This window comes from Thamnophis elegans, chromosome 11 (assembly GCF_009769535.1).
Source record: "Thamnophis elegans isolate rThaEle1 chromosome 11, rThaEle1.pri, whole genome shotgun sequence".
Classification (NCBI taxonomy): Eukaryota; Metazoa; Chordata; class Lepidosauria; order Squamata; family Colubridae; genus Thamnophis; species Thamnophis elegans.
This window is the reverse complement of record NC_045551.1, coordinates 29,813,800-29,885,888: the sequence shown is the minus strand read 5'-3', so window position 1 is coordinate 29,885,888 and position 72,089 is coordinate 29,813,800. Positions and strand designations below refer to the sequence as shown.

The window sequence follows — 72,089 nt, the reverse complement described above, 5'->3', positions numbered from 1 at the left end:
ATAAAAACCTCAAAGGTATTTTCTACCTTCCTTTGAAGGAAGAAAGGAACAAATAATGGAGAGAATGTAATTTCTTTTCTTTTAGAAAAAATAAAGAAGGGGGGGCATCATCTGAAAGTTTGGAGTTTATGGAATAGCTGGCATGTTTTTCTAGGCAAAGGTAAAAAAGAATGAAATGCATTGATATCATTGTGTATGTCTATATACTTCTGGATTTTTTCTGTCTCTTTTTTTTAAATTTTACATGTTCTACAGCATTTCTCACGCCAAAGAGAGAGAGAGAATAATACTATCTGACCTATTTCAAAAATCCTTGGCTTCTAAGGATCATTAAGTTAAGCCAAGCAAACCATTATTATTTCAGCTGCAGAGAATCCCAAGTGGGGGCGCAAGGTTAATTATTATATTTGCTTTTCCAGTTTGGAATGATGTGGCTGGAGTGATCTCTTGGCATAAATGCAAATAGGATAAATCAGGTACACTTCTTAATGAGCTGCAACAGTATCAAACCCATAAAAGTAAAGAACATGGAAAAGCCCATTCAGAAAAATGCAGGAAATATTTATAGTGAGTCCCACCCCTCTAAGAAAATTCTCAGTCTGGTATTATCACACTAACTAATGTTCTATGGTGGCTCAGATCCTCTTAAGTATATCAAAGTTAAGATCCTCTTAACTAAGTAATCAAAGTTCATAAACCTTAAATTTTCTGCAAACAACCATTTGCTTTTCTAATGATTCAAGTTCCTCTTGCAGATAAATATTTAATGGTTTGGGTGTCCATGATTTAGAATTTGTCAAAGACTTTTCTTTCACTCTTGGCTTGTACTTTAAGTAATTAATCCTAACTCCACTTTGTAAATTACTTTACAAAATCCTCAATGTGGACAATTCAGGCAGTTACTCGTGCCTTGGTTTGCCCATGAGCTGCCCTGAAGACCATCTAGAAGCTACAAATGGTCCATAATGCAGCAGCACAAGCAGTGATGCAAGCAGTGCATTATGTGCAGATGAACTCCATGCTTCATGATGATCAATTGGTCTCCAGATTCAATTCAAGATACTTAAGCCCTTCGTGATATATTGTAGGATGTGGCTATCAGAGGGACCACTTATCTCCAATTGTCTCTGCTTATCTAGTATGATCAAGAAGGGTGAGTGTACTCCAGATCCTGCCAGTTAAACGATCAAAGTAAAAATAAAATGCTCTACTATCATCCCAGTGCCAAAGAAATCCTCCATCAAGGAGCTGAATGACTACAAACCAGTTGCTCTTACATCCATAGTTATGCTAATCTTTGAAAGGTTAGTATGGCCCACCTGAAAACCAACATGGATCTGCTGTTAGACCCCTTGTAATTTGCCTACTGAGCAAATAGATCAGCAGATGATACTCTTAATATGGCTCTGCCCTACATTCTACAACATCTGGAATCTCTAAGTACCTATGCAAGGATCCTTTTTGTTGACTTCAGCTTGGCATTCAATACCATCATTCCAGATATTCTTCTAACTAAACTGATTCAGCCAGCTGTGCCTGACCATCCTTGTAAGTGGATCATAAGCTTTCTAACAGACAGGAAGCAGCAGGAGAAGCTAGGCAAAAACACATCAGATACCTGTACAATTATGATGCTTGATCTCATTCGAGACAAAGAGAAATCCGCATAAAGATGAGAAGTTTAACAACTAGGCATGTGGTGCTGCCAGAACAATCTTGGATTTGGATTTGGATTTGGATTTATTCGATATGTATGCCGCCCTATTCCCAAAGGGACTCAGAGCAGCTGAACAAAAGCCCAGGGGAGGGGAACAAATACAAAAAAGTAAGACAAAAAACAAGACAACAATACAGACAATTTAAAAAACACAACAAGCACAACCGAATTCGAGTAGGAGGTGGAACTCAACTCCCCCAGGCCTGCTGGGACAGCCAGGTCTTCACGGCTAAACGGAAGGCCTGAAGGGTGGCAAGGGTCCGAATCTCCACAGGGAGATCGTTCCAGAGGGCCAGAGCAGCCATAGAGAAGGTCCTCCTCCAGGTAGTCGACAGCCGGCAGATGGAATTCGGAGGAGGCCTAATCTGTGGGATCTAATGGGTCTATGGGAGGTAATTTTCCTGGCCAGCCACCCATCCAGGCAGGGCTGCAGCCAGTGGGCTTCAGGTGTGGTGGTGGCAAGCGGTAAGTATAGAGAGCACCGGCCAACATTCCTATCTCCTTTCCCTGCAAGCCGTGGAAGCGGAGAAACTGATACTTCTTTTCTGCTAGCCTCCCAGCTGATCCAGTCCCCCTTACATATGCACCTTCATTGTGGCAAGCGCAGTGTGTCTCTCCCTCTCTATGTGTGTGCATGATGTGCCTTACATGGCATGGCCAACACCCGCCAGGTCACCTGCCGAGCGGCAGAGAAATCTGGCTTTGGCAAAAGGAAAAAAAAGCCGATTGAAATTAGTCCTCTCTGTTGCTCTGCTAAAAAGGTGAGAACCAAGGCTAATAGATAACAGGATGACTACCATATTGGGTTAACCCTCAGAGTGGTAAGAGGCTGAATTGGGAGCTCTGTGAATTGGCTTGTAGGACACAGAATGCCATGATCATAGGATTTATTGGGCACCGGTTTTAATTCATAGAATATATCTATGAATATAATTGGAAGGGATGTGTGTGTGAGAGAAAGGGGTGGAGAGAAAGAGAGAAAGAAAGAAAGAAAGAAAGAAAGAAAGAAAGAAAGAAAGAAAGAAAGGAAGGAAGGAAGGAAGGAAGGAAGGAAGGAAGGAAGGAAGGAAGGAAGGAAGAGGGAGAGATACACACAAGAAAAGAAGGAAGGAATCAAGGGAGAGTGAGAGAAAAAAAGAGAAACAAAGATAGAAAGAAAAAGAGAGAGAAAGAAAAAGAAAGGGAAAGAGAAAGAAGGAAAGAGAAAGAAAGAAGGAAGGAAAGAAAGAAAAAAGAGAAAGAAAATGAAAATGGGAGAGAGAGACGAAAGAAAGAAAGAAAGAAAGAAAGAAAGAAAGAAAGAAAGAAAGAAAGAAAGAAAGAAAAAGGGAGAGAGAGAGACAAAAGTAAGGAAGGTAGATAGGAAGGTAGGTAGGTAGGTAGGTAGATAGGTAGGTAGGTAGGTAGGAAGGAAGGAAGGAAGGAAGGAAGGAAGGAAGGAAGGAAGGAAAGGAAAGGAAAGAGAACTTATGACCACAATTGAGCCCAAAATTTTGGCTGCTAAGCAAGAGCATTGTTAAGTGAGTTTCACTACATTTTCCAAGCTGGCCATGCCCACCCAGTCACATGCCCACCAAGCCACTCCCACCTGGTAACATGACCACTGAGCCACTCCCACAAAACAGGCCACACCTACAGAATAGGTTCTAAAAATTTTTGAAATCCATCACTACTTGGTGCTGTCGGAGCTTGCTTGTTGTCTTGCAGATGTTTCATTACCCAAACTAGGTAACATTATCAGCACTGATGTTTGGGTAATGAAACATTTGCAAGAAAATAAGCACACTCAGAAAGCACCAATGATTCCTCAGTTCAACCTTGAGCTACAAACGGTCTCCTTTATCAGTAAATATGAAGTAATAGGCTACTTTAATGTAAGACAGTTTCCTCAATTCCTAAAATATTTAAATGCAATGCACATTCCTAGTCATACCTCCTAAGTTGCTAAACTCTGTGATGATGCTTTCCAGTTGAGAATTGTAGAGATCTAGCAGCCAGTATTTCACAGGCATTTTTTATTTAACTGTGAGCAGAATATTGTCAACTTCTCACCAGGTAGGTGTGTATTTTCTGATCTCATCATCTTTCCTAACAAACCCAGTGGGTAAAACTGAAATTACAGTGGAAACTCCGGTCACAACTGTAATCCATTCCAGAACTTCAGTCATAACCCGATTTTAGTGATTTCCGGTTTGCTTGTAGGATCATTTTTTGCTCTCCGGAGGCTTCAGGGAAGCCTCCTGAAGGTCCCTGAAGCCTCTGGGGGGCCTCCAGGGGGAAAGGGGGAGACGGTTTTCGCTCTCCCCAGGCTCCTATAAAGCCTCTGGAGCCTGGGGAGTGCGAAAAAAGCATGCAAAAAATGGGGGGAGCGCCTCTCATGTGCGCATGTGCACTGGAGGGGGGGGTTGGGCATTGCATTATGGGTGCAGAATGCCCACGCACGACCCCCCTGCTCTCCCCCCCTTATGGCATGCAAACCAAAAAAGGTTCACCATTGCTGCCTTATAGCATAGTTTTGAAGAAGTTGATAAGATAGATAAGATAACTTGTATTGTCATTTTTTACTGTGAGCACATTTGGTCCAAATTAAAAAGGAAATTCTATTTCTTGCGGTCAAAAGAAAGTGTGTGTGTGTGTGTGTGTGTGTGTGTGTGTGTGTGTATCTCCACACAGATACTTAACACGCATATACACATGCTATATATACTGTACATCCATCTCCATCTCCATCTCTATCTCCATCCATCCATCCATCCATCCATCTATCTGATGCGGTGGCCTAGAGGTGGAGCTCTCACTTCACAATCAGGAGGCTGTGAGTTCGAACCTAAGTAGAGGCAGATATTTCTCTCTCTGAACACGATGAGAATACATCTGCTGAATATAAGTCTACATTGGCAACAGCATCGGGCCAGTAAACACCCAGCTCCATTCAGTTGCCCAGACTCTAGAACTTAGAAATTTGAAGGTCTTTACTGTTGATACTGTGTTGTCTTGTATTGCAAGAGGTGGTAGAATAGGATGGCTTCTCCTGAAATCTTCTATCATTTCTACAGGTTTTTTAAAAGTGTTTTTATTTTTTATTTTCAAAGCAAACACAACGAATAAAATCTTCCTTTTTTACATACTGTAGAAAGTGTATCAGTTGGTTACAAAAAACTTTTGTGCATCTCTTCCACAGTCATCAAGCCTAATTTATATTAACTCAATTATTTTAACTCAGATATTTATACATATTACCATCATCATACCTCCATTTTCATTTGATTATAGTTGTTTAAATGTCTTTCATCATAAAATATACCAAGGTTTAATACATAACTACATATTGGCATTACATTTACTAGTTCTAAAATCCTCCAATGACACTAAATCTTTATGTCCTATTCTAGCTAAACATTCATAATGTTTAATAACAAAGTTTTCTATCCTTTTTTCCAAATCGCTGTTTATAATTTACATCTCATTTCCTTATATGGTACGTACGTACGTACGTACGTACGTACGTACATACATACATACATACATACATACATACATACATACATATTAGAGTTACGACCCCCGGTATGCCCAAATATGGGAGGAAGATCACTACTTCCATTCTCTGTCCTTCGGCTCATCACAAGAGACCATCCAGACAGAAACCCAATATTTTTACTGCTGCCTTTGTTACATTTGTCTATTTATGCTGATAAATAAATAAAGGGAGATAGTATAGATCTATTTCAAGCTATTTAGCTCTCATCAGCTAGCCATACCCTTACTGGGAATCGAACCTGTGCTGTATTGCATCTTAGGCAGATGTGTTAACCACTAAGCTACAGAGTTCGACTCCTTATCAGCTGTGCTGGGGTGCCGATTCCCAGTAAGGGTATGGCTAGCTGATGAGAGCTAAATAGCTTGAAATAGATCTATAGTAGTCTCCCTTTATTTATTTATCAGCACAAATATAACACAAAATGTGTAACAAAGACAACAGTAAAAATATTGGGTTTCTGTCGTGATGGACTCTTGTGATGAGCCGATTGACAGATAATGGAAGCTGTTAGCTTCCTCCCATAATTGGGGCTTACCAGGGGTTGTGACACTAAATATATACCACCACACCTGAAGCCCACTGGCTGCAGCCCTGCCTGGATGGGTGGCTGGCCAGGAAAGCGGCGAGAGGGTGAGTGCCAGCCATCATCCCTGCCTCCTTCCTCTGCAAACCATGGCAGCAGAAAAAAAAAGGCTTCTTTTTTCCCAGCCTCCCAGCTGATCCAATCCCCCTTACACAGGTGTGGGGTGTGTGTGTGAGAGAGAGAGACAGCCACCTTGTTTCTAATGGGGGGGAAATCCATGCAGAGGGAAGAAAAATGTATGGATTTCTCCCCTCCCATTGGAAACCAGGCGGCTGTCAAAGAGAAGGGAGCACACGCCACGTGGCCTTCTCACAACAGCTGAATCCTCACCTCCTGTTCCTTCTTTAACATGTGGCCCTTCTCTTTGAGAGGCACCTAGTTTCCAATGGGGAGGAGAAATCCATGCAGAGGTAGGAAAAATGCATGGCTTTATTCCCCACCTCCATTGGAAACCAGGTGGCTGTCAAAGAGAAGGAGCACGTGCCATGTGGACTTCTCCAAATCCTCCACTCTGGAAAAGGAGGTGGGTGGGCAGGGCAGGCCTAGTGCGGACAGGCCAGGCAAGTGAGCGAGTGGCAACAGGGTGGGCAGGAGGGCAGAGGGAGAACGAGAATGACAACTGGGTGGGCAGGAGGAGCGAGTGGGGTGGGGCAGGCCAGGGGAGGGAGCATTCCAGTATGGTGCCTCCATAAGCTCAGGTACGGGAAGGCACGCTAAATTTCATGAAGAGGTACGTGCATACCAGTGCGTACCGACTGAAACCCACCCCTGGCACCAAGGAGCCCTCAGTTCACATTTATCCCTTAGTTCCTATTAACACATTGTTGTTTCCTTTGGCTAGCTAGAGTTTTAACAAGGTCAGAATGTTTTTTGCATGTAGAAAAGCTAAGGTTTGAACCTGGAACCTTTTGCCCCATTAGAGTTCTAATCTGTAGTACTGATGGAATGCCATCTATGTCAAAACCAATGAAAAGTGCTTCATATAAAATGGATTAATCCTCTGACTATAGAAAAGTTATAAGGACCAGCGCAGGTAGATATACTGTAGCAGTGAAAGCCCTATTTGTCGCCATATTGCCTTTGCCTTTTCCCTCTTGGTCACATCATATAATTACAAGCAAATCACTCACCATTTTTATTTTCTTAAAATAGCTAATATATTCTATGTGAAATCTCCAAGGTTGGTGGTTTGAGGCCACAGTATTAATGGAACCCGGTGTAGATGTGTGAGATATGTGAATAAAATGTTTGGTGTAGTGTGCTAGTGTAGTTCATTTAAATTGATATTTGTTTATGGTTTGTTGTTTGTTTGTTTGTGGTTGCCTATTGAGATTAATCTATGCATATAATCACAATATATTTTGTAACACTTTACTCCTTGCCAAGTTTAATATACTTTTTAAAGGTTGAGTGTATTTCTCCATGAGTATAAGCTAAATCAAGATCTGTCTCAAGAATCTGTGTTTTATTAAGAAATTAAAATAGCAAAGTCTCAAAAGGGGCTCAATAGCAACCAAACTTCCAATTGAGAAATTATATTCATAGGTGGCTGATGGACACAAAGAATAGTCTTTTAAAAGTTAGAGTGAAAGTGTCTTAATATATGCACAATTGAGTACTATGTAACAGCCAAATTAAGACCTTAGCTTTCAATAATTTGATTACTGAGAGTACATAAGCTTGGCCCTTGTGGCTTGCAGATTTAATATTATACCTGAAGGCTCTCTGTGCTCTTAATGAGAGCTCACTTATTTGGTGACTCAATGAGGTAGATAGCTGGAAGTTAATATCTAGATTTTTGTAATTCTTGACTTGCTCAATTTGTTTATCACTGATTTGTCAACAATAAGAAAGGTTAAGGTGCTTTTAGTGAAAAAAAAATTGTTTTAGCATAGTCCATAGCACAGAGGAAGTCTACTGCTGTTCCATCTATGAAGTCCAGCTTAGACTATTGATAAAATGAAATTGCCTAATAATATAAAGATTGTACAGAAAAGTATTCTGCTTATTAAATAAACTAGGATAAATCTTGTATTTTTTTCCTTTGGCCCTAATATATCAATACAGCTAGGTTAGTTTTTTGATTTCTGCTAATTATAGCAAATATCTGGAGCAAATATCTGTTTCTAAACATGTGGAAATAAATACCTTTAAATTGTTTAGAAAGGGATGAATTGTTAATAAATGAGTTAAAATTCCTTTACACTTTACTCCTTTACAAAAATGAATATTTTTCATTGTTTGGTTTATGTTCTTAGCAAAAAAATACTATTAAATAAATAATCTTTTTTTAAGTAATAAATTATTTAGGATTTTTTGGGGGGGAACAATAGACCAATGGATTTAGCCAACAATGGACTTAGCTAAATTGACATTATCATTATCACAAGACAATACCTGTATACATGTAGCCCTATAACTACTACAGGATGATCACTGTACATCAATAAGATCTTCCCAAGTTAAACTAAACCATTTACATAAAAATAAACACATTGGATGGAAAATGTATATAAGGTCTTCTAGGATTATAGATCAGTCTACCCTCTGCATTCCTCTCTGTACTTTAAAGGAGTTAAACTAGTTACCTTATTGTAAGACTGATGTCTCCTTTATTCTTGTTGTGGTAATCACTTGTGGGTTTGGGGTTTTTTTTTAGATATAACTATAACAGTGGGAAAGAAAGACAAATCTTGATCTGCAAAACTGTTATCGTAATTTTGTTTTTCTTTCCACTGCACATCTATAAACATTTTCTTTGCTTTCCTAATTATTTCATTGACAGCAACTTCAAAAGCAAAGCTCCAGCCTTCTTACTGTACAGGCTGCAAAGGAATCTGTCACCCTTAGCAAGCATCCCTGCCATGAGTCATTTATTGCAACAAAAGGCACTGTGTTAACGACATGGATCATCATCAGTCAGTCCTGGTGCAGGAGGTGTCAAATCCACTGCTGGAGAACAAGAATAATGTGGTCTTTGCTTTTTTTTTTTTTTTTAAGAAGAGATGGCAGGGGCTGGGAACAAAGTCCTCGGCAAACTAGTTGATAATATTCTTCTCTTTGCAGTCAGTCCCTCTGTCAATACCATTACCTTGGAAAGTTTTCCATTTGCTTTTTAAAAACAATTCTGAATCCTTTATTTTTCCTGATAAATATGTAAACAAATAACTTGCATCAAAATATCCACGTTGAGCAGTAAAAAGTTGTTTTTGCTTGAAGAGATGCAGACACAAACAATACAGCCTTTAATGTGCTTCAGATGTTGAAAAGCTTTTATACATAGATCACCATCGCTTTGATGGTACAGAAGAAATAATGTGCCCCCTGGATGTACTGTGTTGATAAACAAATAACTCAACATATGAGTGGGAGAATAATTCATTTTAAAATATTCTTTTTTTCCCCCCTTGATTGGATCACAAGGCAGGATTTTAGCATTTTAACATTTATTTTAGAGTCAGGACACACTTTTTTATAACATTGAAGGAAGTAAGAAATATTATCTAAACAGTAGCATTATCGATGCTGTAGCATCATGGATAAAATGCTAGGGCAGGTGTATGGAAGAGTGTAAGGACATATATATAAGGAGAAGATACCATTTGAGTGGGATATATGTATTTATAATATACTACATATTTCTAATCTGTTCAATAACTAGTTTTCTCTGATCACATTACAAAGACTATTTAAAATATTAGACCAATACATTAATAAATAGCAAGTTGCTGACTATAGGAGAGGGTGCTCATCTCTGTTTCAAGGCATTGAAACAGAGGCATTGAGCAAGTGCTGTCCAAAGACATTTTGGCGGCCATGTGGCAAACATGATGTCAGAGAGCTCTGCTACTTTCCCACCGAAATGATACCTATTTATCTACTTGCATTTGTATGCTTTCAAACTGCTAGATTTATAGGAGCTGGGGTGAGGAAAGGAGCTTACTCTGTCATGTGGGGCTTAGTCATTCAGAACTGGGCCATGGAAGTAATGGGTGAGCACGCATACGTCCCTCCACTTGTACATGCAGTGAGCAGGTAAATACATGCAGCTCCATTGTGACTAATCCACCACCCACATGGAACCATCCCCTCTTTTCCCCTCCACCTTTCTGACTGCAAAGCCTGAAAGGGGGAGACCACTGCTCTACAGGATACAGTTCTGCCTATAAAATGCTTTTATTCTTATCTGCACTTTTGAGACATCATTTTAACAAGGAATCTGGACCACCATCTTAATAACAGATTGAGAATTAAAACATATTTAAATTCATAGTTTCAATGAAATCTATAGGAGTAAGAAACCCATAACTAACTTAAATCTACTTATTTCACTAGATCTTTGAATGTGAATCCCTCTAGCCTAGTATCCCACTATGCTTAGAAATAAGTTCCATCAATTCTAAAGGGGTTTATTTACTATATAATTAAAGAAAGAGACATTTTTAAAATGATTGAACTTAGTCAAAAGTAAATGTCATTTATTCACAAATATGTATGTATGTCCATAGTTCTTAATACAAATTAATATAGATATTTTTTGAGGAGACAGAGTATTAGCAAATAAATGAAAGTGATGGGTGTAATATATTCAGACTAAGTTAATCAGTCCTGAAACACTGTTTACAATTATTTCAGTTTGCATTTATTTTGAGGTTGGAAGATGTTGAAAAATTTGATACTTTATATGATTTACTAAATATCACTCATGGGACATAAATAATGGTAAAGATAAAAGTTTCCCTGTCCAGTCGTGTCTAACTCTAGAGTATGGTACTCATCTCCATTTCTTGGCCAACGAAGCCATTCTTGTTCTGTGGTCATGTGGCCAGTATTTGCCAAGGTGCATGGAATGCTATTACCTTCCCACTGAAGTGGTACCTATTAATCTACTTGTATTTGCATGCTTTTAAACTACTAGATGGACAGGAGCTGGGGCAAGAAGAGCAGCTCACCAGTTGCACAGCATTTGAGTCTTGAACCTGGGCTGCTGGCTTTCCAGTTGAGAAGCTCAGCATCTTTTTTTTAAAAAATTTTTAATTTTTAATTTAAAACAAATACAACATCCTTCTTTACATGCTATAGAAAGTGTATCAGTTGGTTACAAATAGACTTTTGTGCATCTCTTCCACAGTCAACAAACATAATTCATGTTAACTCGAGCATTTTAACTCAAATATTCATACATGTCACCATCATCCATTTTCATTTGACTATAATTGTTATTAAAATAATAATAATAATAATAATAATAATAATAATAATAATAATAATAATAATAATAATAATAATAATTTTTGTTACTTAAACAACACATGCCCACACCAGTGGGAAAAGAAAAAATAAAAAAAAAGACAAAAAGAACAAAAAACAAGGCAGGGGGAAAAAAAGAAAAACAAAAGAAACCCCCCCCCAAAAAAAACAGGTATATATTATAAAAAAAAGTATATCAGCTGGTTACAACATGTTTTGGTGCATCTCTTCCATTAATTCATATTAATTCAAATATCTTAACTCAAATGTTTACCATATTGACATCATTATACCTCCACTTTTGGTTGACTACAGTTATTTAAACATCTTTCATCCTTAACTATGCCAAAGATTTAATCCATAACCACATGCTGACATTTCATTTACTTGTTTGTAAAATCCTCTATTAACATCAAATCCTCATATCCTGTTTTAGCTGAACATCCATAATATTTAATACCAAAAATTCCATCTTCCATGCAGTATAGTTTATTATCATTCTCCCTTCTTTATGTAATTATATCGTATATCGTAACATTTTCCCCATATTAGTTAACATTTAACTGTATATATTTTATTTTATGTTTTAATAGTGATAATTATTGTGATTAATAACCTTTGTATATGGTCCAAAAATATTTCCAACCTTCCCTTCTCATATCCAATTATTATTTATCATATCAACTCCACATTATATACATTACTATCAATATCAATTATTATTCAGCTATGTCTATTACAAATAAGAGTAATTAGATTTAGCTAATTTTGAATTATATTCTTCCATCTATCAGCCTATGTCTCTCCAATAACAAAACCTCCTTAATCCTATTGCCATTCGTGAAACAAGTTCACCAAAGGTTTTTATAAGCAAGTCCAAACAGGAATATCTTCACACCTTTTTGCTTATGATGCCTCTGATGTAATAATGTTGTCCTACGCTTGTTGCACTTTTCAGCTTGTCTTTAATTTTCAAGGGTGGTATCGAAAATTCTGCAAATGATGTTTCATAAAGTATAGATTCTTTAATGCTTCTCATTCCTCCTGCACTCTGTCTTTTGAAATAAATCTTCTGTATGGCTGCCCCCCTTTCAAGCGTTGCATCTCTCTCCCTCCGAAGTAAACCAGATGCCCGGCGTGTCAGCAAGTTGAGAAACTTCATTTCTGACATTCTTCATTTGTATTTCAGGAACATTCAAACATTCAACTTTCTCACTTTTTTCTTCATATTTTAATGTTAAAAACAACAAATACTCCAGCTTTTTTTCAAATCTTTCATATGTGTCAAACAACTTTTGAAATGCGGAGAAAATCATTTGAAACAAATCATTTGAAGCATGTATAGACGCCATGTTGTGATGCAGCTAGAAGCTTTAAGATATTTGTAAGTAAGAACACGCTGGGAGCTGTGCAATCTTATCTGATCTTAGACCAACACAGCCAAGCAGTAAAAGTGTCAAATTGTAAGAAGCCAAATTATAGTAAATTGGTTTACAGCCCACTTAAAGGAGAGTCAGAGGGAATGTTGGAGTAATCTTTCCTTTGTCCACGTAAATAGCATTCAAAACATTTAAAAAATAGGGTAACCACCGGCCATAAACCCATTTAAAAAAAACCAATTCGCCGCTAGATTCTTCTGTTCTTTGGTTTCAATTAGCTTAAATTTTAATGCGGACCGTATCTCTTTGAATAATAAAATCAGCTTACCAGTTGAAAACACTCCCACCATTCTTAGGGGCCACCTGCAGTTTCGGTTAGCTTACAGCTAATCCAGAAGGAACTGGCAAAGGAGGTTAAATTCCAAGCCCCCCAGAGACTTTGCGAATGTCTCTGAGGTCACTGGATCTCCTCCAACCTTTCACTGTCTCTCCGGGACAGCTTGGGTCCAAAATGACCCGTCCAATTTCCTTCGGAATAGGGGAATTTCAGGAATAGCCTGAAACTCTGTCTTCTCACTGCTAAGCCCCGCCTTCTTCTCGAGAAGCTCAGCATCTTTAACCTCTGAGCCACCACCCCTTGGGAGGGAGGGAGAAAGGAAGGAAGGAAGGAAGGGGAAGGGAAGGGAAGGGAAGGGAAGGGAAGGAAAGGAAAGGAAAGGAAAGGAAAGGAAAGGAAAGGAAAGGAAAGGAAAGGAAAGGAAAGGAAAGGAATTCTTTCTCAAATTTTCTTTTCTAAATCATTCTCTTGGCCTGTCATTTGTAATTCCACTTCTGAAATTTCTCTGGCTTATCAGATAAAATTGGTTCCACATCTGTCATTCCTTCATTAACATATTTGGGACAATCTATCCATAGAAGCAAACATTATTAATGACAGTGTTGATAATGTAGTTATTGATTTCTGATTCCATTCTTCAAAGGTATTCTTTAATATTTCTAATGTTGTAACACTTTTTTGTCATTTCTGTAAGTTCCAATATTAACTGACATCAAGAACAGACTTCTATTTTTCCCCTTCTAATTAGACTCTTAAGTCCACTCTAATATCCAAAAGGATGGGAACATCATTTATTACTCTTAAAAAGACATGCCCATTGAATATCATCTTTAAGTTTGCCTGAAGGGTCAGAAAAGTTGCTTATTGGAAATTTTGCTTCCTCTGATTTTGACATACTGTACATTTACACTGAGGACTTGAGCATTTACTTCCATCATCCATATGGAGCTAAAAGTCTTTGCGAGTTATGTGAGATGTTTGATTCATAGTTTATATACCATGAATGCAACTCAATCCTCACTTTTTGAGAAACATCTGTAAAATCTTTTCATTCCTTCTTAATTTAAATGAGCATAGCAACCAGAATACTTTTCCAGTCTGCATTTAAGTCTTTTGGAAACCTGCCCTGCTGATGTTGCCTGATTTCCTGCTTTTTATAGTTTCCCCCTGATTTTGCATTATGGCAAGTCTATTTTTGGCCTGCAAGTTTTCAATTAATATAGGACTAGAGTGTTGAAATGGGTTATTGAACAGCTTGATACAATGGTCAGATATGGGAAAATCCATTCTATACCACATAATGGACATATCTGCATTTGTGGAGCAGCAGAGGTAGAAGACTTGGCTCACATAGCAATAGCACTTAAACTTATATACCACTTCACAGTGCTTTACAGCCCTCTCTAAGCGGTTTACAGAGTCAGCATATAGCCCCCTTTCCTTCAGTGTTTTTTTTTTTAATACTATAGACATTGGATTACAGTGTCATGTTTTTGAACAACTATATCTGGCTCCACATTTTAGCAACCTCTGAAGGATGGAAGGCTGAGCCAACCTTGAGCCTGGTGAGATTCGATCTGCCAAACTGCTTGCAGCCGATGATCAGCAGAAGTAGCCTGCAGTACTGCACTCTAACCACTGTGCCACCACAGCTCTTATTCCTATTTGATTGATGCTTCTTTAAGAGAGTGAGAGTCACGTTCTTTGGTTCATATATTAATCAAATGACCCATTCGGAACCCCATATTAAAACAATATACATTATATGCAGCCAGTATTTGAAAACAACATTGAATATGGTACAATACTTGAATAAAATGGTTTGGCTGAGATTCACCTATGTGGGATTGATAGAGGCAGATTATAGGGGTGATACTGAAATATAATTTTATCTTATTTTACTTATCTATATATTATTGTATTTATTCCAATTTCATTTTAAATTCTTTTTATGAGATTTTATTAATACTATGTGTTTGGAATCCTGTATTTTGATATGGCCTATGGGCTAATCAATAAACTAAACTAACCATGTTCAAAATGTTCAGCCATAAGTAAAATTTTAATATATTTTTTAATTTGTTTTTAAATAAAATTTTATTATATTTTATGTTGTATCTTGAACGTGTAGTTCACCAAATTTATTGTGCAGTTTTCATTAGATCTGTTGATCTATCTACGTGAAATTTATTGTTAAAGTTATGCATGCACTCTAGATTTTGCTAAACTATAACTCCCTGTAACCATCACTATTTCCAATATATGCAAGGCATGCTTTGGGTTCACTGACATCTGAAATGAAATAGCTTGCCTCTTCTTGTTATAGAGAATGTTTCACATATTATCATTTTAAAGATATTAGCATGTGCTATGCATTTTATTCCATATGGTACCACTGTAACTTTTTTGACAAAAGAGTGCTTTGCTCAAACTCTAGTTTTCTTTTCATATTAGATGGTTATTTTGTCCCCTTGTTTCATTCGTAGCAGCCAGAGAGTACTCCTCAGCATAATCATTAATCACATCTTAACTTCGTACAAGCATCTTAAGTAATCTACTGTAGATAATTCTTCAATTAATATTAAATTCCTTTCTTTTAAAAATAATCAGGCTCAAGAACTTCAGCTATCTTGTGAAAATCTAACAAACAGTTTTATCTATTTTAACAATGCATTAATCTGAAACTTGTTTACATGCCTCCTTTAATATCTGATTTTATCATTGTTCAAATTCTTGTACAACAAACCTTTCCTTCCATGTTTTTTTCTAAAATACTATAGACATTGGATTAAAGTGTCATGTTTTCCAACAACTAGCATGTAAGCAGGCTTCCTTGTTTAATCTTGCTTTGATTTTCTTTTCTTTTTCAGCCTTGACAGCTAAATGATTAATTTGAAATTTTTAACATGATTATTAACTACACTTCTATATCTTAACAAATCCCTCCCCCATCCCGACAATATTCCTTCTGGACTATTGACTCAGTTATTCTTTATAGAAAGCTTATAGATTTGGAATTATAGGAAATATAGCATCCTTAGAACTAGAAAACCTAAAACAGCACTGTGGCACATAAAGATCAAAAGGATAAATGAGGGGGGAAATGAGTAGGGGCATAATAGGGAATTGTGGGGGAAAGAGTGGCTTTTTCCTCCTTTTATTTTCCTTTCACTACTAATGACACAATATATCTACACACACACAAACACACAAACATACACACACAAAAACATACTGTCAATAATGTACGTATATTTTAATGGAGTGTAATCTTATAAGGTGTTTGTGTGTGTGTGTGTGTGTGTGTGTGTGTGTGTGTGTGTGTGTAAGAGATTATCTTTCCTTACACACACTGCATTCCAATATATTTTCCCTACAAAAGATTTAAAAGATTTACTTAATTTTAATGTGTAAATCATGTGAAGTGCTCAGAACTATTGATAAACTGTTTATTTGCTCTGCCAGGAGCCCAGCTGACAATTTACCCCAAATCAAGATAATGAGATATGAATTAGGTCCTGGGGGCAAACATTGCATTAGAAGGACATTTAGAAATCAGTGTCTCTCATTAAAGGTACCTCTACAAAAGAGCTTGAATCAGAGCTGGTTTTAGACCTGCACAATTTCCTCAGGAATCTGTGGGCTGCATCCAGATTATGGTAATTGAATTTTGCCACCAATAAAATTAATGGGGCTTATGTCATCACTAGTTTGTGTAATCCTCTTAAGGTGAATGCAAATCAGTGCATTTCAACAGAAAAATGTTCAGATTGCAAAATACAAGTTTAGGGCTGGAGTGATTCTTTCTGAATGAGCTTACATCTGTGATCCATTTAGTTGACCATATTTACGTCAGAGGGAAAAAATCTCCCATTATCTTGGGTTGAAGAAGAGTTACCGGTATCTTACAAAAGATCGGAGTTGCAAATGGTTGCAGACATTGCTGCAAAACATGGGCACCCTTCCCATTCTGGTTGCATCCTCTATATCGAGTTGCGCTTCTTATTCATGAAGCCTTTTTATTTCTGTACCCAAAATTTCTATCCTTTCCTCATGTACCTTTTGTATCTATCCTGTCTGTTCCCCCACTTTTCTTTTGCTGTTTCTACTGGAAAGAGGGAAAGGAAGTCTATGTGGCTATGTCTACTTGTCTCTAAGATGGGTTGATCAATGGAGTGTAATCAATTAATTCCGTAAATGGAGTATTTTAAACTACAAACTTTTTTTAAAAAAGTTACTAAACCCTTTTTCTTTTCTCCTTTTCTTTCTTTCTTCCTTTCGTCTGTCCTGACCTTTTCTCTTTGATGTGGGGGTTATAGACACATGCATAAAAATGGACACATTCATTTTGGCAGAATTGATTTCAGCTTCAGCTAGCAATACTATTTGGCAAGATGTGGGATTTGGTAGAACATTTTTATTTATTTTCCTACCTAAGCTTCCATTAGTATGGAGTGCATTAAGTGCATAAGCATGGCTGTCTGATGGATTCTGGGAGTGAACGTTCATACATCTTAAAGTTGCCAAGGCTGAGATCATGTTAAGTTAAGGCTCTTTATATGGATAAATATTGGGGGTATACTATTTGCTGCTATTCATTACTTAAGTTTAATATTAATCCAAACTAATACTTGGAAGCTCTGTATGTGTTTTGTGTAGCTGTGGTCTTATGTATTACATGTGTTTTATATGGATGCTATATGTTGTCTGAACTTTTCCCCGCACTCTTATTATTTTTATTGATTCTCTAATGAAAAATCACAAGTGATTTTCAATCAGTCAAATGTTGCCTTTGGATCAGAAATTCCAGTTGTTTTTTTTTTAAAAAAAAAACCTAACACTGTTTAGAAAAGATTGAAAACCCATGGTTTGATGTATGTTTTGTTAATATACCCCATTAACATATTGTGGGTTTCATTTTCCCTTCAAGTATCCAATAAAACAGAGAGGAAGGGGTCACGCTATTTTCCAAAGCACCTGAAGGCTAGAGAAGGAATAATGGATAGAAACTGATCAAGGAGAAATTCAACCTAGAAATAAGGAGAACTTTCCTGGCAGTGAGAACAATCAACCAATTGAACAGAAGTTGCCTTCGGAAGTTGTGGGAGCTTCACCACTGGAGGCTTTCAAGAATAGATTGGACTGCCATTTGTCAGAAATGTTGTAGGGTCTCCTACTTGGGTGGGGGGGGTGGACTAGATGACCTATAGGATCTCTTCCAACTCTGTTAATCGAAATATAAAAGTTTTAAGAAGCGTCCAATACTACTGGAGACATGTCCAACTCTTGGCGTTAATTCGTAAATTCTGCAGGAGATGCCTTGAATAATTTATATTTCCTATGATAAGGAAATCAACTGGAAACTACAAGTAACTATCCATGTTTAGGGGCAATACTGTTGCTGAAGGAGCAAGCTGTAGAGGCAAATGTTTTCTGAAAGGGTAGCCCAGAAGTCTCAGAAGGTGACACAAAAAGTATTGTGAGTCAAAGATGAAGGAGGGTGTTTATTGAAAAACTACCTTTGAAACCTGAAACAGTAAAGTCTACTGTGTATATGTTGCCTATTTAATATGTGTCAAAAGCTGACGAGATCATCAACTCTTATTTTCTTTTTCTTTTATTTTCCTTCTATGAATAATAAAATGTCCACAGTTGGACTTCAATTTAAAGGTAAGACATGAGAAAGAGTTTTGCTGCCACCTTCTGTCCATTAGCTAACAGTGCAGTCTGATTCTTGGATTGGAGGAGAAAAATTATGCACGATCTTTTACAATACCACTTCAACGCTGTTTCCTGTTTACAGAATTGCAGGTATATGGAGTAAAAATGAATCTGATTGAAGGATTTCAGGCTTCTGAAAATCATTTCAGAGCAATACCTTGAAATGGCAGATTTCAAAAAATATCTTTTCAGTAGCCATAAAAAGGGATCATAAGTCAATGGCATTTCACATGATCTCCATACAGTTCCAGACGTACAATTCTTTAAATCTACCATATTGCAAAAAATAACTCTTAATGACCTATTCAAGTGAGGCTTTTAAAGTAGAGTAGAGTAGAGTAGGGTAGGGTAGAGTAGGGTAGAGTAGAGTAGAGTAGAATAGAATTCTTTATTGGCCAAGTGTGATTGGATACAAAAGGAATTTGTCTTTGTATTTGTATTGTATTTGTATTTGTATGTATTTTATTATTTGTATGCCGCCCTTCTCCGGGAGGACTCAGGGCGGCGAACAATTCAAGGGGGGGGGGGGGGAAAGGGGGAACATAAAAGACAAAAGACAAATAATAAAAGTCGACAACAATCGCACAACCATACATGTCGAGAGGGGAGGGAACTCATCACCCCCAGGCCTGCCGGCAAAGCCAGGTTTTGATGGCTTTTCGGAAGGCCTGGAGAGAGGTGAGGGTCCGAATCCCTGCGGGGAGTTCATTCCAGAGGGCCGGAGCTGCCACAGAGAAGGCCCTCCCCCGGGTAATAGCCAGGTGGCATTGGCTGGTAGATGGCACCCGGAGGAGGCCAACCCTGTGAGATCTAATGGGTCTGTGGGAGGTAATTGGTACATATGCTCTCAGTGTACATAAAAGAAAAGATACATTCATCAAGAATCATAAGGTATAACACTGTTGTGGCCCGGCAGGAGCCGTTGGAGCTGCCACCAGACTCCGACAGCGAGGGGCCCTATGAGTCGGCCCTGGAGAATGTGGAGGACCCTGGACAGGGTTCCAACTCTGAGCAGGGCGCAGAGAGACTGGTTGGCCACCAGGTGGCGCCTGAGCCTTGGATCAGTGGGGAGGGGACAAGAGAGAGTGATCCAGAAACCAACAGTGAGTTGTTCCGGGATGCACGCCGTCGAAGGGCTACTCGGCGTCAAGAACAACTACGTAATTACAGGAGGTAATTATGCTCAGCTGATTGTCATTAAGCTCCTCTCCAGACTATAAAAGAGACTGCTTGTGCCACGCCCTTCTTGCAAAAGTCAATGCTTGGACTAAAGAGAAACGAACTTGGCAGGCTGGATTGCTGCCAGAGTTTGTTTGCATTGCTGCCAAGGTTTGTTGGACTTGCTGCCAAAGTCCTTATCTGTTTGTTTATTTGGCTTTCAGCCACCAAGATTCTGATCTTGTTATTAAAGGACATTCCATTTTACGCTTGTCTTGGCTTTTGTATGGTATGGAGGAGCGGGTCAGAACAGATTGACTTCTGCCCAAGACAAACTGGTAAAGTCTCTCAGCTTCTGGGACCTGCTAACACCCCCCCCCCCCAGCCATGGAGGAAGTGCCCAGTGGCTACACCAGACAGGTTTGGTGGCAAACAAACTATGTTTGCAGCGTTCCTGGGACAATGCCAGCTGTTTATCAGCTTGAGAGCGGAGGACTTTCCCACCGACTGGACGAAGGTGGGATTTATCATCAGCTTGCTCTCAGGCACAGATGTCCGTTGGGCTATGCCGTTGCTATCTCAGCCTAGCCCTCTGCTGGATGATTTCCAGGGCTTTTGTAATCATCTCCGGCTGCTGTTTGAGGATCCCATTAAGGAAGAAACAGCCACCAGACTACTCAGGGCACTGCAGCAGGGCAATGGCTCCTTGCAGGATTATGTCAGCGAATTCCGGCTGCTTAGTCAGGAGTCAGCTTGGAATGAGCCAGCCTTCATGGACACTTTTCAGGACGGGCTGTCCAATGACTTGCAGGATGAGGTGGTGAGGGTGACAGGCCACCGACGTTTGATGCGTTAGTCCACTTGTGCCTCCGGATAGATGCCTGGCTGCAGAGGTGGAGGCCTCGCCGTGCATCCCAGGAGACCACTAGTGTGCCAATTTCTCAGGAGACTGCAGTTGCCAGGGGGAAGCCCATGGAGTTGGGTGCCGCCACACCCTGAGTGGCATGCACGGTGATGGACAGACGGCGTGCAGGGGGGTTTTGTTTTTCTTGTGGGGCTCTGGGACACTTAGCCACAGCTTGCCCTAAGAAGAGTAGGGGGGCTGCAAGGTCTGAGACCAACCCCTCAGCTCCTGAACCACGTGTCAGAACTCAGGTGGGGGCCGATCCAAAGGAAACTGTAGGTCAGGCACAGTCCAAAACAGAGGTGGACGGGGCACCACGGCACATGGTTTTAGCAGCACACATCCTCTTGTCGGGTAGTCCGCAGGGAATTCTTTCCCCTGCCTTGGTCGATTCCGGGGCTACCATGAACTTTATGGATGCGGCATTTGCTACAGTGTACTACATCCCTCTGTGTCCAGTGGACCCACTGATGCCGGTCAAGACTACTGATGGCTGTTTGCTTCTGTCTGGGCCTATCAAGGCTGCCACACAACCTTTGCGTTTGATCCTTGGGGAGCACGAGGAGGCCATCCCATTTTACATGGCTTCGGGCCTGCATTTCCACGTAGTCTTGGGCTTGGCTTGGCTGCAGACGCACGACCCTCAGATCTACTGGTCACAAAATCTGGTCACGTTCCCGTCCCTGCAATGTGTCGACCACATCTGGCAGGTCTGTGTGGCCCAGGTACCCAGTTCGCCCAAGGTGGACGTGCTGCCGGGTTTAGTGGACTTTGCGAATGTTTTCAGCGAGCAGGAGCGGATAAACTGCCACTGCATCGGCCTTATGACTGTTCCATCAACCTGGTACCTGATGCAAAGCTCCCTACGGGTCGTCTGTACTCCATGTCTGAGCCGGAGTTGGCCGCATTGTGGGACTTTCTTGACAAGAACCTTGCCCGGGGGTTTATCTGGCCTTCATCCTTGCCCTTGTCTGCCCCGGTTTTGTTCATGAAAAAGAAGACCGGGGATCTGAGACTTTGTCGCGATTACGGGCACCTGAATGCCATCATGGTACGTAACTGGTACCCGCTGCCCCTGATTCTGGAGTTGTTGGAGCAGCTCTGGCAGGCAATGGTATTCACGAAGTTGGACTTGCGTGGAGCCTACAACCTGATTCGAGTCAGGGTGGGGGACAAATGGAAGACGGCCTTTGGCACCCGATACAGACATTTCGAGTACACGGTCATGCCGTTTGGGCTGACCAATGCACCAGCAATCTTCCAACATTTTATGAATGATATCTTCCGGGACCTGTTGGATCAGTTTGTTGTCATTTACCTGGATGACATCTTGATCTACTCGACGTCCCGAAAGGATCATCAATGTCATTTGCATCTGGTCTTGCAGCGACTCCGAGAACATCATTTGTTCACAAAGCTGGAGAAGTGTCAGTTTTGGCAGACTACCATCGAGTTCCTGAGGCACCGTATCTCCCCTGAAGGAATTGCGATGGAGCCGGGCAAGGTGGAGGCGTTGCGTAGTTGGCAACCTCCTCGACATATGAAGGATGTGCAGAGACTTCTCGGGTTTGCCAACTACTACCGGACCTCCATCCCCAGCTTTGCTTTCTTGACCGTGCCCCTCACTCGGCTCCTGCAAAAGAAAGTGTCGTTTCGCTGGGGTCCCATGGAGCAACGAGCGTTCGTGGCCCTGAAGCAGGCTTTTACGAAGGAGCCGATCTTGAAGCACCCTGATCCCCATCGTCCATCGTGGAGACGGACGTGTATGACATCGCAGTGGGTGCGGTGTTACTGCAGGTTCACGCCCCTGGTGGTACTCTTTCCCCTTGCGCTTACTACTCTCGGAAACTCAATCCTTCTTAGCGCAATTACACCATATGGGAGAAGGAGTTGTTGGCTATCAAGGTGGCATTCGAGGCCTGGAGGCCTCATCTGGAGGGGGCCAGGAATCAGGTCGAGGTCCGGACGGACCATCGGAATTTGGAGTTTTTCACCACGGTCTGTAAGCTGAACCAACGCCAGATCCGTTCTTTGCCCAGTTCAATTTTAAAGTGACGTACATCCCTAGTGCGTTAAATCAAAGGGCGGGTGCCCTGTCTAGGAAACCGGAGTACTCTGACCCTGTGGACTCGCTTCCACCCTGGACTGTTCTACCCGTCAAATCCTTTGCTGCAGTTCATGAACCCGTGGACGTACGGTCTCTGATACGGAATGAGCAGTGGGGAGACGAGTAGGTGGAGCAATGAAAGGCGGAAGTAGGCCCGGCTTCCCCATGGACCTTTGATGAGGACCTTTTGAGGTATCGGGACTGGTTCTATGTGCCCGCAGGGCCCCTCTGTGGACTGGTTCTCTCCCAGTGTCATGACACTCCAGAAGCGGGACATTTTGGCCTTTTCAAGACATTGCACCTGGTCTCTCGTACGTTCTGGTGGCCCCGCTTATGAGACAACATGCAGAAGTACATTACGACATGCATCCAGTGTCGACAGGAGCTCCTCCAGGTTTATTGCAGCCCTTGCCGACCCCAGACAGACCCTGGGGAGCCGTGTCCATGGATTTCTTGACTGAGCTGCCTCTGTCATCAGGGTTTACCACGGTCCTTGTTGTGGTGGGCATGCTCACCAAGATGGCTTTTCATCCCCTGTCGGAGATTGCCGACAGCCTGCGCCACAGCCCTCATGTTCATTCAGCATGTGTTCTACTTGCACTGCCTACCAGACCGGGTCATCTCGGACCATGGGATGCAATTCACGGCTCAATTTTGGAAAGGGCTGATGGAGGCTCTAGATGTCCAGGTGTGTTTTTCCTTGGCACACCATCCCGAAACTGATGGGCGTACGGAGAAGGTGATTGGATCCTAGAACAGTACCTGCGCTGCTTTGTGAATCAGCAACAGAACAACTGGGTGGAGTACCTGGCCATGGCAGAGTTTGCGTTTAACAACTCCCAGCATACCTCCACATGGATGACGCCCTTCATGGCTAATGCCGGATACCACCCTCATTTTTTCCCTCTCACCCTGGTGGACTCCCCGGTCCCCGCAACACAGGACTTCCTCTCTCAGCTCCAAGCAGTCACCAAGTGGTGCGCCACTATCGGAATCAGGCGAAGGAGGACTACGAAAGGGTGGCAGATACGTCTTGGTGTGCGGTGCCAGAGTTGGCTGTGGGAGAGTGTGTGTGGCTGTCCACACAGCATCTTTTGTCCCACCGGCCGGCTAAGAAATTGGACCACCGGTATCTTGGATCGTTCCTCGTGGAAACCGTCATCAACCCAATGGCCCATTGCCTGACCCTCCCATGCTTGATGCGAGTGCACCCGGTGTTCTATCGCTCGCTCCTGATCCCTGAACTATCGGCTTGTCCTCTCCGCCGACCCTCTTCCCCTCAGCCATCATCGCATGTGGTGGACACGTGGCCCAGATCCATGACTCAAGATGGCTCCAGGGATGGTTCCAGTATTTAGTAGACTGGATGGACGAGGGGTCGGACGGGGGAACCTGGACTGATGTGACGGCCGTGCATGCCCCTGCCCTGGTGCGAGCCTATCATGCAGAAAATCCCTCGAGGTCACATCCCAAGTGTCAGACCCGGGGGAAGGGCCCTGCAGTGAGGGATAGTGTTGTGGCCTGGCAGGAGCCGTTAGAGCGGCCACCAGACTCTGACAGTGAGAGGCCCTATGAGTCGGCCCTGGAGGATGTGGAGAACCCTGGACAGGGTTCCGACTCCAAGCAGGGTGCAATAGCAGTAGACTTATATACCGCTTCATAGGCCTTTCAGGCCTCTCTAAGCGGTTTACAGAGAGTCAGCATATTGCCCCCAACAATCTGGGTCCTCATTTTACCCACCTCGGAAGGATGGAAGGCTGAGTCAACCCTGAGCCGGTGAGATTTGAACCGCTGACCTGCTGATCTAGCAGTAGCCTGCAGTGCTGCATTTAACCACTGCACCACCTTGGCTCTTAGAGAAACTGGTTGGCCACCAGGTGATGCCTGAGCCTTGGATCAGTTAGTGATCCAGAAACCAATAGTGAGTTGTTCTGGGATGCACACCGTCAAAGGGCTACTCGGCGTCAAGAACAACTACGTAATTACAGGAGGTAATTATGCTCAGCTGGTGGTCATTAAGCTCCTCTCCAGACTATAAAAGAGACTGCTTGTGCCACGCCCTTCTTGCAGAAGTCAGTGCTTGGACTAAAGAGAAATAAACTTGGCAGGCTGGATTGCTGCCAGAGTTTGTTTGCATTGCTGCCAAGGTTTGTCGGACTTGCTGCCAAAGTCCTTATCTGTTTGTTTATTTGGCTTTCAGCCACCGAAATTCTGGTCTTGTTATTAAAGGACATTCCATTTTACGCTTGTCTTGCCTTTCGTATGGGACGGAGGAGGGGGTCAGAACAAACACTTAATGATAGTCACTGAGGAAGAAATAAGCAATGAAATCATACTAGGAAACAATCAATATATATCGTAAAAAAATAAGCACAAAGTTACAGTATACAGTCATAGGTGGGAAGAGATGGGTGATAGGAATGATGAGATTAATAATAGTGTAAACTTAGTAAATAGTTTGACTGTGTTGAGCAGTGGTAGGATTCAGCCAGTTTACACCACTTTGGGAAAACCGGCTGTTTACTTTCTGAGCAGTTTGGTGAACTGGTTGTTGGAAGAAATCCTTAGGGCAGAGAACTGGTTGTTAAATTATTTGAATCTCACCACTGGTGTTGAGGGACTTATTTGTTTAGCAGAGTGATGCCATTTGGGAAAAACTGTTCTTGTATCTAGTTGTTGTGGTGTGCAGTGCTCTATACCATCGTTTTGAGGATAGGAGTTGAAACAGTTTATGTCCAGGATGTGAAGGGTATGTATTTATTTTCCCAGCCTTCTTTTTGACTCATGCAGTATACAGGTCCTCAATGGAAGGCAGGTTGGTAGTAATTGTTTTTTCTGCAGTTCTAATTATCCTCTGAAGTCTGTGTCTGTCTTGTTGGGTTGCAGAACCAAACCAGACAGTTATAGAGGTGCAGATGACAGACTCAATAATTCCTCTGTAGAACTGTATCAGCAGCTCCTTGGACATTCTGAGCTTCCTGAGTTGGTACAGAAAGAACATTCTTTGCTGTGCGTTTTTGATGATGTTTTTGATGTTAGTTGTCCATTTTAGGTCTTTTATGCTTTCAACCCAAGACTGTATTTTTGTCATAGCCATGATGAAAATGTGAATAAAGAACTTGTCACTCTGGGTACAGCGTAGTGTACAGCACACAACTTTTTTATACTTCCAAATACTCTACATGAAAAGACTTTTTTTTTTCAGATGCATAAGCCGTTACACTATGAAGCAAGGATAAACCCAGCAATCTCACCATTAGCATCATCATCCCATGTTTTTTGCTCTATGGACAATAATACAGTAAGGAAGTTTTAATGAAATGCCAGTGATATCTTCAGATTCAGGAAACAGATTCAAGGCACAATAAGTATTGTTTCACAAAGGAAGGAATCTGCTACCAGGATTAATATATTGTATATCTGCAAATAATTGAGAAGATTAATTTTTTTAAAAAACCTGGAAAAAATGACAGAATCTGTAAGACTTATACAAAAACAAGACCATTTATTAGGTAGTATATACAAACATTGAAATACAATTTGGAGAGAGAACAAATAAAAATTGCTTGAAAAAATTAATGCAAAATTTCAAGAAGTAATCATAGTGGATTAATGGGAAAAGAGTTGTATAAAATGAACTTGCATTTATTATTCAAAATAAATTTATTATACTATTAAAAAGAATAAAATATATTGTTAAATTTTCTACAAGTTGTTTTAAAAATTTTTATTTTTAATGTAATCTTTATTTTTAAAAGAACACTCTTGCAGAAAAAATATTTAAAAAAGAAAAGTACAGACTAATAATAGAAATTTAGAAGAAGAGACAGGCAAAGGAAAAAGATCTTTATTTTATACTTATCCATAGTCACTGGTTTATTGATGAATTCACAATTGTATTATGAACAGTACAAAATATTGTAAACCACAAGTAGTTCTCAACTTATGACCACAATTTCTGTTCTAAGCGAGACTGTTGAATGTGAATTTTGCCTTGTTTTATGACCTTGCCATGGTTGTTAAATGAATCGCTGCAGTTGTAAAGTTAGTAACAGTTGTTAAGTGAATATGGCGTCCCCATTGACTTTCCTTATCAGAAAGTCACAAAAAGTGGTTACATGACCCCAGGAGATTGCAACTGTCATAAATATGAGAGATGTGATTTTTGAGCATCTGAACTTTGATCATGTGGATACTACAATGGTTGCAAGTATGAAAAAAGGTCAGTTTTCTGTATGTGTTTTGTATGTATGTGTTTTGTGTAGGTCAGTTTTTCAGTGCCATTGTCATTTCGAATGGTCACTAAATGAACTGTTGTAAATCGAGGACTACCTATATCACAGAATGTCTGCAATAACAGATATTGCTGCACATTTTTTTCCTGCCTATTCCTTTGTAAAAACTCTCTGCTTAGTGGCTTGATCAAAAACAATATTTTCTCCACTAGCAGTTGTTTTCTCATAGTGCAAGACTCCCATTTTCCCTCCTCTGCTTGGCACAATGATAGACAGTTCAACCAAGGCAGTGGAAAACTGATTTCTGACATACCTTGACAGCAGGGGTGAAATCAACTTACCTTCGCTACCGGATTGCTTCGGTTGCATGTGCCACTTCCACGCAGAATGTCAAAAACAGGACAGGATGACATCTGGATGGGTGGGTGGAGTTCCTGCCACCAGTACCCAAACCGGATATAACCAGCTGAATTTCACCACTGCCTGACAGCTTCCTACAAGCAATGTCAATGGGAAAGTCAGTAGGAATTTAGAAGTCATTGATATTCCACTGGAGTTTTTTTCCCCCAGGGTTTTGTCTGTTTCTCTGTTTAGGTAAGAAACTATCTCTGAAAGTATGACCCAGTGGGGCATGGGCTGTCTACAATGGTGGGTTGCAGGTGATACTCCCCGGTACGGCCATACAGAAGCCTGCCTGGAGCACTGGGAACTGTTCTGGTACGGTGCTCTGGAAGGCCCACCCGCCTGCCCGCGCTCCTTACCTGTCTTTAAAGTGTTCAGTGCTTACGCGCACGTGCACATCACATACAGCACTTGTGCAATGCTCTGCCGAGCAGCTGGAGAGTCACAGAGGCTCACAGAGGCATTGCTGGATGGTAAGACGCATGCGCACGCTGTGCATGTTCTTGTGGAGGATGCTGGGTCCCGTTTCAACCGTACCGGTTGCAACAGGATCCGGAACCCACCACTGGCTGTCTGATATAAGTGTAAAAGTAGAAATATGTCCCTTACATTGTTATTTTGCAAGCTTGTAAGGAAGAGTCAAATTCGGCTATTTCTTAAACATTACAAAATGAATTTCTACTAGTACAAGTACAAATATGAAAAGTTGACAATGCTTTCAGGGTTTGTTTTTCAAAAAGAAAATTGCTGCTTTTTCTGTCTACATGAATAAGAATATTTTTTTTAAATGGAACTAATTTTTAGCAAAAAAAGCAGGGGAGGGAAGTACAAACTGGTTTAAAGCATTAACTAACAAATATTTAAATGTAGGGAAGTTTACATTCTAACACATGTTAAAAGCCTCACTGTTTCCCCCAATGTTTTAGAATCTTCACTTGACAGATGTTTGAAAAGGCGTGCCAGAACCTAACTTCTTAACTTGCAGACTTGCAGACTTTCTATTTTTTTTCTCCTTGCAGACTGTTAAACCTGAAATGCTTTCATTTCCCCCTTTCTTTTGACGGCTTCAGATTCATGTGATAATATTCTACAGCTTAGCATTCTGAAGAAAAGTGTGGTGTGATTCAAAGTTTTTTTTCAAAGGCGATTCAAGGAAATCTATGCAAAAACACTTTCTGTCTTCAGATGGGGCTGCCTGGTAAACGTCATAAAGACATATTTTGTTTTTGTTGCAGGAGTAACTAAGGAAAGTAGTTCTCTTTAGAAAGAGTTGTTTATTGCTATCAATAATTCAATTCTAGGAATCACTTCATAAGCCCAAGAATTCAAGTGTACCACTTCCACCATCACTGAGGAAGAATCTGCTGTTCTGCTAATTTGATGTTTGCTCTTTGTAAACTGTTGCCATGATAAGACATTAAAAAAAAATACCCAGAGACAAATTACATAATTGTTCCAAAGGTGGGGTTTTTTTTCCAAAAGACAACTAGACTTCAGTTCTTCAGAACTGAGAAGCGAAATGTTTTCAAAAGACAAAATGAAGGAAGTTCAGTTGTCTTTTAGAAAAAGCACCTTTGCGACAACCATGACCTGGATGATTGAGAATCTCCATAGACTAATTATATGGTTATTTACAAAAATGATTCCACTTAAGGCTTTATTATATGTCTGCCACCCATTTACATCAAACTCAAGTCACTTTTAAGGGGGAGGGTGATCAAACTGAGCATAAGCATGCAGAGCTGATTTGTTTGTGACATTTTCCTCTAATAGGAGAACAGTCAGGCAGGTCTGGAGAAATACCTGGGAACGGCTGCTCCCACTTCATCCTAGATGCATCAACATTTACTTCCCTCTTTTACTTAGCAGTACAGCTGACCACAGCTCGTCCACAAAAATCTTGACAACTTCACAGCAAAAAGTACAGGTAGCCCTCGACTTAGATTTTTGTTGCTAAGCAAAGCAATTGTTAAGTGAGTTTTGCCCCATTTTATACCTTTCTTGCCACAGTGCCACTTGTTAAGTGAATCATTGCAACTGTTAAGCTTGTAACATGGTTGTTAAGTGGATCTGGCTTCCCCAGTGACTTTACTTGTCAGAAGGTTGCCAGAGATGATCACAGAACTCCAGAACACTGTAACCATCATAAATACATGTCGTTGCCAATTGTTCACATTTTGATCAGGTGACTATGGTGATGCTGTAAAAGTCGTAAGTGTGAAAAATGGTCATAAATCACATTTTTTTTCAGTGCTGTTGTAACTTTGAATGGTCACTAAATGAACTGTTGTAAGTTGAGAAGTACTTGTACAAGTTCAGAGAAAAGCTTTATCCTTGCTAGTGCAAAACTTATATTGCATTTTATGTAATTCTGATCTTTATCAAGCCTTACAGTCTTGAATCTCTTTTAACAAAATCTAGAATAAAATGGAAAGGTTAGCTAGATTATGAGCTCTTAAAAATAGGGTCTTTGAGCTTTACAGGAAACTGTTTACTAAGTTTGAGTGACAGCTATAGTACAAATGTCCAGCTGTGTTTGTTTCATGAAAGCTGTGCAATTTTGATAATCAATTTCACTGGTCCGTTCCAAAGTCTTTTTGTTTCTTATTTTCTCAGGTTAAAAATCTGTGATTTTAAAAAGAAGTTTTCATAGAAAACTGTGAAGATTTTAATGTATATTCACATGCAAACAAACATACATATTTTGAGAAGCATTTTTCCTGATAGTATAGTATAGTATAGCATAGCCTTTATTGTCATTGTACAAAATAAATTCAACAAAATTGGTTTTAGCCTCGCTGGTGCAATCCATGACAACAAATACAAACAACATAAATAGTATAATGAATAATCCCAATGCCAGTAATTAGGGGGAAGAAAAAAGAAAAAGAAAGAAAAAGAAAAAACTAGCCATACATTTCCATGTATGTGTGTGCAGTGATTGTGGTTGTGTTTAAGAGTCTGACAGACCAAGGATAGAAATTGTTTTAAATCTATTTGTTCATCTGGCTATGTTTTGATGTCTTCTGCCAATGGTAGAAGTGCGAAGAGACACTGACCAGAATGCTAATCATTTCTGAGTATCTTCCTCACTCTGCTAAAGCAGTGAGCCCTGGCAAGGTCATCCAGTGATGTTAGAGGGCAACCAATGGTTACTTGTGCTGAATTGATCACTCTCTGTAGTGCCTTCCTTATGCAGCAGTTAAACTAGTGTACTGTAATGCAGTATGTGAGGACACTTTCTATGGTGGACTGATAGAAAGAGGTAATCATCCGTTGTTCCACCTGATTTTTTCACAGGACTCTAAGGAAATGAAGGGGCATGTTGTTTTTCCAAGTGAGATTTTCACTAATAAGCACTCCTAAGAATTTAAAAGAAGAAATCCTCTCCACACAGCCCCTCTCGATATACACTGGCTCAGGTTCTTCTCTGTGCTTCTGGAAATCTAGCATCATCTCCTTTGTCTTACTAGTATTTAGATGTAAGTTGTTTTTTGAGCACCATGTGGGTATCTTCTGGACTTCTTCCCTGTATACTGATTCATTCCCTATGAGACCCAGCACTGTGGTGTCATCTGTAATATTTATTATGAAGTTGGATGGATCAGAGGATATGCAGTCATATGTATACAGCAAGTGCAGGTAGGGGCTGAGCACACAGTCCTGAGGGGAGTCTGTGCTGAGCTTCAGCGTGGAAGATGTAAAGGACTTTACTGTTTGTGGATGATCCATTAGGAAGTCTTTGATCCATTCACAAGTGAGTGGAAGGAAATTCAGATCAGTCAGCTTTTCAATGAGAATGCCTGGTAAGATGGTGTTAAAAGCTGAGCTATAGTCCATAAAAGCATTCTGACATAATTCCCAGATTTCTCAAGGTGGCTCAGTGCAATATGTAGAGCAGTGGTGAAGGTGTCCCGTGTCGACCTGTTGCTTCTATAAACAAACTGGTGTTGATCAAAATTTGATGAAAGACAGGACCTGAGATGTTGTAGGACCAGTTTCTCAAAGCACTTCATCACTATAGATGTCAGTGCAATGGGTCTATAGTCATTCAGGCTGTTTATGGCTGCTTTCTTTGGGATAATTGTGGCTACTTTCAAGCATGGTGGGACTCTAGCCTGTTGCAGGGATATGTTAAAAATCCTTGTCAGGACCCCTGTTAATTGCTCAGCACAGATTTTTATCACTTTCCCCAGCACCGCATCAGCTTTGTTGGGATGTACAGCCTTCAGCACAGCTCTCACTTGATGTTCATCCAGGGTGAATGGCTGGAGGTTAGAGGGCCTTTGGGCTAGAGCCACAGAGACCTGTCTTTTGACTTCAAAGAGGGCAAAGAAGCTATTTAGCTCCTCCACTTGCAGGGCATTTGCATTCGCTATTTTTTTGTATTGCCCTTATAGTTGGTTGGGTGTTGTAGCTCCTGCCACACCTGTCTTGAGTTATTATCTTCCAGATGCTTCTCTACCTTTTGTTTCTATTTCTGTTTATCTGCCTTAATGCCTCTTCTCAAGTTTGCCCTGGTCTCATTGTATTCGTCTTTGTTTCCTGCCTTGAAGGTGGAGTTTCAGGCTCTCGGAAGTGATTGTACCTCTGCTAACATCCAGGGTTTATGATTACTGTAAACTCTGATGTGCTTATTCACTGTTACATTGTCTGTACATGTTTTAATGTATGAGAGTACAGTATCAGTGAATTCTTGCAGCTCCAAATGTTCAAATATTCTCCACTCAGTAGTCTCAAAAAATCCTGCAACTGGCAGAATGCTCCTGCCAGCCAGATTTTGACAGTTTTCCTGACTAGTCATATCCTTTTCCTAAGGGGGTATACTTTGGGCACAGTAGCAGAGAGATGTGGTCAGACATATCCAGATGAGAGAGGGGGATTGCTATATATGCCTGTATTAAGTTTGAGTACATATGATCTAGAGTGTTCTTACCTCTGGTGGTACACTGCATATAATGCACAAACTTAGGGAAAACAGACTTTAGACAGGCTTGATTAAAATCCCCAGCCACGGCAAAAACACCCTTAGGGTCAGTTTGCTGCTGCCTCTCAATGGTGTCATGTAACTTAGAGAGCGGTGTGCTAACATTTGCATCAGGTGGAATATAGACAGTGGTGATAACTATAACAGAAATCTATCTAAGTACATAAAATGGCCGATAAGTGACAGTTAAGAATTGTACATCTGGAGAACAGTGTGTATAAGTAACTCTACTGTTAGTACACCAGCCATTATGTGTGTAAATACAAAGTCCTCCTGTTAAATATTAATGAGCCATGCAAATAGGCTCAGTTGGTTAACTAAAGTTTCAGCACCTTTTGGAGGTCAGCAACAGCCTCCTCCGTCCTGATTGGCCAGGACGCGGAGGAGGCTGTTGCCGGCCGAAAGTTAGCTCTAATTGGACCGGGGACTTGACAGCTGTTGCTGCCCAAGTCCCGGGTTCCTATTGGCTGCCTTGTTTATATAAATAGTTTGGCGCGCTCCGCGTTTCCTTGAATCGCTGTCATACCTACCAGTTAATAAAGTAGTTGTTGTGTTCACCCTGTGGTCGCGTCCCTCCTTCCGATCTTCAAAACTGGCGACGAGGATGGGATTTGCGATTCCGCGACGCTAGGGTGAAAAGAGAGAGACAAGCAGTTAGCTGCCACCGTGTAGACCGGCAACGAACACTGCCTGAAGAGGAAAAAAAATTTTTTGTGTCTTCTCATCGTCTCTCCCTTCACCACTGTCAACATGACGTCCGCGCTGCCTCCATTTGCCCCCTTTGGTTCTGCCGGAGAACCCTGGGAGGGTTTTATGGAGAGGTTTGAGTGCTATTTAATAGCTTCAAAAAATCAAGCCCAGACCGAGGAAGAAAAGTGCAGTTTCTTCCTCTCCTGCTGCGAACCTTCAATGTTCGCGTCTGCCAGAGCCCTGGCCGCCCCAAGGCCAGCGTACAAACTGGGGTGGGACGAGCTAATGGCAAGACTGAAAAATCATTATGCTCCCACCCCATCTGTCATCGCACGCCGTTTTGCTTTCCGCCGGCGGGTCCAGAAACAGAATGAATCTATAAGTCAATTTTTGGAGGCTTTGCGCATGGTGGCCGCGCAGTGTGAGTTTTCGAATGTGGACGAGAACTTAGTGGAACAGTTTGTGTGCGGGGTCCGCGATGTCAACCTGCGGAGCCGCATGTTCTGGAACCACCGCATCACCCTGCTTCAGGCCGTGGAGACTGCCAGGGCAGCTGAGCTATCGGAGCAGTCCACGGCCGATATTGAGCGGTTACAGCTATCTCCGCCTGAACGCCCACCTCCAGAACCTTCAACTCAAGCCCATATGGTTGAGGACGAGATGCCTTTTGATGACTCAGAGGAGGATGTGGTGGCACAAATGAGGACCCAGCCTAAGCGGAAGCCCAAACCACAGCCAGCGGCGCAACCAGCGTCTATGGTGCCCTGCCGGGGATGCGGAGGCCGTCACAAACGCCCGGCCTGCCCATTCCTCAATGCCATTTGCCTCAGATGCAAAGGGGAAGGCCACCTGGCAAAAGTCTGCAGGGCCCTACTGCCAGCACCGTTGTTCCTGCAATCTTCAAGCCGATCCCAGGCGCAGCTGCGCCGCCAGCAGCCGCGGCCCGCGCGGCGGGCTGAAGATTGTTATTCCACCTGTCAACCTAGTAATTCTGACAGTGCGGCGAACCAAGCCGCTGCGGGAGCCCGGAAGGTCTCAGCCTCCGTCCAGCTGGAAGGTCAGCCTTGCCGGATGGAGGTGGACTCTGGCTCTTCACGGTCCCTCCTGCCCTGGTCCCTTTTCTCTTGACTCTGTCCTAAAGTTCCCCAGAGCCACTTAGTGCCGTCTGAGGTTTCCTTGAGGGATTATCAAGGGAGGTTGATTCCCACTTTGGGATCCTTCCCTATCTCGGTGCGCTACGGGCCATTCCAGGGGAAACTGCCCATTCTAATCGTTAGGGACAACCTGCCGGCCCTTCTGGGCCTGGATTGGTTTCCAGCCCTGGGATTGTCTATAGGGGGGGTTCACCGGGTTGTCCCCTCTTCCATCGAAGACATATTAAGGGAATTTGCCGACGTCTTCGATGGCCATCTGGGTTGTTATAAGGGCACCCCCATCTCTTTAAGTTTAGATCCTCAGGTTGCTCCCATTAGGCTGAAAGCCCGTAGGGTGCCCTTTGCCTTAAGGGCCAAGGTTGACGCCGAACTGGATAAGTTGTTGGCGCAGGGAGTCATCGAGCCCGTTGACCATTCTTGTTGGGAGACACCCATTGTCCTCCCAATCAAGCCAGACGGGTCGGTGAGGATGTGCGCCGACTACAAGTCGACGATCAACTTGGCCCTTCAGGCAAACCCCTATCCAGTCCCTGTAGTGCAACACCTGCTCCACTCCCTGGGGCAGGGTTGCACATTCGCCAAACTGGATATGGCGCAGGCCTATCAACAGCTCCCGGTGGATGACGATGCGGCGGCTGCCCAAACCATCGTCACCCATCGTGGGGCTTTCCGTTGTCGCCGCCTTCAATTCGGCGTTTCCGTGGCCCCGGGGATCTTCCAGAGCCTCATGGAGCGGCTGCTCCATGGGCTACCGGGCGTTGTTCCGTATTTCGATGATGTTCTGATCGCTGCTTCCAGCCGCTCAGAACTCATTGAAGTACTCCGGAAGGTCCTCAGTCGTTTCAGGGGCGCAGGCCTAAAACTTAAACGCAGCAAATGCTCATTTGCTGTCCCTAAGGTGGAATTCTTGGGCTTCATGATTGACGCCCAAGGCATCCACCCCACGCCTTCAAAGGTTGCAGCCATTAGGAACGCCCCGGCACCCACCTCCAAGGCGGAGCTGCAGGTGTTCCTAGGGCTCCTGAACTTCTACGCCCCCTTCATACCGCACAAGGCGTCACTAGCCGAGCCGCTGCATCGGTTGCTCGACCGATCCGCGGCCTGGCGCTGGGGGAGCCGCGAAGCGCATGCGTTCGCGGCTGTCAAAGAGACTCTGACGTCAGCGGCAGTCCTGATTCAGTACAATGACAGGATGCCACTGACGTTAGCGTGTGACGCCTCCCCCTATGGAGTCGGGGCGGTCCTGAGCCATGTCCTCCCGAATGGCTCAGAGGCCCCTGTGGCCTTTTATTCCCGGACACTCTCCTCGGCGGAGCGAAATTACAGCCAGATCGACAAGGAGGCTCTGGCTGCAGTGTCCGGGATTAAGAGGTTCCATGACTACCTCTATGGTCGGCCTTTCACTCTTGTCACCGACCACAAGCCACTCCTTGGGCTTCTGGCAGGCGACAAGCCGCCCCCCCCCCCCATCCTCTCCCCCCCGCATGACGAGATGGACGGAGTTCCTTGCAGCGTACTCGTACACGCTGCAGTACCGTCCGGGCAAGCAGCTAGGGCACGCTGATGCCCTAAGCCGCTGCCCCTTGCCGGAGACCGATACCGCCCAGGTGCCCAGTCTCTCCATCCTTTCCATCGCGTCTTCCGGCCTTCCCATTTCTGCCGCGGATGTCGCGGCCTGCACTAAGGCCGATCCAATCCTCTCCCAGGTCGCTTCCTGGGTCTTGAGGGGATGGCCCACGGATAAGGTGGCAGAGGGCTTCCGGCCCTTCAAATCTCGACAAGCGGAGCTCTCCCTCCACGGGGGGTGCCTCGTTTGGGGGGATCGAGTAGTGATCCCTGCTGCACTTCGGCCACAAGTTCTATCCCTGCTCCATAAGGATCACCCTGGCATAGCGCGAATGAAGGCATTAGCCCATAGCTATGTCTGGTGGCCCTTGTTGGATTCAGAGATAGCGGCCTATGTAGGCCGCTGCACCCCGTGTCAACAGTCAAGGCCAAATCCCCTCGCCGGGCCTGCTCGCGAGTGGGAGGCTCCGAGAGGCCCATGGTCACGCCTCCACCTGGATTTCGCTGGTCCCTTCCACGGCCAGAGTTTCTTGATTGTGGTGGACGCTTACTCCCGCTGGGTGGAGCTGGTCCTGATGGGCTCCACCACGGCTGAGAGTACGGTCCGGGCCTTGAGAAGGCTATTTGCAACACATGGGTTGCCGGACCTAGTAGTTTCGGACAATGGGCCCCAATTCATGTCCACCACGTTTCAAGAATTTCTGGCCGAGCAAGGGATCCGGCATGCGCCCATAGCCCTGTACCACCCGGCCAGCAATGGCCGGGCGGAGCGGGCGGTCCGCTCAGCGAAGGAGGCCCTGGGCCGCATGGACCGGGGCGACTGGCAGGAGAAAGTGGCGGCTTACCTGCTAAGCCAACATTCCACGCCCTGCCCTACAACCAACCGAAGCCCCTCGGAGCTCTTGATGGGCCGGCGTCTGCGGACTCCCCTGGACCGGCTACACCCGTTGTATTCAGGGGATCAGCCGAGCAACCTGGGGGTTATCCCGCCCCATTCGTTTAAACTGGGTGACACAGTATGGGCCCGAGCATTTTCTGGGCCTACACAATGGGTTCCAGCCACTGTAACCGCCCTGACAGGCCCCTGTTCTTTTAGGGTCGGATTGGCTGATGGATCCCAATGGAGGCGCCACCTGGATCAACTAAGGAGGCGCCTCCCGCCACCGGCCAGCAGTCCGGACCCAGCTGAAGTCAACACCACCATTCCGGGGTTGCAGTTTGAGGCCTTTGCCACACCAGGCCTCTCCTATCAGTCACCAGAAGCTCAATCCGGAGAGTCGAATCCTCGGGCCTTCTCCACACCAGGCCCGGCCTACCCGAGCGCCCCCTGCAGGGGCCTCCAACAGAAAGCTCAAGCCGCCACAGAACAGGCCCCACCTTTAGCTACATCTTTCCCCAGTGACACTCCTCTCAGACCTAACTCTATTATTCAGGACACGCCACCACGTCCCTGCTTACCATTACCGTTGAGCCCGCCTTCTGGGCCTTCTCGAGAAGGCGTGCCTTGGAGCTACACCCCCTTCCGGGAGGAGCTACGACAAGGAGGTCCACCTCCGCTGACGACTCCTGTGGAACTGCGAAGGTCGGGGCGGGTCCGGCACCGCCCCGCCTACTTACAGGACTACGCATGCTCCACCCAGGGAGCATGCGCAGAACTGGGGGGAAGGGGTGTTAAATATTAATGAGCCATGCAAATAGGCTCAGTTGGTTAACTAAAGTTTCAGCACCTTTTGGAGGTCAGCAACAGCCTCCTCCGTCCTGATTGGCCAGGACGCGGAGGAGGCTGTTGCCGGCCGAAAGTTAGCTCTAATTGGACCGGGGACTTGACAGCTGTTGCTGCCCAAGTCCCGGGTTCCTATTGGCTGCCTTGTTTATATAAATAGTTTGGCGCGCTCCGCGTTTCCTTGAATCGCTGTCATACCTACCAGTTAATAAAGTAGTTGTTGTGTTCACCCTGTGGTCGCGTCCCTCCTTCCGATCTTCAAAATCCGACCTTTGATTTTACTAGAGTTGCTGTTTTTGTTGAAGCAGTGTGTGGTGTGATTAGTTAGCTCCACTGATGCATCTGGTACAAGTGGATGAAGCCAGGTCTCTATGATGATCATCACACAGCAGTCATGAATGAGCTTTTTCATTGCCATCCATAGATCTAGTTCATCAGTTTTGTGGACAAAGGATCAAGAGTTGGTTAGAAAAATGCTTGATAATGCTGGTCTGTGAAGCTGCTTCCATAACTGAACTAGCCAACCAGCTCTGCATCCCTGCTTCTGCTTCCACTCTCTTCGCTGCCTCCTAGACCCAACAACGTAGGCCCATGGAGAGCCCAGCAGTCTTACTGTGTCATTTGGTATATTATGAGACTGCTGGAAGTCGCTGGTAATTTCAAGTCAACTATCTGATCAATCCAATCTTTAGTAACTCCCCCTGGGTATAAACTAGTTTTTGCCTACATACTCCACTGTGACACCAGGAGCAAAAAGCTGCAGGATCTACACACGCCACCCTCTTGGAACAGGAAAAAAATATTATTATAAGATTAATAATTAAATTATTGATTATTATAATTATTAATTATTAGAAATAATATTATTGTCTTTTACATATTTTCACAAGTACACAATTGTAGCATGACAACATTTTATTCAAAATCTACATCACAACATCCCAAGACCTGCAAAAGGTAACTGCATTTAAATTCACACAATCATTTCAAGTTTTCTTATCCCAGCATACATAGAAGAAAGCACCAATGTATGGCTGCTGGGATTACATAAAGTTAAATAAAACATAAAGGTTTTAGGAAAGTTTATATTTACTGTACTCCAAAATTTTCTGTTTATTTTACTTAACAATGCTTCACCATTATAGATATGAATCTCTGAGTGATATCAACTAAAAACAACTATATAGGAAGCTTAGCAAAAGGTTCTTTGCAATGATATTTTCTATTTACACCTCAAAAATGCATGTGATCCTGCCTTCCAATAACCTCAGATTTATAGCATCTCAAACATTTTGTTAATAACCTTGAATTACACCCCTGAAACTAGGACTCTACAGCACCTCTTCTGGCTAACATATTTTATTTAATTTTTGTGAGTTGCAGCTCACAAAAACTTAAGTCTTTTAATAACATTTATTAGTTTGAAAATATACTACTCAATCTGATTTTTTTGCTACCGTAAACAAACAAGGTAGTCTTCTTATAAAGTTTGAAAGATCTCACTGCCATGCCTCTCCTTCAGTTCAATTGCATTTTTTCAATCAGAAGTTGTTTCTTCTACACAACTGATAGATTCAATAAAATGAAAAGAAGACAGAAAACATAATGGTATGTAGGAAGGACCTTGGGAGACAGAGTCACAGCCAGGAGAATGTTCATATAAAAGGCAACTTAGCTTGCCAAAGGAATGTGAACATGGCAAATATATCAAGAGGGACTCTCCCGAATTTCTTGGGCAGTAAATGTGATGAGGAGGAAACCGACTTTCAGACTTGCAAGCGACTCTGTTATTTTAGCTGTACAATAAATTAGTCATGCTTCCTGTCTGGACGGCATTGTTAGATTGCGATCACACATGCAAATCTGAATGTACATTTCTCACCTATCACTTTTATAGCATATAAAAGAGTGCCATTTTTCTATTCTTCACTTGACAAGAGCGCCTTGTTGAATCTTATCCTAATGATAAAGTATTAGAGAGAAAGTCCACAGATAAAAATGTAGGGTTTGAATAGATGGCAGATGGTTTAAGAATGCATAGTTAGATAAATCTCCATAAAGCATCATGCTTCACTTTCTTCTCTTTCCATTGCTGTGTGTTCCCAAATCTACAACATCACTGATACATTTAAGAGTGAATCCATTCTACCAGAGTATCTGTTTATGGTTTATTGGTAAACAAACTCTGTTAGATGTGGTCCCATTTATGGCTCAAGTTGCCACTGATAGTGTGACTTTCCTGAGTTTTTTAAATTAGATTTTTGAATTGTATTTCTATATGTAAATATCTAATTCTATATAGCAGTGATGGCAAACCTATGGCATATGTGCCAGAAGTGGCATGCAGAGTCATTTCCCCTGGCACGCGGAGGCATCACCAGTTGCTCTTCTGGGTTTGGGCGCAGCAACCAACTGGTCTTAACACACATTGGTGTGCCAGAAAGCAGAAGTGGAACCACCCGGTGCACATGGGCATGCCAGGAAAATGATCTTTTTGTTTCTAGGGTGCACATGCACATTGTCCATTTGGTGATCTGGTTCCTGGTGTGCATGCACACGCAAAAACCAGCAACAGGAAGAGCAATGGCTGCACATGCCAAAAGACATGGAGAGAGAGCTTCTTAGCAGAGTAGAGCTGTGGTTGGGGCTTCCCTTCCTCCCCGCCTGAGTGGGCTTCCTGCATGGCCCCAACCCTCCAGCCCATGGCTCATCTGTGGTCCAAAGTACCTGGCTGGCTCAGGCTCCCTAGAAAAGCAGCGCCAACAGCAGCCACAAGGGGAATGGCAGAAGTGGCTGGCCGGCCCCTGAAGCCACTCCCACACCAGCCAGAAGCGGCAATGTGACAGCCGCTAGGGGCGAGGGGGCAGCAATGGCAAGGACGGGCTTTCCTCCCTCCCGACCTGAGCACAGCTCCAGCCTGCGGCTCTGATGATGATCCATGGTCTGGAGTGCCTGGCTGACTCGGGCGCCCAGAAGAGCAGCAGCTGCAGCCACAGGGGGAAGGGCAGGAGCAACCAGGAGCCACCACAGCTTCTCCCACGTCAGTGAGCCAGGCCCTCGTGGCGTCTTTATGAGGGTAGCTCGCCTCCCTGCCAGCAGCTTCTCCAGCACCCCGGCTGGAAGCAGCAGTACAACAGTCGCCATTACCAGGGGTGAAGGGGGTGGCGGTGATGAGAACAGGAGACCGCCACCCCTTCATCCCATCCCCAACAGCGGCTGTTATGCTTCCGCTTCCAGCCAGGATGCTGGCAGAGGAGCTGCTGGTGGGGAGGCAAGCTACCCAAATAAAGACACTGCTGAGGCCTGGCAGAATATATCCTGTCTGGAAGTGGAAGCACTCCGGACCGTGGATCCTCATAAGAGCCACGGGCTGGAGCTGTGCAAGAAGCCTGTTCAGGCAGGGGGAGTGAAGCATGGGCCTGCCCATCCTCACCATCACCACCCCTTCTCCCCAGTAGCAGTGGCTGTTGCGCTGCTGCTTTCAGCCAGGATATATTCTGCCAGGCCCTTGGCAGCATCCCAGTACCAGGGGTGAAGGGGTGGTGGTGGCGAGGACGGGCGGGCCTGGGCTTCCCTCTTCCCCCCTGCCACCCGAGCATACTTCTTCACAGCTCCAGCAACAGCCACTGTTGGGGAAGGGACGAAGGGTGGCAGTTGCCCTTTCTCACCACTGCCACCCCTTTGCCCCTGCAACTGTTGTGCTGCTGCTTCCAGTCAGGATACTGGCAGAGGAGCTGCTGGCAGGGAGGCAAGCTACCCGCATAAACACGCTGCCAAGGGCCTGGCAGAATATATCCAAGCTGGAAGTGGAAGTGCTCCAGACTACGGATCCTCATCAGAGCTGTAGCTGGAGCCATGCAAGTAGCCCACTCGGGGAGGGAGGGAAGCCCTTGCCCGTCCTTGCCATTGCCATCCCCTCGCCCCCCAGCGACTGTCAACAGTGCTGCTTCTGGCTGAGATGCTAGAGCAACCAAAAGAAGGAGAAGCCACCATGGGGGAGGTGGGCAGGCCAGTCACTGATTGCAGATGCTTCTGGTGCATCAGATGGAACAGGTGGAAAGACTACTGGGACTTGAGGCAGCAGCGGCATGGACATAGGCAACACGCCCAGGAGAGGCAACAGTGGCAACAGCATTATAAGAGGCAGAGCATAATGCCCAGGGGTTGCCCCATAACACAGGTTGGGAACATGGAGCCAGGAAATGAGTCTCTCAGGGCATAGGCTGGCCAAAGCATGGGCCTTCGCAGGCCACAATAGAGACAAAGTCTGTGTGCTGAGCGGGGTGGTCGTGAGGCTTGGGGCCAGTTCGGCCACCCCACCAAGAGAAGTGCTTTCCTCTGTTGCTTCCAAAGGTGGCAGGGTGCGGCAGGTGCAGCCGTTGTGGATGTAAATGGAAGGTGCTGGGTCCCTCCAAAACCACCATTTTATTCTTCATTCTATCTCCCAGGCAGGTGGAGCAAGAGCCCAGGGACAAGCCCATCAGCCACAGCCTCCATTTCCAAGAACAGGCTGTTCAGTCGCCCCCCAGTGCAGTCCGGGAGACAGCAAAAAGCCTCAGGAGGGCGGGGTAGGTTGTTTTCACCCACCCCAGACCCCTTGAAAGCCTCTGGAGCCTGGGGAGGGCAAAAAAATCAATCATGGATCCATCATGGGCCAAAAGGGGAGGTCGCGCATGCATGTGCAGGTTGTGCATGTGCATGTGCACATGCACAAGGAGGGGTCACACACAAGGGGGGTCACACACAAGGGGGGTCACACACAAGGGGGGTCACACACAAAGGGGTCATACGCAGGCATATGGCACGCCCGCGTATGACCCCCTTGTGTTCCCAATGCTTTTGGCACGGGAGCCCAAAAAGATTCGCCATTGCTGCTATATAGTAAAGGAGATTTACATCCCATTGGACTTTATGAAGAGTTTTCCTAATAATAAGAATCACAATACATATCTGAACGTTGTCTGTATGTGTATGTTTGTGTGTTTGCATGTGTAAAAGTACCAGCATGAGCAGATCTTGTTTCCTAGCAAGGCACATATGATGCCAGTCAAAAACCTACATTACTAACCATATTTCTCCAAAAATTGTCTGATTCAGATTATTCAAATTTCTGCAAACTTCCCAAGTGTATTCAGGAGCTATAATCTTGCATAATATGCCATTTAAAAAGTCTGCATTTAATATTTTGCAGGCCAATATTCCATGTAGTTTTACATTCCATCTTTAGAACATGAGAGTTTCTTTCCTCCAGTGCTATCTATGGACAAAATCTATGATTAAGTGAAAGCTATGTTTTATACTGACTTTTATGTATATTAATATTTCTTTACTAAAACTGGCTGCTGTCAAAAGTGATGAAGAAAAAAGGCCAAAAAATTACATAGTCTTCTAGTAAGAGGAATAATTTAAGATTTTAAAGTGACTTTGTATTACTGGCAAATGAGGCTGAAATTAATTTGCTTGATAAATGCGTTCTATAAATTTAACCTCTGTAAATTTTGTTATTGAATATTAATCATCTGCTTTCTTATTAGATGTAAACATTCACTAAGCAAATATTTTAATAAACTTCAAATGAAGTATAACTATTATAATCTATGGAACCAATCTGCTTCTCAGTACTTCTTTTCTGACAATCCATTCCACATGTAGTTATGGATCTCCCGCATACTTTTTCAATTATATTGTTGTAGTAATTATAAAACTTTTTCCTCAAAAAATGAATAAGAAGCCCTTACATGTATAAAAAGACTATAAGTAATCATTAGATCATGGATGTGGTTAAGATTTCTTCCTGAAAATATAGAACTTTAGTAAATCCAACTGATAAAACTGACTGACCTAAAAATATCGATTCTATCTTAGAATGTCTAAGATTACAAAATAGGATTTCTAATTTTTCTACCTATACAAGAAAACCCCATACACATACATGATGGAAATAGCAAACAGAAAGACATCAGTTTATTTTTTTTAAAAAAAATTCTCTAATGCATGTATTTTGCAAAAAAAAAAAAAAAAAAAGCCAAAAAAATGTATATGAATTTTCATAAGAACAAAAATGTATCCTTTTCATTCTTAAAAAAAATATTTTTTTAAAACCAGGTTCAAATAATTTATTGATAAACAAATTTGATAAATTAGAAACTAATTTCAGATTTATTTATCCTAACACTAAGATTAAACCCAGGGGTTAATAATAAGTCTTGTTTAAAGTTGCCTATTAACATTCAGTTTTCATAAATCATATTTGTTGGGCTGCTTTATATGATGTAACACTGAGTGTCATTTTCTCCTTTAGGACACCACAAGAAATTTTCTTTAAAAACCCTTAGAGAGAGAAAATATTTAGCTATTTCCTAAAATGATAAAAATGCATACATCTACCTTCTGAACAAGTGGTAATGAGGAACAACTAGCAACTTGATAAACTTTTATGTATGCTATGGAGAAACCATGGAAAAATCACCAGACATAATGAGCTATTTTGATACAATACAAATAAGGTCACCCAGCTGTTTTCTACATCCAAAGTAACACACGATATCCTGGTTTCCATCTTTTAACATTTTAACCACTACCCCAAACTGGCTCTCTGCCACATTAATAGCCAAACAGCAGAGTGTAACATCTTTAAGAGGCATATCTGTGAGGGCCTAACTTCTCTTTCTGAGGTGTGCAAATAATAATAATAATAATTTATTTGTCAGTGCACAACATATGTACAATGAGATTGGTTGATATCCCTCAGTGCACCCCCCACAACACAATACAACTCACAGTGAAGACAGAAAATCCTTAACCCAATAAATCATATTAACAAACACCCAATCCTATTGCACCAGTGTGAACATGTTACACATTGCGCCGGCCCTGCAAGTCAGCGTACTACACAGTTACAATGTTATTTCGCATTCAGGAGTCTGACAGACCAGGGATAAAAACTGTTCTTCAGCCTGTTTGTGCGGCTGGCTATGCTTCTATATCTCCTTCCCGATGGTAGGAGGATAAAGAAGTGCCATCCAGGGTATGAGTCATCCCTGAGGATTTTCCTCACTCTTCTAAGGCAATGAGCCCTAGATATCTCGTCTAGTGGTATCAGAGGACAGCCCAAAAATTACTAAATTGTAGATTTTGGATTAGAAAGATATCTGGAGAAGCTTTACCAGCAGCAGCAGCAATCGAAGAAAAGCTTATGGCTTTGCTACTAGCAAAGCCATAAGCCAAAGTCTATCTATTAGTCTTTATGATCTGCAAACTCTCAAAATAGGCTTATAGCTGGGTAATCCTTATATATGAGAATAATAGTCTTTCCCAAACAGAACTGCATAAAGAAATATGTAGCAGCACATCCAGAATTAACCCTAATTGACCAGCCATTTCTGTGCACTTGCTTCATGCTGAAATAATAGGGGTCTAACTTCTTAATCATGACAGGTTTTAAAGTAACCAGTATAGTTTTGAGGAGATGAAGACTTTCTGATCTATAGTAACATATGTAATGACATTAACAGGTTAATGAAACAGCATGATTGTATAATGTCTAGAGACATGCATTAATGTCTCTGATAATTTAACCACAGAGAAAAACAAATGCTCTACTTTTTTCTATAGAAAAGAATGTGTTATCATTTTCTATGAATCAATATGAAAATATTGAACAGACTGTACTAGCTATAAGCCCACCCTCCCTCCCTGTATGTATGTATATGTATATGTATATGTTTTTATCCCTGGTCTGTCAGACTCCTGAATGCGAAATAACATTGTAACTATATGTATATGTACACACACACACACACACACACACACACACACACACCTTTCTGTAATAAATTTCCTAAGAGACTAAAAGTAGTAACAGCACCAATTGTTAACTTCCTAGTTCTGACTTGGAAGCCTACAGTCAAATTGGCCTTATTGTAACATAGCACAGCACAGACTGACTGAAGCATCTTATATACATTTGAGGTGTGTGCACATGTGCGGTGTAGCTGACCTGGGTGAGGGCTTGCATGCCTGCAGAGAGGGCTCCGCATGCCACCTGTGCCACACATGCCATAGGTTCATCATCACAGTTCTATGAGAATGCAGAGAACATGCTTTTAAAAGCCTGACCATTGGACCCAACTAATAATAAAAGAAAGCTTGGACATAATTATTCAGTTCTAAACAACAAAATGAAGGAGGATCCAAAGTTCATTGTTGATTTTCAAAAATATTGAAGCTTCCCAAAGTCAATAAAGCAGGGGAGGTATAAAGCAGTCCAATATCCTTAGAATGAAGGAACTCATTGCAAGACAAAGCACTTTTATATTAGCAAGAAACAGAAAAAAATAATAATTCCAGCTAGCTAATGAGCCATTGTGGGATTGCAACTAGAAGAAAATAAAATGCATTTGTATTTCATTATGTGAAATGAGACTGAAATATTCTAATCAAAAGGCAAATACCCCAGAACATATTCACTAGAGACAAGATTCCTAAAATTCGGTGGTATCCAGGTATGGAGGATTTTTTTGGTATTCATGAATTTCACTTTAAATACATCACTAAAATATTCTAATATCACTACTTTCCTGAATATCATTGGATCTTTCATTATACTAATGTAGATTGGAGAATCACTGGGGTGGGGAGAAGAGAAAATAAACCTTTGCTTTTTTTCCCCTATGAAGATATCAATTAGAAGTAGGGTTTACATTAACTCATTCTTTTTGAGAAATAGACCAAGGGTTTATTGATCTTTCACAAATATACCATATAGAGTACCAATGATGTTGGTTAGGAACAGGTCATCAAATAGATGAATTTAGCCTGGAAGTATTTGCATCTACCCAGCTGAGATTTATTCTGGAATAGTGATGAGATTTTTGTCAGCATTCCAGATGAAAAGCATGTGCTTAATTACTGAAATATGTATCCCATGCCAATGAAGAGGAATCCCAAAAGCAGATGGAGAAGACCAGTAAACTTTCACTTTAATCTCTTTTGAATATCAATAATATTAAGAGCCAAGCAGTTGAGGTACACATGAATTGACTGATTATTCCAGTTCAAAATTACAGCAGAAAGTTATAATTACAAAGACACCGTTGATTAGAATATAATACATTCTTTAAGAAAAAATATGTATTCTTCTGTTAGAATGCTTTTCTCTGTTCTGAACTGATAAAGAGAACAAATCATTAAAAATATACACCATCAAATTGTACTAGTTTAAAGTCATTTAACTAAATAATGTTTGCATTTCCAGAGCCAAAAAGTATTTGCTAAGCTTCCAAAGCAAATTGTATATCATCTAGGTGAGTCATAGTAAGCATTTTTTTATTTTACAAATAATAGCACTTCTGGGTAACTGCATACCTGGAGAAAGTAGGAAATCCCCTAAATGCACCTGGTTGGTGAATCTTATGAATAAAATTAAATGTAGCATATGAATATCTAACAGCAGTTCAGGTGAAAATATAAAATGACTAGAAAAACATAATTTAGAACAACTGCAATAACAATTGTGTTTATTACAGATAATCCTGATGGCTATTTGACAAATGTAATTTAATATTTTGAAACTTCCAGGCATACAATTCACACAATGGAATGGCAAACAGTCTACAGAGAAGAAACTTTAGGAACAAAACTGAAATGATTGCAGTTCAGCCGTTTGTAGTTGCTTCAGGCAAAATTGTGAGATACCTTCTATCATATATTAAGCACCGGGATACAAATTATGCTTCTTGATTCTTAACACCAGAATGCTGTAGAGAGAAAAAAATCAACAAAAAATGAGTAATTAATTGTGTGAGTTAATCATAACTTCAGTTCAAGCCGCTTTTCAAAGTATGTGCTCAAATTTAGGATAAGGCCTTGAGAAACAAGAACCGGCACTGCTCAGGCTAGGCAAAACCACTGAGCAGCCCTATCCAAATCTCAAGATTAGAATTACAGGCAGTCCCCAGGTCAAGAACACTTCCAATTCTATCTTTAGCTCAAATTTGTATGTAAGTCAGAACTTGTACTTACAAATGGACTGCCATTTTACTCCCATTACTAAAAATGGCGAATGGCATTGTCCTTCCTCAAGCTGACAAACCACTGAATCATGAATGCTGAAGACTGCTGAAAACACATTGTATATTAAGAATATGCAGCCACAGCAGTTTCTAAAAGCAAATTATTCATATGATATATATATAACTTCTTTCTTACATGTACTAAACCAATTTATCTAGCTGCAATAAAGACTACGAAGCTCCTCTGTTAACTGGTTCCTGAATGCAGTCTTGTTTCTGGAAGAATCAAGATTTAACCCGAGCCTGATTTGAAATTTGATCACACAGCACTTCTTACTGCCACCAATTCCACTCTCTAATTTCTCCAAAGCTTTTTAAAATCACTACACAAATATTTTCATAGATGACGTTGGGGCGGGAGGGGAAACAGACATGCATGCATCTCTTACAAACTATCAGTAGTCTGTCTAGGTGACCAAAAAGGTCATTCAGACAGCTCTCCATTTCCTGAGTGGCCACATTGTCTGAAGTTATAAGAAATCCTTCACTTTTTCACTGAACAAAAAGCCAAAAGGAGCTGTTGGCCCATTTGCTTACCCATTTATATTTTCAATTATACGTTTGTGTACATTTTTCCTGGGCATATTTTTCAAGGAAAAAAAAATTGAATAATTGTAAAACAGCTCCAAGGCCACCAAGTGATCTTTTATCTATGGCATTCAAGAACCCCTGTGAGTTAAAATGGTGAAAGGATATATTTTCAGTGCTTGAGAACCAAGACTATGGATAGGGAAAGATGCCTTCTCTTCCAAAGCCAAGAGGTAAGGTGAAATACCAGTTGCTGTCATGTCATTCCCTACACTTTTTACAGAGGCACAGTACTACATAGGAAAGCAACTTTCCTCCCAGTTTAAATAAACTGGAGTAGAACTAGTGACCACATACACTTTAAAGGACTATATAGGTCCAAATTCTTCTGAAGCAACACAAGCTTTCAGATGTTGTTTTGCATAGTGAAGAAACTTCAAAGGGCTCTTCATTACATGGGACAAGACAGACTTAAGCACTTTATTGGATTGTTTTTATCCTGCCTTTATAACTAACTCAAGACAATAAACATACATGATACTGCTTCCTCCTCCCATTTTCCATTTGGAATGAACTGGGCTGAGAGAGAATAATTGGTTCAAAGTCACCCACTTTCTCTTGGTTTCTAAGCCAGCAACTTCACCACTACACCAATGTGGCTCTCACTTCACATCAAGTCATCTCCCCACTTCAACTCCAACATTTGTCTTCATTAGGAGAGTCTTCTCTTTCACACAATACACTTTTTTATTCAAAAATTGAATATCTGGTAGCCTATGCATAACACCCAGGTACTGTTTGATTAGTGATTTAGTATTTTCACTATTTGATTATATACTGAACAATATGCTAAAGGCTGTATTCAGGGTTTTTATAAAGCTTCAACTCTGTTCTTAATTTTGAAGACAGTCCAGACAGACAGACAGACAGACAGACAGACAGACAGACAGACAGACAGACAGACAGACAATTTACTTCTCAAAATTTGCCAGCATAATTTTACTTATTGGCTAAAATGTCTCAGGGCATTTAAAACAGGAATTTAGTATACTGTATATGGTGAGATATATTAGTTCAAATAATACTTTGTTTACTCCAGAAATGAGGTCTTCAGAGATCTATTTTTACCAGAGACATCATTATGGTTAAAAAGGAGCTTAAAATTCACACTATAGATGCATCTCTGCAGAATGATTTTGTTTTGCTTAGGGCCATAAAGTTAGTCTCTTGGTATAACTTACTTAAATATATTCTGAACCCATAGGATTATCTCGTCAGAATTAAAAAGTTCATTTTGTGAAGTGTACTTATCCTTAAACTAATAAAACTAAACTAAATTAAACTAAACTAATTGATGCCTCCTACATTTTGGAAGGAAGGTTTACCAAGATCTCTGGTTGTTTGTGTTCATTTGTGAGCTAGATCTGGTAGGGATTCTTTTTCAGTATTTATTTAATCGTCCTTTGTATCTGGGAAATCTACATTATAGAATTCTCCTAACTCCCCTTTTTATTAAATGAATTATATAAATTGGGATTCCGTTGTTCACAGTGGTAATCGCCTGTGTAGCAGAGAAGCAAGATTCATTTTGTTCCATTAACATGTTATGCTGGTTTAATATAGTAACCATGGCTTTAAAGCAGCATATTACAGATTCAGAATAAAATGTATTACAGTACATGTATGGCCCACTTTGTGTGCACATACCTGTGTACCAAGAGCTATTATAGTTGTTTCCTAAAAAGAGGCAGGATCTGCTTCATTTAACAACTAAGTTACCATCCCAATTTGGGTCACTAAATGAGAACTACTTGTAGCCTCACAGTTCCAATCCACAATAGGGGGCTTCCCAGAAATTTACATTTCCCAGAAAACATGTCGACATTGAGCAATACAGTGGTTGCCAATGCTTACTGAAGCTGAGCAATTGTATGACTTTCAGCTGAAGGTGCTGCTAGTATTCACCATCAAGAAATGTTTCTAGAGAGGACGGAATGCATTTGGATGGGATTCAATGGTGACAATGCAAGGTGGACTCACATTGGAAGCAAACAAATAAATGGGGCAGCATGTGTGCTCTGCTGCAGAATATAAGACCCAGGAGTTAGGCAAATATGCAAGGTGCTGATGCAAAGCCTGAGACAATGGCAATAGAGCACATATTTTCTTAATCTATAAATCTTTACTGTTTGTTTCAAATATCTCACCTAGCTCGGATAGTTTGAACCATATTTTTTGGACTATAAGATGCTCCGGACTACAAGGCGCATCTAGCTTTGGGGGAGGAAAACAAGAAAAAAAATCTGCCTCTGCCTCCCAGCAGTTGGCCTCCTTGCAGCAATCAGTAAACAATCTGGTCAGCTTCAAGACAGACTGATTTAGCACCAACAGCTGATAGGCAATTGGATTTGCCTCCTGGAATACTCTCTATCAGCTGTCCCAGGCTGTGGGGATTGCCACCGCCAATTGCTGTCATCACTGCCCATTGCTGCTGCCACCTATCATTGCCTTTGTGTGTTGCATTTTTGGCCATGCATCCCATTTTTGGTCTCCGCAAGCTCCATTTTTGGCCTCTGCAGGTCCCATTTTCAGCAGTGGGGATAGGCAGCAGTGGCAGCAACCCCCACCACCTGGAACAGGTCAAAAATGGGGTGCATAGAGGCCAAAAATGGGGCACAAGGAGGCTAAAAACAGGACACACAGAGGTGGCAGCGGTGATGGGTGGCAATGATGGTGATGGCGATCCCACAGCTGGGAACAGTTGATAGGTGTATACCAGGAGGCAGATCCAACCACCAATCAGCTGCTCATGCTAAATCAGGCTGTGCTGAAGCTGACCAGGATATTTGCTGTTTGCTGGAATGAGGCAAGTTGCTGGAAGGCAAAAGCCAAAGGGTAGGGGCCAGTGGGTGGGCAGGGCTTCAGCAACATTTGCTCTATAAGACACACAGACATTTCCACCCACTTTTGAAAGTGGGGAAAGTGTGTCTTAAAAACCGAAAAACATAGTAATTTATTTTTCTTAAGAAAAAGGCCTTCACAATTCAGGTTGATTGATCTTGGATCCTATTATTGTAAAGGAAGGAAAAAAAGCATATCTTTATACATTTTTTTCTGTATCATGGCTACTTTGCGGGGTCCGTTGTGCTGTTTGAGATTGGTTATTTTCTTGCAGATGTTTCATTACACAACTAGGTAACACCCACAGTGCTAGAAGGAAGTGAGGTTTGCTTTGTACAAGTTGTCAGCCCTCATGCTGACATTCACGGGGTAGCAGCTTTCCTGCGGCAATGCTACCTCCCAACCTCAGCAAGGGCTTCCATGCCACCATCGCCAATGCCGCCAATGCCGCCAATGCCGTACCCACTTAGCCATGCTTACACACCACCAACACCGACGCTGCCACTAATGCCGCTGAGGCCGCCATCGAAGCCCTTCCCCTCATCTCTCTGATGTCGGTGGAGCCTGTTAGATCCTCCTGGACAGTAGCTGCACTTCAGAGCCTACTCTGAAGTGTAGTTGCCTGCTCTGAAGTAACTCTTCTACTTGGATGCAGCTGCCTACTCTGGAGTAATTCTTCTACTTGGGTGCAGCCAATAAGGAAGGGGCAATGATAATACTGAGTGGGGGTGTAGCTGAAGATCATGGTGATTGGTGTTGGTGATTAGGGGTTTCATTTGAGTAATTGGGTGGATGTGTGGGTGGAACTGGGTGGGATAATGGTATGTCTACGGTGATGGGGTTAACTGTTAGAACTGACTTGGATTTGCTTATCTTTGCATCATAGTCATTTAGTGCTGGTTATCACGTAGTTTCTTAGATAGAGATACAGTTTTCCACCAAACAAACTGGCTCTCTGTTTATTTTCAACATGAACACCAAACGTGACCCAAGTAGCTTGCCCTGTCAGTGTTGGTGGGAGAATTCTTAGTAGTTCCTTGGTTGGGGTATTGTTTACTGCTTGTTTGTATATTTGATTTTAATCATGGTATTAATATCTGCTTAGCTGGATGTTAATTGCTGGTGAGGAAGTGTTTGGTCGTTTTGTTTCCTTTTTAGTTTTCTGATTGTCTCTTTGCATGTATGCAGATGTTTATGTGCCAGACTTCCAGGAATTATCTAGTTTTTTTGGACTTAGCTCGGTCAAGGATGCTCACAGTTTCTCAGTTGAAACTATGGTTAACTCTGTTCAAGCATTGGACAATTAATGAGTTTTCATCATGTTTTCTGATTTCCAGTTGAGTCATAGATACCCTCTGATAGTCCTTTGCCTGTCTAGCCTACATTGCAGGATTTACACATGGAGATGACTCCTTGAGGTACTTCTTGAGGTACTGAGTCTTTTAGTTTATTTAAGATGTTTGGGAGGGCTTTAGCTGGTTTGCATGCTATAGAGATGCCATGTGCTTGCAATACTCTGTTGATTGTTTCTGAGATGTTTTTAATGTATGGCAGTGTTATACTTTTCATAGCATGGGTGTACTGTAGTGGGTTGAGTGGTCAGGCATCTTGTGATAAAGTTTTGAAGATATCCATTTTGTTCAAAGATGACAGTTTCCCTTTCCTGATGTTCAAGATTGTTCCAGTGAGGCAGGGGCTCATGTAAATCGTGTTCTTACACAGCTCTCTTTGAGGTTGGGTTGTTATTGCGGTAGTGGGATATTTGGTTAGTACAGGTTTCACAAACAAGCTAAAAGTATAGCCTAGTTTGCCTCCATTATCTCTGATGATGATGTCTAGGAATGGTAGTGTGTTGGGGTTTTTTTCTTCTACTGCAATTTTATTCCTTTAAAGATGTTGATAGTTTCATGTGTCTTCTCTACTTGACCCTCTTTTATTATAAAAAAGGTTTCATCTACTTACCAAATCCATACTTTTGATTGTATGCATGAGGGTACAGTGGTTTCTAGACATTGCATTACAGTCTCTGCTATCAGTCCTGAAATTAGTGTTCCTCTGATTTGTTGGTATATTTGTTCATCAAACTGAAAGTAGTAGTAAGGCCCATGAGGAGGTCCATGATTCTGGATATTTCATTCTTAGTATATTACTCACCGGAAAGCAACACCCAAAGAAGCCGAGCTTAACACCAGGATTAATATCAGACCAACAACCAAGCAAGGAAGTATCTAAAACACAACCAATCAATCAGAATAGAGTTAGAAGGGACCTTGTAGGTCTTCTAACTCAAGCAGGAGACCCTATACCATTTCAGATAAGTGGTTGTTCAGTCTTTTCTTAAAAACACCCAATGATGAAGCATATACAACTTCTGAAGGCAAACTGTTCCACTTGTTAATTGTCCTCAGTATTAAGAAGTTTTTCCTTAATTCCAAGTTGTTTCTCTCCTTGGTTAGTTTCCATCCATTGTTTCTTGTCTTGTCTTCTGGTGCTTTGGAAAATAAGTTGATCCCCTCTTCCTTGTGGTCGTCTTTCAAATAATGGAATTCTGCTATCATGTCACCCCTAGTTCTTCTTTTCTCTAGACTGGCCATACTGAATCCCTGCAACAGTTCTTCATATGTTTTATATCCAGGCCCTTAATCATCTTAGTTGGTCTTCTTTGCACTTTTTTTACAAAGTCTCAACACCTTTTTTGTAATTTATTGACCAAAACTGGATTCAGTATTCCAGGTGTGGTCTTACTAAAGATTTATAAAGTGTTATTAATACTTCACATGATTTTTATTCTATGCCTCTGTTGCCAAGGATTGTAATAGCATTTTGCACTACTGGTGCACACTATTGGTTCATGTTTAAGTGATCGTCCACTAGGACCCCAAGGTCTCTCTCACAATTACTGTTTTTGAGCCAGGTTTCACCTAATCTGTACTTCTACATTTGATTCTTCCTACCTAGGTGCAAAACCTTACTTTTCTCCACATTACATTTCATTTTGTTGGATAGGATCTATTGTTCAAATCTCTCAAGATCTTTTTGGATCCTGAGCTTGTCTTCTGGGATGTTGGCTATTTCTGCCAACTTAGTGTCATCTGCAAATTTGATGAGTTCCCCTTCTATTCCCTCATCTAAATCATTTATGAAGATATTGAAGAGTACTGGGCATAAGACAGAACCTTGTGGTACTCCACTGCTTACTTCCCTCCCTGTAGATGTAGTAGCATTAAGCATTCATTGAGCATGGTTTGTCATCCAGTTACAAATTCATCTGGTGGTGATGCTATATTTCCCATATTTTTCTAGTTTACCATGAAGTACTGTAGGTTGTGGTCTACTTTGTTGAATGCCTTGCTGAAGTTACTGTATGTTTTGGGTAGGTTGGGCTATAGTTCCTTTTTGTGTGAAGACTGATGCAAAGAATGAGTTAAGCAGCTCTGCTTTCTCTCTACTGCCTGTTACTTTCTTGCCATCTTTTCTCTTTAGTGGACCAACTGTTTCCTTTATTTTTTTCTTGTTATTTATTTAACAATTTATTTATATGTTGAAATAAACTTTTTTATTATTAGCCTTGCCTTTTCTTAAAAGTCTAAGAAGCCAAACTTATGTTGACAACACCAGTTTTTAAGACAGTGGTTTGTTTCTAAAATTCTTTGCTCCCTCATTGGATATTGGCCTTTTATTCCAACACTGGGCAGACCACTTGTACATAAATAGAGCAAACCCCACTCTCTTCTATTACTTATGATCTTACCTAATTGTGCAATGAAATGTCTGCAAGAAAATAACCAAGCTCTAAGAGCACCAAGGACCCACAGTTCATCCCTGAACTACAAATATTATATTCTATTGGTACATGGATACTTTTATATACCTGTATCATGTCTGCATTTCTATTCCTTTTAATAAGCCCAGATAAGGAATTTGTTACAACTATTCTTTATGAAAGTTGTTCTCTTCTGCAACTTTCCCATTTTTTAAATACTAGCATTGCTTCACTAACAGTTGGTGCAATTTGGCATTATAAATTGCTATGTTCAGTTCATAAGTTTAATTTCAAACAAAAGCTGTAATTTAAGTTATAAAAGGGCAATACAGCCTCCATATTCATATACTGGATTTCAAAAACATACCTTTGGCTTCCATTTTAGCTTGTTGGAGTTCTTCCTCTTTTTCCTCTTCAATTATACATTCTTTTTCTATACATTCTAACTGTGTTTCAGGCAGCACATTCTCAGTTTTATTAACCCACTCCTTGGGGGAAAAAAATCACCAACTGATTACCATGATTTCTTAAATGGTATCTTCCAGGCATGTTAACTGGTAATAAAAAGTAAAGTCCCTTTGGAACTAATATTTGATTTCTAGTGATGTCATGCTCATGTCTATGCAGATGTGAGTGATTTGTCTTTCTTTGTCTCCTTCCAAGATGTATTTCTGACTTCTTGATTGAACTTATATCCTTTGTATGTCGAGTCTATCACTCACGATCTAAGCAGATTTGCTTCAGTTTAGCTTTTTTAGACAAGTCAAGATCAACAAGGTGCTGCTACTACATGGAATATTCAGATAGCATAGCCTTCCCTAATCTTTGATCATTTTTGTATGTATGTACAGTATGTATGTATGTATTTTTATCCTGTCTTTACTGTTTTTATAAATAACAAACATGCTCCTTCCTCTTCCTATTTTCCCAACAACAATAATCCTGTGAAGTGAGTTGGGCTGAGAGACAGTGATTTGCCCAAAATAACCTAGTTGCCTTTAACATTTGACTACAATTCTTAACAATTGTGATCATTGGACCTAAAGTGCAGGTTATGTGAATCATAGTCTAAAATGTTTATAATAATCACAAGTCTTCTAGCCATGGTAAAACTAATGAGATCTCCTTGGTCAGAGAAAATAGCAACAGTTTGGAAAGTATCATATTAAATATGTCATATTTATATGAAATAAAATATTAATATTAATATATAAACATATTAAATAAAAATAACTGTTTCATTTATGGCACAGTTCAAAATGTAACAAAAAGAAAAATGTTTATCACTATTAGAAATAAACTTTCAGAACATACAAACATTTATTATGACTGATAGCACTGAAACACTGAAACACTGATCAGGGATGGGTAAATTTTGGCTTCTTTCAGTTTCTCATTTTTTGTGAATATGACCAAATATAGGTGTTTATAGATTATTTTTATCAGATTAAGAAATTTATGAGAAAAAATATACCAAATATCCCCAACTTTACCATGCTTTTGATCCCAGATTTTTTTTTACATATTTTATGTAACAATGATAGATGAGCAACATTGACGCTAATACTTAATACATCAATTCAGGGGTTTATTCAAAGGGATGGAGTATTATTTCATATTGATAATACCCTTTCCTGAACATAGTGATTCTTGCTGTCAATGACTGAATATGAAAAGTAATGAATTAATTCACTACCATAAAATATGTGGTATATTTAATTTTTAACACACACACCAGAGGTGGGTTCCTACCAGTTCGCACCTATTCTGTAGAACCAGTTCGTCAAATCTACCGAACCGGTTAGAAGAGGTTCCACCAGTGGACCTGGAAAGCAGGCTACAGAAGAGGTTCCAAAAAATTTTGAAACCCACCAATGGCAAGGATCTTGTAACTTGACAGCTTTAAGACTTGCATGCTTCAATGCCAGAGTTTCTGAATAGCTACTTGGACTGACCTAAGTACTAATTCATAATTTCATATCTGGTCACATGGGTGGCAAGCCACCCCCACAAAGGAGGCCACACCCACAGAGTAGGTTCCAACAATTTTTGAAAAACACACACACACACACACACACACACACACACACACACACACACACACACACATATATATATATATATATATATATATATATATATATATATATATATATATATATATATATTTTCAATGCACATATATATATGATTGTTTTCATATATGCATTGTTTTATTGGATAATCATATGCTACCCAGAGTAACCTTAGGTAAACTGGATGGCCATATAAATATAATTCATAAATGTTAAATAAAAATAAAACTTAATTTCTTGTTCACAACAACTTGCCAATACTGCCAGCAGTTACTTAGGATGAAAAATTGGATTACCATTAGGTAAATGAATAATAAAATTAAGGATCTCCTTTAACCCTGAACCTTTCCCCCATTCCCAAGGTTTCAAAGGACATTTTGATTTCTTGTCATTGAAATTGATATTCTTTGTATTTCTACTTTCTCTTTAAAATTATGAAAAATTTCACCTACATCCTCCCATGTTGGTACAACTGGTATGAAGCAGTTTGGATCAACAGCTGCATGCAATCAATCAAGCTATCCAAACAAAATAAACAAAAATCTGTTCTGAATTAACTTGCTCTGCCTTATGATATCTGAGACTACTCAGATGCATATCCTCTATTTTTTATCTATTGAGACATATCATTTGTCCCAGTAATTGGTGCATCATATTAAGAATATCATACAGCTTAATAATTAATACTTTTGGTATAAGGTCACTAGGGCTAGAAAATCAGTTGATGGCACATAATCAATCCATTTAGTTGTATCTATTTTACATATTTTAATTCTACTTGTCATAAATTGATGATATTTGTTTTGGTTATGTCATGGTTTTAATTGCTTTTTTTAAAATTATGAACTGCCTAGAATGCTTCAAGAAAGGAACAATCCAAAAATAGTTGTACAAATAAATAAATAATCTCTGGCCATTGCAAGATATGTGCAAAATAGCTTGAAGATATCTAATCAATCTACCAGTTCAAATAGACTTGTAAAAGCTAGTTAGTTGTCAGGGAAATCAAAAAAGTGGGATTCAACATTCCATAATAACTTACCTGGAAGTTTCCATTATGATTCCTGAATAAATCAGAATATACATTTTTAGGATCTGGTATATCTGGCATTAAAGTTTTTCTAATTCTGTAACCATTTAAAAGAAAAAGATTAAGAAAAATGATTAGAGAAAATGTGAGCAATATATTCCAAAAAAATAGACTACTTCTGATAAATTTTCAACCATTAACATTTATTTTACCCCTTCCATAATTTTTTAAAATTTAAATAAACGACATATTTCTACAGTTTTACGGTAAGAAGAAAAGGAAGTACAACTTTCAGCTGAAAAAGTGAAAACATGTAAAATTCTAAAGCTAGTAATTTTAATAAGATTTGGAATATCTAGCCATTCACTGAACAATTTAAAGATCTGGGATAGAGTTGATTGATAAGTTCAGAACTGATGCTATTAGCATAGCTGTGCAATCATATCTGAAACTGAACAGGACTTAAATGAATTTCTATAAATGAATTAATCTCTTTACAAATACTTCATCATAGTAAGCATGCTACTGTAGAAAATTGTAACATGTTTACTATGATAAAGTACTGTATTACCAAGAAAAGAAACAGTATCCCACTGATAATCTAAACAGAGTTTAGATAGATAATTTTCAATTCTTCAGTTTACTTTCAAGGAAAAAGTTTAATCTGATTTAAAAGTATGACAACAGTACTTCTCTATATGCTATTCTTGTTTAAACCAAACTTATCTTTCACTTCTATTTTACTTCTTTGGAACTTTAAACTTCCATCTATCATTGGATGCTGAGTCAGTTGGGGATTTATAATGAAGGGAAATACAATATTTCAATTTTATCCAGTGAGAATGAACTAAAGTCTCACCAGATACTGATTAATTACAAGCATCTGTATACATTCCCTGCTATTGTCAGTACATAAATTGTCAACAAATCTGTGTGCTTGATTTGCAAATATTATAGGACTTTATTTGAACTTTCTCTTTCTGTCTCCTTTCCTTCCACCCACCCACCCCCTGCAATTTCTTGCTGAGGGCACTTTTCTAACTAACTTCTTCTTTTTGCACTGTGTTCAAAATAATTCCTCTTTCAAAAATTACTTTATTTCATCTGTTTTTGAACAAACTGGCCTAATTCACAATTCCTAGCCTGATATGAATCTTGGGACATGGTTATCCTTCAAATATTTCTCAACCCAAAATATGCATACCACAATGGGTATCTTAGTGGAATAATGCATTCAGTTTAAAAGTGACATTTCCTGGGAAAGGGAGATTCAAGACAGTGCAACATACATTTGCTCCCCATTGATCTCCATAATTGCTTAGGTTTTATAATCATAATAAAAGGCATTGTTACAGTAATTGACAAAGAGTTATAAAAATAAGCATCACATACTTCTTCAGTCTGCAGATATAAAGCAGAATGGCCGTCATGATTAGGAGGCCAGCCATCACCAAACTTGATTGGAGAATAATATTTAAATCTGGATTGAAGTCATCAGCTTCACAGGAATCTTAGGGAAATCACACACAAATGCAGACACAGGCACACATAGACAAAACGTTGAAAGTATTCTTTAAGGGATTAACAAAAGAAACATCAGTTCTGTTTAGGTATATTTTTTGCAAGTATTGTCTTCTAAAAAAGAATAAAACCTGAAAAGGCTTTATAGAGGATCTTCAATGTACACCAGTCTTAATATTGCCATGTTAAAATTTCATGGTAATACATTTTGTATTTCACTAGAAATATTCTGGTAAAGATATATGATGAAAAAGAAACCTGAAGTGACCTTAAGGATGCCTCATCACAGCTATTGCTGTAGCTACAAAAATAAGGCTTCAACCTGAAAGCATTTGCTCTTAGTTCATGTTTGGGTTGTTTTGTCACCCAAATAACATGAGTATATATTCAACTGCATTTTATTACTAGCTTGCAGTTGAATACCGAGACTTGAAAAATGATTTTCCAAACTGAGAACTGAAGGCACCTCATTATCGAATGTGGTTCAGAGTAAATATTACATGTGCTTCAGTGGTGGGTTGCAGGCGGTGCGCCACAGTACGGGTGTACCGGAGCCGGCCTGGAGCACCAGGTACTGTTCCGGTACAGTGCTCCGGAGGGCCCACCCGCCCACCTGAGCTCCTTACCTGTCCTTTAAAGCCTTTGGTGCTTCCGCACACATGCATGGCACGTACAGTGCCTGCGTGACATTCCGCCTAGCAGCTGGAGCATCGCAGAGGCTTGCGGAGGTGTCGCTGGCAGGTACGATGCATGCGCGCACTGCATGCATGTGCGCACATGCTGCACATGTCCATGTGGACGACACCGGCCCCTTTTCAACTGTACCAGTTGGAACGGGATCCGGAACCCACCACTGATGTGTTTATGTAATTAATTTTGTAAAAAAAAAGAGAGATCCACCCTTTTTCTCTCTGGAGTAAGTCCCTCTGCCATTCAGAAAACCCAGTTTACATGGCACAAATAAGGAGATTAAGGAGCAACAGATTCGCAGCCTATCCACAGAATTTGTAATACATCTCAATTGCCAAGCCACTCCAGATTGCTACTCACATGAATTGAAAGCTTGAAGAAAGAGATGGACACACTAAAGGGCTACAAGCAACATCCTCTCCCTAACCTTTAGGTCTATTCTAGTATTGCAAAGGTATTACATTGGAAGAGAATTTCTTTGTGTGCCTGTTGTCTGGAGTACCTCGCAAGGCTGAGACTATGACCCTGGTAATTACACATTTGTGTACATAAATAAATATTAAACATCAAATAATTATTGAGGGAGAATGATAACAGGGAAGTAATATTTAGCAATTTTTACCTATAGAACTGCCATTTTTCCAATGAATGTTTGGTCCCCATTCACTTGAGTAAGGAGAACTACTGCAGGAGAATCTTGCTCTAAACTGGAAGGAATAGCACTTCTCTGGATCCAAACCTTGTATTTCAAACTTGCAGCTTTCATTTTTCCTAAACTGAATGGCAAGAGTGGCAGTCATTATTAATTTTGTTCACTGTATACATTTCCTGGTAGATATGTGAAAAAACTGAGATAATATAGCAATGCCTTTTGAAATAAGCAGATTATTAGAAAGATTCACTCTGTGTCAGATGCCAGTAATGTAAAACGTTAAATTCTTCATCAGTCTCATTTATAATTCAGTCATTTGCACCACAATTCAAAACCTAATGAGAATTATAGACCATAAAACAATTAAGCACAATTTTTATTTTAAGTTTCCATCTTTGTAGTTTTACATTAAGAAGTATCTGGGTAACAATTTGCAAACCTATGGGGATTTTTTATGATCACTGTAATAACCCCAAAAAATCATTATGAGATTTATTACATTACTATGAAACCTCATAGAATTTTGGAACATATGAGCTAGAAGACACCAGGTGATCTTCTACTCACAAGCTCCAATCAATGTAGCAATCTACTACTAAAATATCCCTGGCAGGTAGAATTTGAATTCCAATCCTTTAGAAATTCTTCAGAAAAGTGAATGTTCACCAGTGTCCTAGGCAAATTATTCTGCTTCTACAGAATCCCGAAATTCCTCCTAATATTCACCAGAGGTGGGTTCCTGCCAGTTCTAACCTCTTCTATAGAAGAGGTTCCACAAATCTACAGTGCCGTTTAGAACCGGTTCCAGCTCCCTCCCCCCGCCCGTCCGCATATCATCAAGATGAAGAGTGAGAGGAGGAATTCTGGTAGTTGAAGTCTACAAGTCTTAAAGCTGTCAAGTTTGAACACCCCTGGGTTTTTTTTTTCTAAAGGGTTAGGGGTGCAAGTGTCTTGCAACTTGACAGCTTTAAGACTTGCATGCTTCAAATGCCAGAGTTTCTGAACCAACATTTTGGTTGCTAAGCAAGAGCGTTGTTAAGTGAGTTTCACCATATTTTACAAGTTGGCCACTCCCACCCGGTCACATGGCTGGCAAGCCACTCCTACCCAGTCACATGGCTGACAAGCCACTCCCACAAAGCAGGACACACCTATAGAAGAGGTTCTAAAAAATTTTGAAACCCATCCGTGATGTTGGAGTTGGAGTTGGAGTTTATTCAATTTGTAGGCCACCCTATTCCCCGAAGGGACTCAGGGCAGCTGAATAAAAGCCAAGGGAGGGGAAATTACAAAACGTAAGCCAGGTCTTCACGGCCGTCCGGAATGCCCGAAGGGTGGAGAGGGTCCAAATCTCCATGGGGAGCTCATTTCAAAGGGCCGGGGAAGCCACAGAGAAGGCCCTCCTCTGAGTAGTCGCCAGCCAACATTGGCTGGCAGATGGAATACGGAGGAGGCCTAATCTGTGGGATCGAATGGGTCTGTGGGAGGTAATCAGCAGAAGGCGGTCTCTCAAGTACCCAGGTCCAATACCATGTAGGGCTTTATAAGTAATAACTAGCACCCTGAAGCGTATCCGGAGACCAATAGGTAGCCAATGCAGCTCGCGGAGGATAAGTGTAACATGGGTGTACCGGGGTGCACCCACAATCGCTTGTGCGGCTGCATTCTGGACCAGCTGGAGTCTCCGAACACTCTTCAAGGGCTGCCCCATGTAGAGCGCATTGCAGCAGTCCAGTCTTGAGGTCACAAGGGCATGAGTGACTGTTGTAAGATCCTCCCGGTTCAGGGAGGTGGACCATTGGTGCACCAGGCACACCTGGGCAAATGCCCCCCTGGTCACAGCCGACAACTGATGATCTAAAGTCAGCTGTGGGTCGAGGAGGACTTCCAAATTGCACACCCTGTCTGAGGGGCGTATAATTTCACCCCCCAGCCTGAGAGATGGAATACTAAGCCAATTTGTGGGAGGAAAAAACACAAGCCACTCGGTCTTGTCAGGATTGAGAGCCAGTCTGTTCACCCCCATCCAGACCCTGACAGCCTCCAGGCACTGGCACATCACGTCAACTGCTTCACTGAGTTGGCACGGGGCGGACAGATACAATTGAGTATCGTCGCATATTGGTGGTATCCTATCCCGTGCCGTCGGATGATCTCTCCCAGAGGCTTCATGTAAATGTTGAACAGGAGGGGGGACAGGACCGACCCCTGCGGCACCCCATAATTAAGGAGCCTAGGGGTCGACCTCTGTCCTCCAACCAACACCGACTGCGACCTGCCCGAGAGGTAGGAGGAGAACCACCGAAGAACGGTGCCTCCCACCCCCACCCCTCGCAGCCACCGCAGAAGGATACCATGGTCGATGGTATCGAAGGCCACTGAGAGGTCCAGGAGAACCAGAACAGAGGCACGGCCCCCATCTCTGGCTCTCCAGAGATCATCGGTCAGTGCGACCAAAGCAGTTTCCGTGCTGTAGCCAGGCCTGAAACCAGATTGGAAGGCGTCTAGATAATCGGTTTCCTCCAAGGACCAACGGAGCTGAGAGGCCACCACTTTCTCAACAACCTTCCCAACAAAGGGGAGGTTGGAGACTGGACGATAGTTATTTAAAATGGCTGGATCCAAGGACGGTCTCTTCAGTAGGGGTCTCACCACTGCCTCCTTTAAAGGGGGGGAAAGACTCTTCCCAGAGAGACATGGTCACAATCGCCTGGATGCAGCCCCGTGTCATCTCCCTGCTGTTTGCGACCAGCCAGGATGGACACGGGTCCAGTACACAAGTGGAGGCACTCACTGCTCCGATGGCCTTGTCCACTTCCTCAGGGGTAACAGACTGAAAATCAATCCAACAATGGCGCTCAAGACCCTCCCTCGGTACCTCGACTGGCTCTGCGCAATTGGAGTCCAGGTTTGCCCAAAGCCAAGCCACTTTATCCGTGAGGAATTGACCGAACTCCTCAGCCTTACCTTGCAAGGGAGTGCCCGTATCCCTCCCTTTAAGGAGGGAACGGGCTATCCTAAACAAGGCGGCTGGGCGTGACTCAGCAGAAGCTATCAGAGCAGCAATATGAGTTCTTTTTGATGTAGGCTCTGATGCAAGATTTTAATGAGGCTCGGTCTGACATGGACTTACTGGCTCTCCAGCGGCGCTCTAGGCATCTCTTTTGGTGCTTCATCTCCCGGAGTTCCTCAGTAAACCAAGGAGCCCTCCTGGATCCACTGCCGCGGATCGGCCGTAGAGGCGCAATCCAGTTAAGGGCCCCTGCCGCCGCCGAGTTCCAAGCAGTGACCAGAGTCCCAACTGAATTGCGGGCAAGAGTATCAGGTATAACACCAAGCACCGTCTGAAAGCCCATAGGGTCCATAAGGCGCCTGGGATTGAACCACCTAATTGGTTCCTCCTCCCTACAGTGGGGGATTGGCCTCCGGAAGTCGAGCCTCAGTAGGCAGTGGTCTGACCATGACAGGGGCAGGATCTCGATGCCCCTCAGACCAAGATCACAACTCCACTGCTCCAAAAGGAATACGAGGTCAAGTGTGTGACCCGCTGAGTGGGTCAGGTCCCGAATTACTTGGGTCAAGCCCATGGCTATCATGGAAGCCATGAACTCCTGCACCCCATCAGAGTGCTCACCGAGTGAAGGCAAGTTGAAATCCCCCAGCATCATAAACCTGGGAAACTCAACTGCCAGCTCGGCTACTGACTCGAGGAGTGAGGGGAGGGCTGCTGCAACGCTGTTGGGAGGCAGGTACATTATCAGCATGCCCACTAGACCCCCCTGATCCAACCTCACCAGCAAGGACTCACACCCAACAAGCTCCAGAGCAGGGGTCCTACGAGGAACTAACTACTCTTGGATAACAACGGCCACTCCCCCACCCCTTTTCTGCGGTCGCGGCTGGTGAAGCACCTAAAAACCCTCTGGGCACATTTCGGTGAGGGGGACTCCTCTCTCCAGGCCCAGCCAGGTTTCAGTAATACATGCCAGGTCTGCCCCCTCGTCTAAAATTAAGTCCTGGACGAGGGGAGCCTTGTGAACCATAGACCTGGCATTTAGCAACATGCTAAATTTAGCAGCATTTAGCATGTTAACCCTTAATGCATCTTTCCATTTCATTTCAATCTGTCATTCCACGTCCTGCTGTCCATTTCAACAGAGAACAGTTCTGTATCTGTTGCATATGACAGACTTTAAATATAGGTTAACTGCTTTTCAACATCCTCATCCCCTTTACCTTTGAATCTATGTCAGTGTTTTTCAACCACTGTGCCACGGCACACTAGTGTGCCGTGACATAGTGTAAGGTGTGCCGTGGGAAAATTACTTTATATATAGTCAATATAGGCACAGAGTTAAATTTTTTTAACATTTTCTAATGGTGGTGTGCCTCGTGATTTTTTTCATGAAAAAAGTGTGCCTTTGCACAAAAAAGGTTGAAAAACACTGATCTATGTTACAAAAAAATCCATATTACACATACCCAATCTTCATCAAGTTCACTCTTGTACTGAAATTCCAATTTAAAACAATTTGGAAGAAAAGGTGGCTTATATTCTATGATCACTTTGTCATGTTTCCAGAGGAAAGTTACATTTTGAGGAGATTTGGGCTTCACTGGAAAAGATGAAAATAATTAGTACAGATTGCAATTTTTCTAGATGCTCACAAATTTGCTTTTAATTTTTTAATGCTTATTACATTGCAAGAATCCAAATGTTTAATAATTTTTGTAAAAGTCCCTTTTGTTTATACATTAATATTTTTATCTATATGAATTATAATAATCTTTTAAATATATAAGGCACCAGGTTTTACTACAAAATTTAAAAATCCAGAATGTTGCAGGTGATCTGATAGGGCAGTATTACGTCTACTGGAAATATAAGATAGGAGCAAAAGTAGGTTAATAATATTTGCAGCTCATTAACTTTTTTAAATTGATGATTTCTCTGTGGTATGTGCTCTTGGTTATGTTTAAAAATTCTTTTTTTAAAGGAAGCCCTGATGCTGAAGCAGGATGTTATAAAGCTGCTGAAAAAACAGTATTTTATCAGGTATTACAAGGAATTACGAAGAAACCACAATTTCTTGTTTGTAGGGCATGAGTAGGCAACAGGTTAAATTGAGTGATGTCTAAAGGAAGTCAAGGAAAATATTCATTATTAGATTTCTCTCCCACTTTTTCCTTCAAAATTGTATTCCAGGTGGCTGGTAATCCTTTCTTCCCATTTTGTCTCACTTAGGAATACCTTTCTACAGTCAAGAATTAAACTTAAATTTTCTTCATCTAGTTCATAAGAGCCCTACATTCCTAGGAACCTTCAGCCCTTCAAAATTGTAGCCACTGGAAAAGATATTATTCAGATTTCAGTTTTACTTATTGTGAAAGGACAGATCTAGCAATTTCTCAGAGATGATCAGTCACGCAAGCAGCAGGGGAGCACAAAATTTGTGCATGTGATGGATTAGGTTGCGCACATAAATTCATTGCTTCCCTATGCACATACACTGCCCACCTCCACCCCTGCCAGTCATAAAGGTTGGGGACCACTGCTTTAAAGGGGGAAAAGGTTATTTTAATGAATTTTCTTACACTACCTCAAATTTTCTTGAGTAACAAGAACTCATTAAAAACTCAATCATTTCTAACTCAGTGAAGAACTGAGAAATTTTTAAAACAAAAACTCCGGAATTAATCCAGCAATTAAGTCACATTCTTATGACTGCTTACCATATTTTTCCTATGAAATATGAGATCAAATTACAAATGCTACTATTCATGCAATTACAATTATATCAAATGCCAAGTACTCCAAAATTAAATTTAAGGCCATTTCATTGGATTTCTAATAGATAAAAATATAGACTTACAGAATTTCATGCTCTCCTGTTTAAAATCCTGGTAAAATTCCTTTGTCCCATTTGTATCTCTGATAGAAATATCAAATTCACGTCCTTCAATTTTAAAAATACAACCAGTTTTGTATCCACGATCATGGACATACTGGGCACACTGCTTCCAATTCTGTTTGTCAAATCTAAAATTGAAATAACAATATTAAATGGTAATATGACTGCAGTTTAGGTGTGACCATAAGAAAGAGATCCTGGCCTCTGGTATCATACAAAATTATCTTTTGAGAATCACAGAAATGAATATTTTTAGAATATTCCTATTTTGAAAATACTCTATTCTCTATCCTACAAAATATTCCTATTATTTTGCAGCAAATGTTGATTTCTCTATTGCCCAAGGAATAAACTTAAGAAATTCCATGCCATCTGAAAGAATTAGCTTTTTCCCACCCTGAAATACAAGTTCTCTGTTTTGGTAGGCCAAGATTTTGTAGGCCAAGTAGTTTTTTAAGGTTTTATAGGCTAAGTAAAGAATACTAAGCAATTCATTGATAATTTGCACAGATATGTTTATGTTTATATTTATGTCTATGTCTATGTCTTTCTCTCTCTCTCTCTCAATATTGAAATCTTCGTTCAGTTTGGTATGCTCAAATCATATTAAAATCAGCTATTTAATCAATAAATTCAGTTTCTACAGTGAAATAATATAGATTCAACAATGTTAACTTGCATAAAAGAAAAGACAGGGGGAAATAAAGCCAATTCCTTGCGCTATTGTCAGTCTTTTTGAAATATGAAAAGTCAATGCTGACTGACTTAAATATTTGAGAAGGATGGACTTCTTAGATTCACAAAAGTTTCCATCTGTTCTCTTCTTTAAAAAATGGCAATAGCAGCAAAATGCCAGGAAGGTACAATGATATTCAAGTGTTCTGCATATATTCTTATTGTTACAGCTGGTACTGTTAATTTTCTCTGCCAATGAAATCCTTACTGCTCAACAGCACCATATAAGCATGTTTCAGAGGTTAAGTTTGAATGTGGTAACCTTTTGAACCACATTCTGCATGACATATAATGTCTCCGGTGTAGTGGGGAAAACCCACACAACCACAGAACTGCAATCACCAGAGATTCCTTTGACTACACGCCATTCTTACATGCAAATTGCTAACATTTATCCTTAGAATAAAATCCTGCAGAGCGGAGGAGAAAAGGAAAACAAAAATCCAGTACTGTGTTTCCAACTGTCAGGACAGTTTACAGATCTGTAGTATAATAAACATGTGAAAGCAAAATCAGTGGGGATAACAGCTACTTCATCTGTTTTCTAAGGCAACAAGAATTCAGCAGTAACGAGCTTTTCAATTTAAGTGCAAAAACAGTACATAAAGTGCAATTACTAGGGATGTCCACAGGGAGACCAAAGTTGTCAAGACAGTGATGGCTTTGACTCTGTAAATGAAGCCCTGTCCTCAAGCCATCTCACTATATTTATGCAAAACCAACACAATCACTAGGTTGTTTTAAAGATATAATAATAGCCATAGTGGATAAACTTGATTATTTTTTCCACTGCCTCTCTCAGCAGCACTTTAATTCCTCCAATAGAATGCTGTATAGGTACTCCCCAACTTACAATCATAATTGAGAATCAGACTTTCTGTTACTAAGCAAAGTGGTTGTTAAGTTGTTAAGTTGCATCTGATTTTATGATCCTTTTTTGCCAAGGGTAGTGAGCAAATCAATGCAGTTGTTATGTGAATCATGGGATTGTTAAATGAATTGAGTTTTTCCCATTGATTTTGCTTGTTAGACGCCAACTGAGAAGGTCTCAAATGGCAATCACATGATGTCGCGATACAGCAACAGTCATAAATGCAAGCTGGTTGCCAAGTGCTCAAGTTTTGATCAGATAACCAAGGGGATGTTGTGACAGTTGTAAATACGAAACCAGTTGCAAGCCATTTTTTTCTGTTGTAACTTTGAATTATCGCTAAATGAGTAGTTGTAAGTCAAGGACTACCTGTATGCAAGTCTTAATTTTTTTCCCCACAGGATGGGTGTTTGCAAGCTGCCATTCCTGCTGTCCCATTTGTACTTTTTTTTTCAGCATCTATTTGCCCATCATTGGTACATAATATTGCATTCTTGTTAGTACTACAAAAATATATTTTCAGATAGTTCTGAACAGAGTGTTAGACCTGTGCATTAAAGAAGATCCAGTGAGATCAATAGTATTGGTCTCATCATACTTAGATTTTAAGTTAGTAGAAGTGTCAAAAATACAGAATGTTTAGCCAACGAGATAAAAATTGTATCTGGACTTTTTTCAAACTAGAATTAACAATGGATATTTGTGGAAGTCAAATTAGTATTCACTAATCAGTGTCACAATTCAGAGAGGTTTTTTTTTTAAAGACACATTTATTTCTTTATTTATTCCATTCAGTTCCATTTACATCAAGGTCAGTCTTCTGTGGTCCTATCGCAAAATTATGCCATTGAAATTAAATTAATGATGTGTCTGCTGCTCCATTTTTTTGTTTTAAATAAAATGTAAGTAAATGTCTGAGAGTCCCATCATATCAATGTCATTGTGTAAAAGCTCTAAAGGATTTAAAAGAATGAAAAATGGAGGCCTAGCAGTAAAAATATTCTTCTAGAAAAAAACAAAAGAATGAGAGAAAATAATGAATAATACCACCATATGCATTGTTTTTAAAACCCTAACTTATTCAAAGAAATATCTAGCATTAAACTTAATAATTCAAAGGAAGTCAAATTTATTTATTTATTATTAAATTATTTCAATGATACTCTTTCAATAATACTCACCTATAAAATACCATAAAGTTTCCGCCAATAAAACTTTCTATAGGATCCCACAAGATCTTCATCTGCTCATTATGGATATTTTGTATTATATAATTTATACATGATTTGTCTTCATCGTATGCATAATCTGGTTGATCATAATGAAAAATAAAACATGACATTTGTGTAATAAAAACTGTCTGCAGATTTTATTTAAAGATTCTCTTGCCTGACCTTTTTCAATAGTAAAACTGTAAGAAATTAGAACCCACCCTTCTCCTAGAAGAATGAAATACTTTGGGAAATGTTTTAAAAAGCAGAATATTATATTTCCCCTAAAAGAGAAATAGAAATCTTAAGGGAAACCAAAACTCAGAACCACAGTTCCCTACCCTCAAGCAGATACTAAGACACAATAGGAATGCAGGGATGTGCAGTCAGGGGAGGCAGGGGAGGCAGGGCCTCACCAGTGTCATGATGAAAAGAAAAGAAAAATTAAAAGGAAAAAGGCAGAGGTAGTTGCTGCCAGAGTCACAGTGGATGACTCTTCTTAGTGCTAACTGCAGGGGGAGGTGAGAGAACTACGTGCCTCCTTTGCATAAGGAATTTTTTGCCTTTTAACCCCTGCTCAGAGTTAAGCAAGGGTAAAAGGTGAAAAATTCCTTATGCAAAGGAGGCACGTGGTTCTCTCGCCTCCTGCTCTGGCAGCAGCAACTCTTTCCTAAGTTGCCTTTTTCTTTTTACATTTTCATCATGGCGGACAAGAGGAGAGTTGAAATCCTCTGACACAGCTGGAAAAGATATGTGGGTCCGAGGGAGGGGGCAGGGGGGAGGAATTCAAAATTATTTGTAAGTAATTGTAATTTGTTTTATTATAAGGTGTGTGTGTGTGTGTGTGTGTGTGTGTGTGTGTGTGTGTTTCCCGCCTCTGCTGGTGCATGGGCTGGCACTTTTTTATTTTTATTTTTTAAAGCCATGCCGCCGCCTCGCCATAGACCTGCTGGCTTCTGGCCATACAGCGGGTCATGTTGTATGGCCGGGGTGGCGGCATGCACTTTAAAGTGCCGGTGGGCTATATGGCCGGGCCCGGAGTGGTGACATGCACCTTCTGCTTGACCTAGTTGGATTGGTAGAGGCTCATGAAAAAAGCAATCACTCAGGTACCAAGTACCAAGCCATACAGGGGTTTTGTATAGGGTTTTATAGGTAACTAACTGTACCTTGAATTGTACCCAGAAACATCCGGTAACTAGTGCAGATGGAAGAATCATGTCTAAGATTTCTCAATTTCAGTTTCTTTCAAGGAGAAAAGTACCTTGACATGTTTCAGGTTAATTTCATACCTACTGATCAGAATATGTTCTGTATTTGATCAAACCATATAACATGGCTTGAGTGACTTAATCCTTAGTCCTTATTTTCTGAGATCTAATAGTTTGAAAAAAATTGTAAGTGACCTTCAGAGTGCTTTCTGTCAGTCTCCACCACTTTCCACCATTCAAATACAATCAGAAGAAGGCAGCAAAATAAATGCCAAGTCAACCTGAAATTAAGATAAAACATCCTTTTCCTTGGGACAAAGCATTTGGGAAGTCGGAAAAAGATTTTTACGTTCTGCATAGTGCAGAACTGAAAAGACTGTGAATACACCTTTGTGGTTGAGTTTTGGTGTTAGAGAAGAGTCCTGATAAATTTGTTGATGGCCAAGAAAATAAACCAATAATAAACCAATAAACCATTGGTTTATTTTCTTGGCCACCTACAATATCCAACAAATATCCAACAAATAAACCAGAGTTCCCACTTGAGGTACAACTAACCAATATCAAATTATCCTACTCCCAACACATTATGCAAAACCCCAGCTCTCTAGAAACATTTCTAATGCTAGGAAGGAGGAAAGAAAGAGAAGAAAGCAACAAATAGCAAGGTGAATGGACTCAGTTACAAGAGAGATGAATGCACAGTTGGAAGACATGGAAGAACAGATTAGAGACAGACTGTCAGGAAGAAAATCTATCTATGTGGTCCCTAGCAGTCAAAGATGATTTGATGGCAGATAATGAATCAATCAATCTTTAAAATGTTACCTGTTTCTTCTGAGTCTTCCTCATCAGAATTTCCAGGGGGGGGACATAAATCTTCAAAAGAAGTAAGTAAGAGTGATTGAAAAAGAAAAACCCTGTGCAACTGCCATATAAATGGTTCACTATTCCTAATATGTGCTAATAGATTTTTTTTTCCTGTTTATAATAATTTTTGTTTTATAAAATGGATTTTATAATAAGGTAACAAGAGAAAGTTAATACAACTTTAAATATCTTAAGGTATTCCAAGAAATCAATGATACTGGTCATTACAATTTTATATCTTTCTTTTAATTAGAAGCAATGCATTAATCCAAACTTAATCATAGAAAATTTGAATTGAATTAATATACTAATTTCAATCCCATTGGTTTTAGCAGGTTTATTCTGTATAAAGGCAAAACATGTTTTATGTATTTATTTTTAATTAACTTAAAGGCTGTCATAATTATTACGTGCATAACAATAAAAAAGATACAAATTAACACTAACATTGGGCAATAACACTAAAATATTAATAATCCGTGTTTAAGAGATAATAGACAAATTTATGCAATCTAAAAAAAATAAATCAGCTAAAATTCAAATCAATATATGAATAATAAATTATCCTGCCACAAAACCTGCTGGAAATAAA

The 72,089-nt window shown here is 41.1% G+C and overlaps 1 protein-coding gene across 1 annotated transcript; it reads right to left on the bottom strand.

The window, feature by feature from the left end:
• Positions 1-22,740: 22,740 nt before the first annotated feature.
• Positions 22,741-69,448, bottom strand: CRLF2 (cytokine receptor like factor 2). The gene is made up of 8 exons (XM_032226882.1): positions 69,387-69,448; positions 66,561-66,727; positions 65,170-65,303; positions 60,658-60,811; positions 59,217-59,334; positions 57,837-57,921; positions 55,087-55,207; positions 22,741-23,027 (listed from the first exon to the last, which is right to left on the bottom strand). Exons 1-8 carry the CDS (start codon positions 69,446-69,448, stop codon positions 22,741-22,743), a joined length of 1,128 nt encoding a protein of 375 aa, XP_032082773.1.
• Between the last annotated feature and the right edge of the window lie 2,641 nt (positions 69,449-72,089).

Coding starts and splice junctions, on each gene's coding strand:
- CRLF2 (XM_032226882.1), bottom strand. CDS start 69,448: ATGAAGATCTTGTGGGATCCTATAGAAAGTTTTATTGGCGGAAACTTT. Junction 65,304..66,560: donor ACAGGAGAGCATGAAATTCT/GTAAGTCTATAT, acceptor CATCTTTTCCAG/TGAAGCCCAAATCTCCTCAA. Junction 23,028..55,086: donor AGCTAAAATGGAAGCCAAAG/GTATGTTTTTGA, acceptor TTGTCTCATAAG/CGGGGCCACCAGAACGTACG.